This window comes from Protomyctophum bolini (assembly GCF_963924005.1).
Source record: "Protomyctophum bolini genome assembly, chromosome: 1".
In the NCBI taxonomy this organism is placed as follows: domain Eukaryota; kingdom Metazoa; phylum Chordata; class Actinopteri; order Myctophiformes; family Myctophidae; genus Protomyctophum; species Protomyctophum bolini.
Window position 1 is genome coordinate 34,455,777 of NC_137862.1, and position 72,089 is coordinate 34,527,865.

General features: G+C 42.0%; 1 protein-coding gene across 1 annotated transcript; it reads right to left on the reverse strand.

Moving 5' to 3' along the window:
• Window positions 1–9,737: 9,737 nt before the first annotated feature.
• lmo1 (LIM domain only 1) lies at window positions 9,738–48,131 on the reverse strand. Its single transcript, XM_080761079.1, has 4 exons — window positions 47,313–48,131; window positions 28,667–28,880; window positions 15,088–15,213; window positions 9,738–10,356 (listed from the first exon to the last, which is right to left on the reverse strand). Exons 1-4 carry the CDS (start codon window positions 47,332–47,334, stop codon window positions 10,251–10,253), a joined length of 468 nt encoding a protein of 155 aa, XP_080617205.1. The 5' UTR covers window positions 47,335–48,131; the 3' UTR covers window positions 9,738–10,250.
• Between the last annotated feature and the right edge of the window lie 23,958 nt (window positions 48,132–72,089).

A 72,089-nucleotide genomic window follows, 5' to 3' on the forward strand; every position in this document is an offset into this window, starting at 1 on the left:
AAAAGCTTTTTTGTTAAAATGTTAAATCACTATATTCTGATAGTAATCATTGCGATAGAGTGTTTGTTCAGTAATAGGGGTCTCCCTGTCTCCAGCAGCTCATTTTCAGCTAGGTGACAAATTGTCAGCGAATCAGGATGAATCTTCATGAACTGGTTAAAGGTGCTGTAAGTGATATGGCTGTGAGTGTTTGCTCAGTAACAGCAATCTCCCCATCTCTCCAGCTGGTTATTAAATGGAAAATACATTTTCAGGCCGGGATACCAATTTCATCTAATCAGAAGAGATAACAGAAGAAACAAGTGAAATTGCAAGTGATGAAACAATGAAATGAGCGACCAAAATTGGAACTGAAACACAAGGTTGTGATTGGTGAATCTTCCTTTCTTTGTGGGGTTACTCCTTAGTCTAGGTTCGCTAATATATGTATGCTTCAGTTAGGAGAGAATATCTCAACTGTTCTTGACTAATATGACCCCAGGGAACAACTTGGGAACTGTGAGAAATTCTCTATCCGGGACACAATACCTTTTTTAAATAACCACTACTTCAAACGTGCCCTCTTTCTTCTAAACCGTTAGAGCTACAGATGTTCTGAAGCTTCAAAATGTTCTGAATACTCATGTTTGAATATTCAATAGATCATATGCACACGGCAGCCATCTTGCCATTAAGTTAATGGCAGGGTGGCAACTAGCCGCAATTTGCTTGTATCTGATTGTATTAAACAATTGCCGCAATCTGATTGTATTAAACAAGGTCAAACTCACCAACACTGCTCCTGTACAAACATCTTGAATTATCCTCATCCTAGGAGATACACACACTAAGTTTGAAGTTGATTGGTCAGATGCCTCTTGAGTCATGAGAGACTGCAGTCAGGTTGGCAGGACCGAGGCATTGGACCACTTTGTTGCAGCCGGTAGTCCGTTGATGAATCACTCGGAGAAGGGTCTGCTGTGGCGGAGACGTAGAGCCCCTTGTACCAGCCCCGATAGCCCTCCAGGGTCAGTCATCGTTCCCAGCCGGGATAGCTTTACTGATGATGGTGTAGTTAGTGTGAAATGTCCCCGGCAGGCTGCCCGCCGCTAGCTGGGCTTCCCCCGTTAGACGAGGGAGGAGGTGTAGGGCCCAGTCTTAACATGGCCAAGTGCAGGCCTGCGCTACTAACCCCTCGAATGTCACTAGGAACACCATTAGCTCGCGATCGATACACAGTCGACCCAGAGGAGTGACCTGCGTGGTCTCAGATGTTGTAGCTTTTGGCATTAGCCCCTCCAATTACTGACGGTCCTCCTCCTGGTGCTGCGTGGTCTTCAGCAGTAGCTGGCTCTGTTGTTGCTAGAGCATCACCTGGTTCTCCAGCATGGCAGTGTTACTTGTTAATGTCATTCTTCTACTGTAGTTCCTGGACAATGCATTGCAGTACAAATAAGCTATATGTAGATGGATGGCAACCATGCAACATATTTACACATTTGATCCCAGTGACAGGTATACTCGTCTCGATTAATTAATTTTGCGCAATGCGCAGGGCGCTTTTGACGAGTAGGCTCATCTTGAGGCGTTTGATATCGCTATAACATTGCCTTGCTATTTTCCATTTTTTAAACCGATCCGGTTGCTGTGCACAATTGCTAGGGTCCCGCCATCACCGTGTCTGCATGACCAATTAGCTTCCGTTTTAGTCACGGCCTTTGCATGCTTTTTTCTCTGAAACGAATGCGCTGTCCGTGGTTTTGAACTAATCTGCAATGTTGGGAGGTCTTTTCTGATTATCCGGTAAACGCGATGGGAACGTTGGCGTTTTCTAGAGAACGGATGGATCTCATTTTAGCAGACGCGCATCATAGTGGAATAGTCTGAAATCACGGCACCTAAGTGCCATACCACTCATTGTGTTAACAGACACAGTTCAACAGGTAAAGAAACGCAACAAACAAGCTGTGGTATTTCAGCTGCTTGTCTTTTTCTGCTTACAGTATGTACTGTACTTACATTTCACCAGTCACATTTCAGTAGTCCTTTAAAATGCATTGATGATAAGTCCATGTGGCATGACCCCTGCCTCACTGTAAGACAAAAGACAACAAAGCCTGACAGCTCATGAGCCCAATTACAGGTGTGTCTGCTGCAGCGCACTACCCCATGGCTCACCGCTTGCAGCCAACCACAGAACCACACTCCACTGCCACAGTAGGATTGATAAAAGGGATTAACTACAACTTGCAGGATAGACGTGAGTCAAACCAAGACATGGCATATTGTCGTTAATTGTGCCCTTTGTGGAGAAGATATCGTCACATCTAGCCTGGGCAGCATTCCTTTTCGGGTTTATGATCCAGTCGGGAGCAGATGATATCGCTATGTCATGTTGTGGTATTGTTTTGTAGTCAACAATCATCCGGAACTTCCTTTTCCCTCAAACCAATTTTTCACAATAAAATCTGCAGACTACGAGAGCTTTTATTGTTATTCTTCCGGTTTAAGGGAAAAGGAAGTTCCGATTGATTGTTCCTACCTGATTACGAAAAGGAAGTTCCGATTGATTGTTCCTACAGTACCTGACTACAAAACAATACTACAACATGACGTAGCGATATCATCCACTCCAGGCAATTTTGTAACACAGACCAGGCTTTCCTGGGTGGAAAAGGAAATCCTCCGAGGTGGAAAGCCTGGTGACGCGAGGTTACGTCACATCCAGTCTGAGATCACACACAGTAGCTTGTAGAGCACTGTTTCCAGGACAGACTTCCTATGACTATGGAATAGGTGAACTGGAACTGGAGAGGAATAAGATACATGTGATGCACATATCTTTGAAGTTATAATACATTTGTGCACACTAGTAATGAGTAGGACAATGTCTATACAGGTATGCTACCTTAGAATAGATGTAGACCTATTTGACAGTGCATAAACATAATTGCTTTGACATTAACAACCGTCAACAAGCACCAGCTGGACACACACACACACACACACACACACACACACACACACACACACACACACACACACACACACACACACTTACTTACTTACTTACTTACTTAAGATTGTCCATCGTATCCGATGATGACAATCCATCTCTATGTCTTGTGAGTGCTCATGTGTTTATATAGTCCAATCTGTGACACACACACACACACACACACACACACACACACACACACACACACACCCTCTGCAGTGCTCTAGTCTAAAGTGACTGGAGTCTCATTTCTCTCCAAAAGCCCTTCAATATGATGGAATATATGATTTAGGATTACTGTCATTATGGTAATCTCACACTTCATATCGCACACACCATACCTGTAACTTTCATTATCCCCAAAAAAGAAAATGTTCCAGGGGCTACTTAAGGGGGCGCCCCGCAGACCGCATTCGGCCCGCGGGCTGCCAGTTGAATATCCCTGCTGTAAAGTATCGCTGGCAAAGAAACATTAACTCATCATCTGATGTTTAAATTTCTAATAATTTGGTGAAAACCACACTGTATGATTGAGCACATGGTTTGTGCATTAGGTAACTAAATAGGGTTGTGGTTTAATGAACCGTGTATCTAAGCAGTTACTTTGTACACAGTATATCAGACTGATACACTCATACTTGAGCTTGTGTTGGTTTTGTGTTGAGTCTATAAACTGTGCCTTTCATTACTAAGCTCATTTCACTGTTTCTGTAAGAGCGTACAGTAAGTACATGTACACTGCATCAAAACAGAGATAATCAACAATAATATATACAACCTGCCTGGATCCATCCGTTTTACGCAATATAGGGTGAGGTGCTCTCTTTTTCTCTTCCCTTTATGAGAAGTGAAAATTGCACATCTAATAAAATCCAATTTTAGATTTCATTCTGAGAACCACAATAAACAGAACAAGCAGTAAATACGCTTTTCAAAAACCTGATTACCAAAGCAATTTATTCCCCAGTCCAGGACTGTGTTAAAGCAGAATAGCGTGGGGAGTTGAGGGGGACCACATTCAAAATCGTCTCTCTTTTCCTTGCCATGTTATTAGCCGGGTTGCTTGGTGAGGAGCCAATCTGATCAGCGTATTTTACTATATAATACTCCATCTCCTGCAGAAAACGGTTAAAAAAGGATTGTGATTGAGGTCATCCTTGCATCCATTACTGTGGTAAATGAGGTGGAATTCAAGGCTGCTCTATTACCAAGGACTGTTTTCATTCTTGGGGTCTCCTTTCCATACAGCCGAGGTTTGGACCCCAAGGTTGATTACAGTAATGACTTTTTCCATCAACAAAAGAAGTGATTTAGTGAACTCTAATACATAGGGACTCCAGTGACTATCCATATAATAATACTCACCTGTCCCTTGGTCCCATACCCTACACTCCTACAGTTTGGACATTATAGCTGAAAAGGGACCACATTATCCACTTACAACCTGGCATCCCTATTTAGGCACACCAGGTGAAACATTTTCAAAATGTGCAAAGATTTAACATAAAAAGCAGATCTACAAGCTCGCAACACGTTGCAATTCAAAACATGGGCTTTTAAATCAGTTAATTCTGCTATTCTTTCACCACCGTCGTGAAGTTAGCAGTTGATGTGCAATTATCTTCCTTCCTATTATTTTTGACAGTTTAGTCTATTTCTAAACTTGATCTCTTATTGATGGTTGATGGCAAAATTATTTGTTGCTGTGTGATAAGAGTGACACTTACTATTTCAGAACTGTTACTATGACAGACAGACTTGAGTAAATTCAATTTCAAAGTATATTGAGTAAATAAATAAAAACATCCAAACTTGCATCTATTGCCAATAGAACACCACATGAATCCACTATCATAAATTGCAGACCCTGATGTTTGTATGTATAGTTTACAGAAATATGTATGTTTATGTTCATGAATACTGATTGAACAATTTAAAATCACATGAATAATGTGAGTTTCATTTCAGGATGGGGTTTCCTCTCCTTATTTAGAGTAAGAAAACTGTATTATATTAAATATAAATTAAGTTGGTGATGGCATGGGAGAAAATGCTACGTGGGGATTATTCACAGTTATATAATGTGGAGGAGAAAACCAGGCGCTTCTCATTTTGGTCACTTATCCCTCATTGTAAAGGTCTGTATATTTCATTGCTGGTGCAGCAGCTTAGGGGATACATTTCAAAGCAGCAAATAAAATTGGCTAAACTTCCAAAATTAGCACTTCAAAGTCAAACATGATTTGCAGCAAGGGAGTGTGTGTGTGTGTGTGTGTGTGTGTGTGTGTGTGTGTGTGTGTGTGTGTGTGTGTGTGTGTGTGTGTGTGTGTGTGTGTGTGTGTGTGTGTGTGTGTGTGTGTGTGTGTGTGTGTGTGTGTGTGTGTGTGTGTGTGTGTGTGTGTGTGTGTGTGTGTGTGTGTGTGTGTGTGTGTGCGCGCGCGCGCACACGCTTGTATATGCACATGTATATGTGTAGACATGTGCACACAGCTGATGTAAATAGTTATGCATTTAGGCCTTAGAACCAATTTCTAGGCAAATTGGTTTCATTTAAGAGTGAGATCACAGAGTAAGCAAACCTCTTTCAGGGCAAGTATATGCATCTGTAGCCATTTATTTCAGTTTTATATGCATTTCTTGGCAGTTGGCACTGGCTGTTTGTTTGTAGAATATGCATAATATTAGCCATGGTTACTGATATTGTAGTTCACATTTTACTTTATTCATAGCTATAAAAGTGAATAATTTCCTCCATTGTGTCAGTAGTAGCTCCTTTATATTCCTTATATTATTTTGTTTTCTTTGATCCTCTGGCCGCCTGGTTGGACCAGGTCACCCAGGGAATAAGATAACAGCTGAATCTGTCAGCACCACTGCCCTGAACATGTAGTTATGTTGTTAGTAAGAATAAACAGAGGCACCCGGGAGGAAGTGGAGTAAGAAAGGGGAGGAGCTAAGCCAAGTTACTGTTTCTACACAAAAAAAGGAAAAACCAAGGAAAACTAAATATTTTTTCCCTTTTTTACTGAATGGGTTCCCAGATTGCCCAGCGTATAGTAAGGCGCACTTGTCCTTAGCTATTTTCATCACTTTAGTTGGTGGAGGCACACCCAGATAAACCTGTTTTTTATGTTGTGCTTTTTCTGTTTCACTTTGGTATGAATCCCTCAAGCTGGAAAAAAGATCTATGACCATGCTTTTATGCATTTTGCATTCTAGCCGGCACGTGACAATGGTTAAATGCTTGTATCCAACAACATGGTTGTGCTTCATGATGCACAAAGAGCATGTTGAAGGCATAATTCATAGAACTAGATACGGTAGATTATTACCTAATACCCATACTGCCAGCCAGGTTCTGTTTGGCTCATCGCCGGACATCATTTCTTACACGTTTTTTAGGGCGTTATAAATAGTGTTTTAAAACACAGACACTTACATGGATGGAGAGTCTAGAGAACTGTCACATCTACATCACACAGCCGATATGCCGTCACGTTTTCAAAGCAAACCGATATAATGTCAGACCAACCGACTTCAAACTTTTTGTGAGGTCACACAGACTTGGTTTGATTATTGTGACAGCCATTGTCATGGCTGTCGCAACACAACAACCATTACCTAACAACTGCGTTGTGGAGTTGATGGCAAGATCATAGATATATATAAGAAAGCTAGATGGCTCACCTGCGCTCTGCCCATTGGAGAGCGACGTTGCTACGTGGCGGCCATCTTACCTCGGGCAGCATAACATTGTGTCTATGGGGCATGTACTTTTAAATAACCATAACATTGTGTCTATGGGGCATGTACTTTTAAATAACCATAACTTGCTCAAATTTCAACCTTCTGATTTCCACATGACCTCTCTACCCATTCAGCTATGGCTGTAGTTTTGCAACTAGACTGTCAAGTGGTCTGGTGCGCCTTCTCATTTAAGGGACTTTAATGCACTGTATAGTATTGGTTTAACCTGCAATGAGTATTGCAAATTTCTTGTTTGTAGGTGGTGCTGTTTTAATTTATTTGGTATTTGGTGTGGTGCTATACTGTAGCATCATAAATCATGAACATTACTACATTTTGCCAATGATTTATAATACATTATTAAACCCTGGAATGAGGACGTGTCATTCATAATTATACACATTTCTAATTAGGTCTGTATTGCCTCATAAATGCTATAGCATGTAATGAATGTGCTTTAATGTGCATTGAAAAGTTTTGTCATTCATTCCACTACTATGTGAAGTCCGTATAAGCACCCTCCAGGCAGATGTCCTATATGTCTATATGAATGTCTGTCAAGAGAGATAATACATCACATGAATCCAGGCAGATAATGAGCACGAGGGAAGGGCACTTTTTAACACCACCCCCGTGTGCAACATATGACACAAGCCAAGCTAATTAAGCAGATGCCATAATGCAGTAATCAGGAACACAGCGGAGGCTAGAGAATTCTGAAACTTGAGTCATAACGGCTCAACATTTGGTACTTAAGAACTTCTCCACCGACACAGACAGATGGGAATGCCAAGCTGCCATGTCTGTGTATTTATGTCGGTGTGCGCGTATGTTTACTATATGGTTCCTGAAGGTCTGTGTCGCAGTGTTATAAATGTGTTCATGGGCATGCACGTTGTGCATACATGCCTTTGTGCATGCGTGCACACACACACGAGGGCACATGAAACTCTGTAGCAGTATGTGTTTATGAGTCTGCAGCTGGGGACACGGTGTTGCCTAGTGAGGTCTTTTCCTCATTATTTTTTTCTAGAAAATGAGTAATCAGCCATATTGCAGGGAGCCTGATTGTCTCCCTCTGTAAATCAATCCAAGAACTGCAATTAAAAAGTACTCTTATGTGGTGTAATTGATGTCTACTTAATCCTTTATTTGCACACCTGCTGGTGAGTCTGAATTTTTAATGAATTTATAATTAATGCTCTTTCACACTTGATGTATTTGTTAGTGAATTATTACTGTTCTTTTGCCTGCTTGTAAAAGAACATCTACTTTCACAAACAATTGTGTCATGTGATGACTATAGTTGAGTGTATGTCAAGCAATGTTAAATTATCAATGGTATAAATGTAATGAAAATGTTGAAAGTTTATGGTTATTTGGCAATTGTTCCATTCCCTTGACAGACTCAAGTACATTCATGCAACTGCCACCATCAGCACTCAGCAGCAACTTCTCTCTGTGTGCAGACTTTATAAACATGTGACCAGCTCTGCTTTCCTACCTATTTTATTATTATTGCCCTGCCTCACATTGACTTTTTGCACTACACATACAAATGTATTTGGGTCTCATGTTTGCATGATGCACTTTTAGTATATTTTACACCAAAACTATACAAATAAAACATGTGTTCTAGCATGTGTGGTATATTTGATTTTAGAGACTTTTTGCAACCGAAGGTCGCAGTTAACTATGGAATCGTACATTTCCCGTCAGTGTGTTAGTCGGGCACGTGACATCATCAGGTATGAAGCATGTGACATCACATGACATCACCAGGGATGGAGATCGATATTAAGCCCATATATGAAGATCTCTGATGTTATCAATATTGGCCAGCAACTCTACATCTGACCTCAAACCTCAAACACTTAGATCTCCATTATGGAGCTGACCTGTTCTGCATTCCATATGTTGATCCTTCCCCATCCTTCCTCTTCGATGTCTCCCTTTTGACTGATACCTGTCCATTTAAACTCTAGACGGGCCCGCCCCAAAGTTATAAGTGCAGCTGCGAAAACTAGAGCTCTCAACAGGCCTGAATATTACTATCTTACCCTCAATGCCAAAGCACCAGCGCTCGTCCAGCAGTCTTCTGTCAGACAGGTGGATATGTTGATCTGACCTCCCATTCCAAAGCGCCAGCGCTCGCCCAGCAGTCTGCTGTCACCCATGCGGATGCGTGCACCTTCTCACCCTCAGGCGTCTTAAGGCCTATTCACCACCGCGACCACCGCAAAATAACGTTGAGCGGTGGTTAGTAAAAACAGAGAGAAGGGCTGGAGCGGTGGTTTGCTCTTCACCGCGGCTCGTGACGTCATGTTGTAGTTCGGTGGTCACCTAACCACCGAAAAGCCAGACTATGTAGTATGTATGAGCCTTTACTGGTAGTAAGTCACTCGACAATATGAGTGTCATTTTTGTCGAATGACTTGTCAACAGCACGTTCTTCTCACCATAGAATAATGCTTAAGGGAATAGGTCTGCAGTACTAATAATAGTAAACTTGATCAATCGTCTGTCCATATTGAAATATTATAGAGACTCAATAATATAGAGACTGGATTGGGTTCAAGCTACCAAATATCAAAGCACCATTTTTGCCTATACACCATTATCCACTGTTTCCCGCACTGGAGATTAAAACTTTCTTAAAGGTTTTTCCTCTCTAATTAACTAAGTTATACGTTTTACCAAATAATTGTGTTACTTGTATGACACTTCTGAAGGACTTTGCTCACAATGACTAGAATTGCAGACTTTTATTTCTTGACTAATTCACCTCCTAGCTGCTCATCACATCTCACGGTCTTTCACAACATCTCCTTTTCCCACAACAACACAGTTTAAAGAAGCAAATATTTTATTCCAAATAATCTTATTTTTTAAACAGCATTTCTAATTCCATTAGAACTCTGCAAAATGTAATAAAATGTGATTTGTTCCATCATGTTTTAAAAAGGACGTCAAATATAGTTTCCTTTGCATGGCTTTTTACAGCACTGTGGTTTTAGAGATGATTACATTTCAGCACATGGCCAGCCTCCTTCAACAACTTTGGTTTTTGATGGGAAAAAAAGAGGCGAGGTGAAAAAAAACTCACTATGAACATTTAAGAATCTTTAATTCACACTAGTAATAAAATTGCATTACATTTCATAAAATAAATGTTCCAGTTTATATATACAGAGAAAACATACTGTACATACCCTCCAAGGAACCATTTCCAAAAGGAAAGAAATAAAATATAATAAACCCAAAACAAATTTCACAAAAACATACAAGCAATACAGTGCTCAGCTAAGCAGGCACAGCTGTACATCAAAACTTGTAACTGCTCAGTGTTGGGGTGTGTGGGAGGGGCAAAAAGTAGTACATTTACAATAGAGTCCTTAGGGACTGATAAAGGGGTTTTTAAAAAGTATTGCAGACAGATGCTTGTCTCTTTCCAAGTGCAGCAGAACATCCATCTTGTGTGTGTAGAGCCGGGGGGGGGGGGGGGGGTCGCAGCCACGGGGTCCCACTATTGAACCTGTGTCTCAAAGCTTCCATTCAGCTGCCCTTCCTCATAGTCCATTTGACACAGAATCATGTTGTTTTTTAGGAAAAACTTGTCCCCCACGCAAAACCTGTCAGCAGAGAAATATAGACATGTTATAAAAAAAGACAAATTAAAACTGTCATCATGATTCATGAGAAGAGTGTTGTGCTGATTAGAATGTCTCTCTTCTGACAGTGACGACACCTGATCACCATTGCTGTAATCCTGGGCGCTATACACTCCCTCTGCCAATCTGGGGAGAGCAACAGACTGACCTCATGCTTCCTTCAAAGCCGCGTCTTTTCACCTGACAGGGGGGAGTTTCCCCGGTTGGACGTAGCATGTCCAATAACACGTTATTCCAACCAGTTCCTTTCCCCTCCATCAGGCGCCCCAGCTGGCCAGAAACGAGGATTATTATGTGTGTTGGCTCTTAATTAAAGAAAATAAGGCTATATATGGGAGCGGCAACACAAAGAAACAAGCAAAACGAACTAAACCTAACCTTAAATCAATAACAAACACTAACTAATCCTATCAAACAAATAATGGTTACATTATGATTGTGCCAGACCAAAAGACATTTACAAAAAGCCATACTTAAAATTTACAATTATTTTTACAACTTGTGCATGACTCAATGTAAGAGAAATATCGACACCCAGAGTTTTGACACAGCAGCAGCGCCCTGGACAGTGTGTGCACACATTACAGACAGGCTGGGGCGGGTCTTTATACACAACCCTATAGAGCGTCGCAGTCCCACCTCCGACGAGAGGCCCGGAAAATACTTCCCAGTTAATTTCCCCCATAGACTTTTCAAAAAGTATTTATTTAAAGACGTTTACGCCGCGGACAAAGCCAACTCGGCTCGTGACAAATCATGACAATAAACACAATGTTTTGGGCCAATCAAATAATTAGAAGAAAAAAAAGGCAGGGTACAACACTTTTTGTTTAGTTTTTCTTCGTACTCATTATTTGATCGGCCCTAAACATTGTTTATTGTCATGATTACCATGTCACGAGCCGAGTTGGCTTTGTCTGCCCTGTAAACTTATTTAAATAAATACTCTTTGAAAACTATGGGGAAAATTAATGGGGAATTCTCTTCCGGGGCTCTCGTCATCATGAAAGGGTGTGACGCTCTATCGGGGTTTTGAATGACGCGGATTACTGGATGTTTTTGTGAGGGCACTATCTACCCTAGGAGACATGGGGAGAACATGCAAACTCCACACAGAAAGGCCCTTTTGCCAACCCCACCTAGGGTATGTGCACTGATGACACGGAGGAGAGAACACACCCACAGTGCCCCCAACGGGAATCGAACCCAGTACCGTCTAGCTGTGAGGCGACAGTGCTACTGACTGCGCCTCCGTGCCCCTCATTGTACACATTTTTGGCTCAGAGTTTTCACCCAATGCTAAGTGACATTGTCCTTTGTCGGGAGATTCAAAGCCTGTTTTGATGGTCAATGTGTAGGCGTGTCTTCAAATAAAACTAGATTATAACCCCTTAATTTCAAAGCAGGCATAAAAGAGGCCTGGCGCTCACTGAAAGCAGGGTCCACCTTCCCAGGCCTGGCAAAAAAAAAGCACTGCCACCACAACGGTTTCCAAGGAAACCCTGCCACAGGGTAAGCCTTTCACACACCGGGTTTTGGTGCCAGTATTCATGAATGTTTTCCCTCTAAAGTCTCAGAGTCAGTTGAAAAGAGAAAATAACACATAGCGGGCCTGCATGACTGATGTTGTCCTCTATGTATACAGCTGTTTGTTTGTGTGACACCATAGATGCAGCTAATGTTCCAGGCTGTTTGAAGGACCGCAGTCATGGTATTACTGCACCAGTTTAAACATTTGGCACCGGTTCTTCCAGCTAAGGAGAGAGCCTGCAATTTCATTTTCTTACATCCAGCACTCACTAATAATATGGCAACTGAATTTGTTCTGTAGAAGGTTAATGGTCTTTAGGCTGTGTGGAGGAACAGGGTCACAAAACCTCTCAGACATGAAAAGTAAGCTCTACTCCCAGGGCTGTTCTTTATGCACAATGTATTGATGGGAAAATGCAATTTTCGGAAGAGTCACATTATATGAAACCAGTCGGGTGGGAAACCTTGTATGTCCAAAACCGTTCCTTTTGCAAAATAAGGGCGCACCCTTCAAATGTGCATTTCACTTTTATGTCGGCAGGCAGAAACAGGCGTGGCTTTGCGAAAACATAATAATAATGGTCTGCAAAATGTGGGGGTATGACCTTTGTGGTGATTGGTTTGCTCTCGCTTCCCAAGTTCCCTGCTCTGGACGTGTGTGTACGCCCCTCTACATTCCACCAGGCAGTAACCTCATGCTTCTTAGGCCTCATTCACTCGTACCAAATCAAGCAAATGTTTGGTAGTTTATTTAGTTTTTTTGGGCCGCCACAATGCTTTTCCAATGGGAGTCACCTGGTTTGATCAAACATTTTTGTTTGATGAGGGGGGAGGGGCAGAACACCACCAGCAATCGGCATTCAAACACAAATGTTTGATCAAACCATGTGACTCCCATTGGAAAAGCATTGTGGTGGCCCAAAAACCCCCCAAAAAAACCAAACATTTGCTTGATTGGTGTTTGGTACGTGTGAATGAGGCCTTAGAGTGTTTTTGCCTACAAAGGGCGATAGCGCCAGAACGATGGGTCGTTCCCGGGTGATGGCTTGTTGGATCCGTGCTGGCAAGCAGCTTCCAAAAATGCCAGGCTTGAGTCTGTCCGCTATTTAGTATATCAATTACATCTCAAAATACACGTTGCATCGTGTTGTGAGCTTGTAGATATGCTATTTTCACTACTTTTGTGTTCAGTGACTCTTGTATGATGAAGTAGGGCATTCATTTATGAAAAATATATAATAAGTTGAAATGTGGAGATACAAGGTTTCTGCCTGACAGCAACAAAACATCAATTTACATCCATTCTCTTATCGGGCAGCCTCACTCTATGGAGATGCTTCTTTGTATATTTTATTGTCAACCCTCTAAATATAGAATTCAGAGCAATTCCATGTGGCCTGACGCAACTCCTAAGAGCTGTACCACTTCAGATACATGGGTTAATTTGGTAAACCCCAGTTCCAGTTACAAAGGGACAAACGGCTAGCATGCCAAAATTCAGATTTATCCAGATTAGTAGAGTCTGGTTGAAGACAAGACAAGTAACTAGTAACTAAATGAAGGCAAATACTGTTCTTTTTTACTCCGCTGAGTTGTAGTGGAGTAGAAGTTTAATCAAAAAACAACATTCTCACTCGCAAGTGCCTCACTGTATATTCCTTCCCTTTTTACCTCCTTTTATGATGATTTCCTGTTTTTTTTGTGTATTATTTGTACACGTCTAAATGTTCTCATTAATTGAAAATGGTGGACCCTATTGTAAACAAGTGTAATGCTTTATGGTGTCGTCCACAGTTAACAGTTTTTGTATTGAGTTGTGCTTGAAATGTACCTATTCTCCATACTAGTAAATACTATAGTGACGGTTTTGGACCATGTCTGACCATACTGCAACATTTTTACAACATTTCGATAATCCCATCCACACTGGAATGCGCCCAAACTCATACAGAGGGTGACCACTAGGCTGTCTGTGTCTCATAGGAGGGCTGTGGGCCCTTCAGAAACCCGTTAGGCAGATTTAGATTTGTATTATCGTGAGAACGATGGCTTCCATTGCATTGCAACTTTTCAGGAATAGAAAGCCTGCATTTTCTATTCCCCATCGATGATGTCACTGGTGGACGGGTTTCTGAACTGCCCACAGCCAACATTAGTGGGGACCAATTCATTTATATGAAGGTAGGTTGTAAAGTGCTGAAGTGGTCCTTTAACGTTAACCCATTCTGGACGGGAACCCCTTTTGGTGTTTTAAGCATTATGTTATACTTTAGCTATTGATAAATAGCAGATCTACAAGCTCATAGCACGGCACTCGGTGCCATGCTATGAGCTTGTAGATCTGTTGATGGCGGAAGTGGTGGAAGTCAACATGTCAAAGCAGCAGTGGATCCAGTGTGTGCAGCAACATGTAATAGATAAGAGCGTGGCAACGGTGGTGGAAGTCATCAGTGTGTCCTTCGTGAGGGCAGTCCACTGAGAGCAGTAGATGAAATAGGGGGGGGGGGGCATCACTGTGTGTGTGTGTGTGCGTGCGTGTGTGCGCAGATCGGCAGTCTCAGTGGTGGGCCAGGGGTGAAATTGTATAGGCCACTGTTTGTTGTGTTGCGGCTGTAACAGAGGAAGCATGACAGTGGGGTTACACGGAGAACGGTGGCATGTGATGTGGGGGGGGGGGGGGGGTGAGGTTTCGCATTACCATGTAAGTAGATGGGATTTTTTAATTCACTAATAAATTAATTTGTAATTTGTTAAATGGGCTTCGTTAAGACCTCCATAATATTACGGTCAATGCCTGTGCGAAAAGTGAGAGCAATTGGTGCAGCCAGTGAGGAGCAATGACAGTGTTTCAGACATTGACTGAATTTCGGAGGACAAATACATATAATTCTAGGTTTCCTTGACATGAAGTAGTTTGAAAACCACTGAAATAGAATTTTCAGAAAACTGTCATGATTTAGAAGACATTTGTAGAATCTGTTGTCTAAATGGGTTAAGCTCAGTACTTGAGTAAATGTACGCAGTTACCTTCCACCATTATCAGACAGAGCAAATCGTTTTCATCCTAAGAGAGATACTGGCCTTCTACTAGCCAATAGCCATTTCAGCACTCCATTGGACATTTAAAAATGGCAGTCGCACAGTTATGATCTCTAGCCTTACCTCTGGTTGCAAAGCTGACAGGCAAAACAGTCCAAATGGTAAACATTATCTCTGGCTCTCATCACCATTTCAAAGGCTGGGATCAGTTTACTGCAGGCAGCGCAGTTCCCCGTTGTACCGAAGAGCCTGAAAGACAGAGAACACAGGCTGACATTAGCCTACCTTCCCTTTGCCTTGATGCAAACGAAGAGCAAACAAAAAAGTAATGCCATAAAGATCCAGTGACGGAATGCTGTGGAAAAAAAGGAAGAAAAACCTGAATGCATCGGATGTAATACATAAATCTATCTTGGCACACACTGGGTATTTTTTGTTAATGAGGGGTTACAAACATAGATGTTAATTCTTGGCTAATGATCTAATTAAAATGATCACATGGTTTTAATCTCCTTCTTCAAAGGCCTTCTCTCTTAGCACATTGCGAAAGCAGTGAATGCAGGTCTGAGGCAAACCAATTGAACTGTTGAAAGTTTTCTTTAAAAACTGCAACGCCTATTAAGTCTAGCTCCAACCAAAGCCAGCTGGATTTTACACAAGGGTCTAAATTCTATAATGTAGTCAAAAGTTGAAAAGAATTTGGTTACAACTTACAAGGACACACTTTCTCTCTCTCCATTTCCCTTGTTCATGGGAGATACTGAGAAAACAAAAGGAGATGTAACCTGGATGTTCGGCAGCCAACAAACAGACATAGCTGGTGTTTGTTTAACTTTTTTGCTGCTATCTACGTTTATAAACGTAGCTAGGCTATCGGTACCTACTGGTGCTAACTACGCGTATGTTCGTAGACAATACTCCATATATGAAAGCAGTGACCGTCAATTTACCTTTTAGCATTGCTCCGGTTACTATGGAGAGCCTCCGTCCCCACCAGCTATGGGATTTTTAAATCCCAGCTCCATTGAGCCTCCATTAAACAGGATTTTCAAAGCGCTGTATCTCTAAAGGTTCGAGCGATGTGACGTCCATGGTGAGCCGTCGCGCATCCGACGATTGTAAATCATTTGTGAGTTTGTATCGCATCGCTGAGCACATGTAACTGTTTGTAATGATAGCTAAGGGGTCTGAGCTAATGTGACTGATCACTGTGCTTATAACAAAAGCCCCCACCTCCCTGAATAACCCGGAAGGATGGTAGAGTTAGAGCGGACGGGTGGCATTCCTTAGGTGTGCTTATCCTGCCACCGAGCGGCAGCTATAGATTTAAGCTTATTTGGTAGGAGCCAAACGATGATGGTCACAAACAGAGCAAAGAGGTGCTGATATAGAATTATTTCTCTTGAAAGCAGGGGGAGCTCAAATGCTTCCCACAGTCAGATTTACTGTACATTTTCATTTTCCAAGACCCTGCCCTTATGTTTAATTTGGAGATTCTGAATCACAGATAGACTTAAGCATTGTGAAGAAGTTCAGGACCATTTCACAGCTTTGCAAGACAGGATGAGTTGGCAGCACAGTGTTGATGGTACATGTGTATTTTGAACACAAAAGTTATAGGTCTCAGACAGAAGAGGCAGAAACCTGATTGTTTAGTCTCTTTGAGTTGATTTACCTTGTTGATTTACTGTAGAAAGCATCTATCCAGTGAACCCTACCCTACTTCTAATTTGTGCCTCTTGTCCAAGAGGAATAAAAAAGACACAGACAGGGTGAGGATGGAGGAGGAGGAGGGGGGGGGGGGGGGGCTGTTATGTTCCCCAAGAGATGGATTCACAGGGTGTTAAACAGGCACATTGGTGCTTACAGTTTCAGCGAAGGTGGCAGATATACCAACTCAGAAACACATGATGGGATGGCAGAGTGATCCCAAATGCAAAGATTCATAGTTTCATAGATTAAGGTCTCCGTCCTATCAAATAGTAACGCTCAGTGCTCAGGACGGAGATTAATCACAGGACGGAACTTTATTGATATCATAACCGAGCGCACCGCTCCACAGGCTGGGAGCGCCTGTTGGGCAACATTCGATGTCATTTCCGGTTGGGACGTCATCCAAAATGTTCACCCCCATTTTAGTGGATGAGATCGAAAATCTTAAAACTTGAATAACTCTTGATCTAAATCAATTAACCAAAGATTATGTTTTTGACGGCCCATCGCAGTCCCGTCGCTAGTCGCGTTAGAATGAATCATACCTCCCGTTGTCGATCGATTCGGGGGTGTTTTGGCTACATCTACATCCAAGATGGCGCCTGGTGCGCCTTGAAATGTGCTCCGTTGCTGCAAATCACTGGGCGCTCTGATTTAATGGTCCTAAATATCCCCGGGCGTTCGGGGTGTTTAACATTAACATGTCTTTACCATCTCCTCTGCTGCTGATCACACCTTTGTGCATCAAATTCAGTGGCAACATGCAAGTTACATACACAATATATTGAATCTAATTAGGGATGTCGGTAACGGTTAATTTCCCAGCCGGGTAGCCGATGGCATTATCCGGTTAATTAACGGTTGTTGATTTTTTTATAGGCTACCCCAAATGTAATATGCATGTACAGGCTACATAATTAATGTTGGTAGACGAATGGTATACATTTATTTATGCTCCTTTTTAAAAGACAAATAAAAAAGCAACATTTAACAATATAAAGAAACTGTTGTAGGCTTAATCCAATAAACAACGCATCACATCTGCACGCATGCATCTGCACGTCTACAGTGTATAAATGAGTCCAGTCCAGATCTGAGCAACCTATACCTATAAAGCCATTGGCCGCTTGGGCTAAGCCTTTTTTATTATTAAAGAAGATCAGCATGCATGTTAACGTGTTCTGTTTGTTGACTTTTCGCTGACGAGAAAACCATCAAACATCATTAGAACATGGCTAACTTGATAGCCGTAAGCCGTGCCAGTGTGGAGAGATGGATTGGAGGAGGAAGCAACGGCGGCTGTAAACTTTCTCCCTCCAGACCAATAATGGATTTAATAATGCCAAGTAGGTTTCTGCATTGATACGGTCGATATGTTGTGTTAATCTTGTCTCTCTGTCACTCGTTTTTAGTTTTGACTACCGCAAAGCTACCGTTGTAGCCAACTAGCCATTGAAGTACAACAGAGAACTTTGCGACATTGAGGGGGCAGAAAACAGTGCTCGAGCGCTGTTCATGCAGCCTGGAGTGTGACAAGCTGGAGTTTGAAATAAAACGTGGGCGGCACAAATTTGGCATGTTTTAAAGTATTGTACAGTGACAACTACAGTCTCTGTAATGTATGTTGTACTATTACTAAAAACGATCTAAAATAAAGGGATTTAAGATCAGACCACACATTTATTATTATGCAAATTAACCGTAAAGCTGATAAGCATACTCTGAAACGGACGGCTAACCGGCTATCCGGTTACCCGTTATCATCCCTAAATCTAATACATGGACAAGCTGAAGTTGCTGCCATAGTGTTGCGCACAACCTCCAGTGAAGCTCGTTCACCTCAGGAGGTGAATTTATAATGGACTCATCCCTGACCGGGCCTGTAATACCATTAGAGCAGTTCTACTTAAGGTCTACAAGTCAAATTTGTATACTCGGTCAATAAACCAGACTTGTTTGGGTGGACACTGACCTTTTCCTCATGTTTCAAAACACCTTTTTTATTTTATTTGAGTACCTCAGCTTTGCAAAGCCCTTTGCATGCAGTACGTGCAAGAAGTCCTGACTGGGTGTGGCACACTGATGTTTCTCTTTTACAGTGCATAAGGAGCAGTAAGTATGCATACAGCATACCAGCTCAGTGGCCTTGTGGTTACTGCCCTGATATTGGGAGGTCGGGGTTCGATCCCTGACCGGGTCACGCACACCAAATAAAACACTATAAAATGGGACCCAGTGCCTCCCTGCTTGGCACTCGGCATCAAGGGCTGGAGTGGGTGTACTTGTAGTACACCAAGCTGCCTCACACGACAGAAACAGGAGATAGGCTCCTGCCCTGTGGGCCATGTGGCTCCTCCAATAAACATGAAGCCAACAGCCTCTTCTTTTCACCTGACTGTAAGGAGTTTCACCGAGACGAGTGACCTACGTAGAGGGACATAAAGTATCCTCCTCAGTTCTGCTCCGTGCTGAACAGGGACCTTGTAGAAGTCACTAGTGCAGTGACAGAGATCACCCGTCTTCACCCCGCTTCCCACCCGCGAACACGGTCCACACGCCGTCTCCACGAAAGTGGGCAGGAGCTTTTAATACTGTGCCACCCGGACGCCCACAACACTGTATGCTTGTATTATGTCACAACATCTATTCCTAACAGAGGCAATTTGGTCTGAAGCCCACAGGTAGTAAGTGGACCCAGAGAGAGATCTATTTGTCCTTGGCTGACCTGATTCTTTTGCACTGCCATCAGACTTGGATGCCACTCCTTTTGGAATAGGTTGGCCTTTGTCGGCAGATCTGCTCTGTGATTCACTCACAGGCAGGTGGAACGAGAGAGGAGAGACGGAGAGAGAGAGAGATAACATGCCATCAGCAAACTGCCTAATTGGCCTCCTTGTGCAAAACACACATACAGTAGAGGTTTCTCACTCTCCCTTTCTTGTTCCTGTGAAAGTGAAAGTCTTAAGAAACGGCCCCAGAGGAACTATACAGTAGTTATTAACTAATATTGGTTAATTTTAGCTTGAATAATGCAGCTCGCTGAAAAGGCAAACAACACTCTGTAATGGTCTTTAGCTCTAGCTAAGAGGGAACGCACCTGAATAACGGATATTACAATGAAAGTGAGTGGCCAGAAAATGCACAGTTTAGTTACTCTAGATCATATTGGCGGAATGGTGGCACACAGTGGTTAGACTATTGCGTAATAGCAAGAAGATCCAATGTTCGAACCCGGCAGAAGTTCTTTCTGTGTAGTATTTGCACACTCAACCCGTTTCTGATTTGATTTCCACCGGGTACTCCGGTTTCCTCCCACACCTAAAAGACATGCATGCTAGCTTCATACTGCTGCCAAAGACACTGTCATTACAACTGGAGTTGACCCCCGGGCGCTGCTCTGCGGCTGCTCAGTCACTGCTCCTAAGATGTTGGAATGGGTGAAATGGAGTGGACCCATGTCCCCAAGGGGTTAATACGTATATAACTACAACACAACATGTTCATGTCTTTAACAACACGGCACGATGTGGTTGGATGCTCACACGAACAGTGTGAGCATGAAAGTGTTTGTATGCCTGAATATGTAGTAGTCTATGCCTAGTGGCTCATTTTTAAGCCACAGGCTGAATTTGCCACCACTATCAACAAAACACCAAATGATGCGTTTTTATTTATTTATTTCGTTAAATATGTTGTGTCCTAATTAAGTAAGTTTCATGGTGTAAATGAGGAAGCGGGCAGCTCACGGTCACCAGACAGCCTATTAAGACACTTTGTGTTGGTGTTTCCTCTATTTTGGTAATTACTTGTACATGATCATGTTTCTGCATGTAGTGTCATGTTTACAAAGCAGCTTAGGGAACTGAACGTCTTATGGAGTTTAGGTTTCTTTGTTATGCTGTCCGTTAATGCACTTTTACTTGTGTGGACCGTGGATGATTTTGTCACTTCCAGTAATGGGCTAAGATGCATTGCAAACTGCAGCGTGAACCATCTGCACTGTAACATGCTTAGTGTTAATTTAACTCGCTGTACAAATGGCCGTCACCATAGAGTTACATATTATCTAGAGTACGGACCGGAAATCACCGCCCTTTCTTCTCAATGAAATTGCTCACCCAGTGCGACACCCCTCCTTTTGGGTTTGGGCACTCTGGTTTGATGACATCATGGGGCCTTTTCACATGCGCAGTAGTGTCCTTTATGCGTCTACATCACAAAGGACCTCAGTGCACAACTGCACAAGCCCTGGTCCCAAACGGTCCAAACTTGCAATACCAAATGTGGCCACTTGGAAGGCTGCACCTCAGAAATCTCCCCCCCCCCCCCCCCCCCCCCCCTGGTCCTGGGGGCTTGACCGTCGCGGGTCCATTTGGTTACATTTTGTGCACTCTCAGGCTCAGCGTTACAAATGGATTAAGTATTTTTACAGTGTAGAGAATGGAGAAGTATTGATTCAGCACAGTGGACCAGCATTCTTTCACATCATAGTCTACCTGGGATCATTCAGTCATTAATTAAAGATCATGAAATAATAACAGGAACAGCATGCGGGACATGAAAGCTTTACTACATATTTTGTGATGGCTCTCAAATGAGTGAGTTTGCAGATTGGGTGGTACTGAATGAACACTGAATAAGACCTAGTATGCATAGATCAGAGCAAAGGATAATATGTTGCGTGTACAGTTTTGTAGCTAGAGTGGGTCATCTATGCCTTGTACAGTACATTACTTCACAGCACATTTTCAGAGACCAGAGGAGGATTGGGTTCTACCAACATTTATTCTTTTAATTTAGCTAAAATGCCATTTTATTCTGAATACTCATGTATTGTAAAGACACATGGCTGTCATTGTAAGAGTGCAGTGGCTCATGCAGTTTAATTTCCCATGTCATTTGGATTAAATTAATCAACTCTCAAAATAAAGTAAAATAATAATGCATTTTCTTTCCTCTCCATCATTTCTGTTCAAGTGGTTATGAATGCCAGGTTTGTGAACATTTTTAGACTATTCCACATCATAGCTCAACATTGTACTGTATATGGCAGCCCATGGTTTTTTAACAGAGTTTGAGGCACAGAAAGTATTTAGTTTAAAATACAGGCATCAGTGGTTAATTTAAAGGGATTAGAGTGTTATAAATACTCATTTGGAAGGTCACCCACAAGCTGTGAGACACTACAACTTGGATTTCCAAGCACTAGATAAAGTGAAACCATGCATGGCCATTTAGTGGGTGACTTTCTGGTGAGCATGTTCAAGGACTTTCACAATTTGATAATATTGAGATACAACCTAGTATGGTCAAGCAGGTCGAACTGGTATAGAATACTGAAATACAGGTTCTTCAGTAAAAACAGAAGACATAAATCTTGCAAAAACATGTAAGGGTTTCGCTTTTCACTACACAGTCGCTCATCAGATCCCACTTACAGTATCCTTCATTACTTGACTTAATTTGCCATAATGTGTGATAAGGGTAGGGCTAGAACGCAAATAACAACAAAAATAATAAGCCAGAATTAAACATTTTAAATATACTGTTATTTTTGGCTTAGAGCCGGTCCATTGACAACCTCATTCTAAACTAGATAAAGTGCCCCTCGGGGCACAGGTCTCCACCAGGGAAGGTCAGGCTGCGTTCATGATTTGAGGCTTTTTGTTCAAAACGTGCCAATCCTGCAAACTTTGAAAGCCAATGTTAGCCAATTAGGATGGAATATGAAATATCTGACAGATCCGTCTTGAACACATGACTATAGAGATCATGTGTAACGATTTGCAGGATTTTTGGACAGAATCTGGAGGAGTAATTAGTCGAATAAAAAGTCGGCCTCATGGTGGCGCTATAACAGGCAGTTCTGGAAATTTGGGGGCAAAGGTTCATCGTTGGCATCTAGTGAGTGTGTGTGTGCACAATTTGGCATCGACCGGGTTAACGGTGCCGGAGATTAGCTGTACACAGACAGACGGACGGACACACGGACTGCTAAACATACTCTCTCCCCATGCCTTCGGCCTGGTGGAGACAATAATGAACAGTCCCTAACTAACATGAGCTGAAACAGCATGGTCTATGATAGAAGGAAATGGCTCGCCACTACTATTCTATGGCTTTCTCACTGTTATTAATGTCGGTATCTTTGAGTAGACCACTTCAGCTGTGTGAAGTTGCTGCTTTGGTAACTTCATCTGCTTGTCTTTTTTGCTTCCCTCCCAGCCTTATATTATCTACCTATTCCCTAAACTCTTTGAGGTTTTCTTCTCTGTGCAGCCAGGGTTTGTCAGATTTCATAAAGGGAATGCGTGGCATGTTCTGACCTTCCCCAACAGTTGGATCTTTTTGAAAGTGTAAAGCTTCCTGTTTAGATCTTAGAAATGTCCTCAGGAAAGAGGAGCAACTGTTGTGGAAGGACAACTGTTTTAGTTCACAAAGTAATTGGGAAAGGATAGATTTCCTTTGCCCAGATTGAACTGGCATATTGCTGTTTCTCTTGAGGGTGGATAAATTATGAGTCATTATCGCAAACGTGCATTCATTTGTTAAGATTAATATTATGCTTCATTTTTTTATTAGAAGATTGATATGTTTTAGATAGAACTAGATAGAAGATTAAATGATTTCAGGCTTGAAGTCGCAAGTGATCAAAATCATGACTGGTCTGTGAACCTTTTTGGTGAGGCCAACAGATCACTCCAGAATAAATTAAATGTCTAATTGAGCTATTGTTCTCCTTTATAATTAAAGTGTGCTGCCAAATTGTTAATAATGCCCAGGCTTTCTGAATAGAGGAAAGTTATTACCAAGTTATTATAAAAAGTATCGCTCCAGTAGCACATCCTAGTGTCTGTGCTACTATTTACGCAAACATGACCAAGTGCTTTGAATTCACTTGCCATCGTAGAGCCCCATGCTTGCGAGTGGGGCTAAAAGGTCAATCAATCAATCAATATATTAAACCAGAGGTTCCCAACCACCGGTCCGCGGACCGGACATGTACCACCATGAATATAGCCTTCCAGCAGAGAGAAGTTGACTCGGTCGCATGAAGATACCAATTCCAAAGATTCGTCAGTGATGTCACGTCACTGTGGTGTATAAGCGACCGGGGTGTTGGGAGTTATTTTATGTGGTCCGCTCATGTGAGAGGCAGTTCCGTGGGCGCCACAGAAAGGGGGCGTTGCCAATTGTGTGTGAGTTCGAGGAGGAAATGCCCGTGAAAGGCCCGTTCGCAGTTTATAAACAGTTTTACTTTGAGTCTGTGCTACTTCCATGTTGCATAACAGTGACATCACTGTTGAATCCATGGCATCTTTATTGTAGCCATAGTTCCACGTGTGTTCTGATCAGATGTGTCACAACAAGCTGTCCTATTTTGTCACGTTCGTGCTAATGAAAGACTATTATTACTATTATTATATTATAATAATAATAATATAATATTATAAGTACAATTATCAGAAGATGTAACACAGGTAAAGTAATTGTCATTTTGCTAGTTTAACAAATGCTTTCCACCCATCCAAAGTCATTTCTGATACAGACATAATATAACATTTTGAATCATCCTATCCTTGTGTATATAATGCCATTTAGGTCAATGTATAACATTATGTATTGAGTTAACAATATATAAATAGCAGCCAGTCATTGACTGTCTCACAGTCAACTTTTGTGTCTCGTTTTGGTACGATTGATGCTACTGCATGTGCGTGCGTGCGTGAGAGAGAGAATAGTGAGTTCAAGAGAGTAGTGCATTCATGATGGGGCTAATGCTACTGAAGGACATACACAGATGGAGCTCCTATCATAATTAATGTGCACATGGCAGAGCTCCAAACCCACGGAAATAAAGGAAGTGTGTTTCATCCAGCCTCTTGTCTTTAATTAACTGCAGCTCTGTACAGGAGGCTAATTCAAAGCAAGGATTCAACTTCATTACTGCAGGTTAGGAGAGCCGTCATCTCACCACACACCAAGGAAGGGAGAGTGGAGATTGCATCAGCTACTTTTAAAACTTTGAGCTAAGACATTTTTTTCCTCTTCTGGATAATAGAATTTGTCCCAAGCATCTTTAGCCATTAGCCTAAGTGCTACGCATGTGTCTAAAGGCTGAAGAGTAGATGAGCAGATTTCATTGGGCCAACCGAAGCAAAGCACTTATTTTAGTATTTTCATCGCTTCTCTTCTCCTTTCACATTCCATTCTCTTACTGGGAAAAAGGCAGCTTCTGCCCTAATCTTTACTTCCTTTATGGGCATTTATGCGTAATTTATCCTTCAGCAACAAATTTTGTTTGCAACAGTATTTTCAACTGAAAAAAGTGTAGACATGATTTAGTTGTTGTTTTCAGTTGTGTCGAACAATATGTTTTTGCCATATAGCATATAACAGGCTTTTACCCTGGTTCTAGTTTGTTCTTTACATCTGTTGCCATGACATGGTTCCACCTCACTAATGGTAGAAACATCAATCACCCAGGAGCAGAGCCCATCTTTGAAAGCCAAATTTATGCTCCATCGTATAACGGTGTCGCACGCCGAGAAAAGCAGATCTACAAGCTCACAAGGGTGTCATCCACGACGCGTTGTGAACTTATAGGCCGGCTATTTCCAATGCGCGACACAGCCATGTGACTCTGCGAAAGAGCATAAATGAGGCTTATGGGGATCGTATTTTACCAAGTCGCAACTCTAAGGTTCAATCATTTGTTGCCCTCTCTTGTCATTTGTCCATTTATTATTACCTCATCTGCACCATCTGCCCCTTCTGAAGGCAACAGTGAGTCTTAGCGGGCCCTCCCTCTGCACATCTTAACTGCATTAACTGTGGGTGGGAGCTGATGGATGGTGATGGTCTATCTCAACATCATGTGCCTAAGCCCCTCTTGGGTGGACTGCAGGCTGCATGGCTAGACCTGGGTGGGGTGGGGAGAGGACGGATTTATATGACATCCATTTATATGAGATCCATGGGCGAAGGAGGTACAGTAGAGAATTGGGGTTAGCTCTCTTCAGTTTAAAGTTTGAGAGCAAGTATAACTCGCTCACTTCCTGGGCCTACTAATTGTACAATTTATGAATTATTTATTTTTAATCTACATCAGCTTTTGATCTCATGATGTCCCTTTTTTGCATTGTCATCACAAGTCCACAGTATTCCATTAACCACATAAGCCCGATTTATAGTTTGTCGTACAAGCTTATCTACAAGCTCACAATGGGATGCATTGTGCGGTTTTATAAGCTTGTAGATCTGCTACCCCATAATTAACTATAACTATAATGAATGACATGCGCAAAACGGGGAGGCCAGAATTGATTGTGGTTGAGCCAGCATATTAACATACACCTGCCTCCCTTTCTAACATTAAATTAGAATCCTTCTTGAATTAACGCTTCACATTCCTACTGAGCTAAGTCAAGCGTGGTGGGCAGCCGTGTGCCAGAGGTAGTGGAGAGAAGAAGAGAGGAAGACGATAGGTGAGATGAGCGGGAGGAGGCAGGGGCAGAGCACCGTGCAGGGTGCAGAGATTCAGGAGGAGGCCCCGGGCAGCAGGGTCTCTAAGCTGGTCCCTAGGGGCCTCCCTCTAGGATAAATGGTGGGATCTCATTGGGTAAGCCCCAGGGAATGTGACTTAACGCCAAGGAAATGATCATGTTTAATTTAGCAAGCAGATGGCAGGGGGAAGTGATGGTGGGTGGGGGGTGGGGGGGGGGGGGGGGGGGGGCTGGGGTGCATGGAGCCACAGACACAAGGCTGCCTGGAGGTTTCCCACAGCCTACAGATCTGGTGCCACTGAGACCCAGTTTACAGTGGGGGAGTAGACTTCTCTCTGCATGTAAACACAGAGGAAAATGTGGAAATATGACAAATACGACATCACATTCACAACACACAGCATACATTAAAACACATAGATCTGTCTAGTCTTTACATGGTCATTTTAGGTTAAATAAGTTAATGTCTGTGGAATATTAACTAAGCCGCGGAATCAAGGATTGTTCTCAGCTGAATTAGGAATGTTCTCAGCTGAATCAAGACTTTTTCTCCGGATTCCTGTGGGGACTAACCCAGGCCGGAACTCTAACCTCTCTAACCTTAACCCTAACCCTCAGTCTTAACATCAGAAAAACTATGCCAAACCACGGCCATCCGAGGCAAAACAAAAGAAAAACAATGAGGGAAACTCTTGGACATGCGCCGGCGAGCTGCCATCTTTTTATTGTAGCTTGGACATAATTACAATTACCTCTTTCCATCATGAGAGGGAGACAATGGACATAAAATGGATGAATTGTAGCTTTAAAATATATAATTTGTTATTCATGTTATTCATCATGGTGATAGTCCACTGCCCGTGAGTAGAATACTGCAACAACTGAGTAATAGCTCTTGTGTTTATTTGTTTCAACCACCACAATAACCAGGGATTTATACGGTTGGTGGAAAGCTTTTATTTAATTAAACTGAGATGCCACCATCCAAAATAATGTGCTCTGAAAATGAACCTATTGTGAAATATTCTGCTAATTAAGTCTCCAAAGACCTGCAATGAATGTGCCTGTAGCCATGATACGTCAACATCATGGTATCACAATCCAGCTACACAAATTCTAGTCACAATAATAGGAAGACCCCACTGACCAGGCAATTACCATATTTAAAACAGGTGAACGTGTATGAAATTAAACAATCATTTTAAGATTAGCATATGTTGATTGACAGTTATTTAGTATTTGGAAGCTTTTCCATGCATGTGAGTAGAGACTGAATCCACTTGTGCAGTGATAGGTGTGACCTGAATGTTGTAACAGGATGTTATAACACAATGTTGTAGCAGACCACACAGCAACATCTTCAGTGTTCATTTAACCACCTTTACTGCGTTATAAATCATTATAAGAAGTTACGGTCCCTGACGATGTTTACACTAACCTTTGAAGAATTTAAGGCGTCTTAATTGTACCTCCATTTCATGAAAATCCTGTTAAAAATAGTCCCATCGTTTCTTACCGAGTCGAAAAATAATCCACCGTTGTGATGCGAAACAGCAACACAGGGCAATGGCGGATGGATGCGGCTATGAAACCCTGTTGACTTGCATTGAACTCAGTTTCCCAGAAGCCCTTGCAACCCAGTGATGGGTCGATTTCCGGTTACGTCATCATAAAACGTCGTCCTCGTCACGATGTCAGCGACAAAGCCGGTATTTCTTAAAGGTTATCAAAAAATGACGAATTAAACATATAAAACAAAAGGCGGGTTTATCGGATTCGGCAGGGAAAGACAATGGAGAAAAAGGGGAAAAGTGGTTTCCGCAGCGAACCTGTTAACTCTTGAGATCCTCACTTGAGGTCCATTGGTTCTCATTTACACTGTCTAAATGGGATTCAGAACACAGATCTTCTGCATGGAAGACCAAGCTGCTCTTCCCAGATGGATTCCCTGCTTGTCCAAGGGAGATATTGTGCTCATGAGCTTCATACTTCAGTATGTCAGTAGGTGTCGTACCCGACACCAGAGTCTTAAGTTCTCATTGGAAGATTAACTGGCTGCAACCGCTGTAGATGTGCTAGTTATATATCTGGTATATTAACATACAGTACTCTATCATACAGATTGGTTAAAATAACCTTTTAGTACCAGAATCCTTTTTTAAGATTTTTTTTTGTTGGCTTTTTCTGTCTTTATTGATATCGGAATTCGAATCCGCGACACGCTGTCAGGCTGTCATTTGTTAATGTAGTTTAAAGGAGCCTTGACCATTCCGCTGTGCCGAGTAGGCCTATCTCACAGCAACTATATGACACTGACTGTGATCCTTTAATGTCACACAGCCAGCTGTGCAGTAAAATCTTGAGTGTTATTTTAAATCTGAGTGTACAAATGGCACTAAATTCAGAGTGAATTAACACTGGCGTTGACATGGCCTTTAGTGTTTTGTTATGAGGGCAGAGGTGCTTGTATATGTGTCTCTTACCTTAGGTAGTCCCTGCGACAGAGGATGAGGTTGGCTTTAGTGTAGAGGGTGGAGCCCACCTCCCCCAGGCGGCAGTCACAGCAGGCACATTTCAGACAGTCCTCATGCCAGTATTTGTCCAGGGCCTTGAGCAGGTAGCGGTCTTTAATCTTCCGATTGCAGCCTGCACACCCCTTCTGTTTCCCTTTGGGCTGGACGGAGAGCATCGGCACACCTGTAGCGATAAGGAGACAAACGGCCACGCGTGATTTACTGCCCAGGAACACCAGTGACTTTTGCTGTTCTCCCTTTTTTTTCTTTCGATAAGCCGGCTGCTTTCTGGAGGTGTCGGCCAGAGCCTGGCCTCACGGACGGCCACAGCACACTGCCTCCCCTGCTTCATATGCATTAAAGAAAACAGTCTTCCATGTAGATAGGCACAGTGGCACACAGGTCACATTGGACTACAAACCAACCCCTTGCTTGTTAAACAAGAACATGCTGTAATACATGGAACAAAAGTTGCACGATAGCTCACAGTGGGCTTTCAGAGCAAAGGGACACAGTAGCAGAGGTCTTTCTTTTTTCCTTTTTTTTTTTGAACACAGTGTTCATTTTGCTTACTATGGTATTTACAGCATGCTGTATAGTATGTTAGTCACCTAGCATTTCATCAAAGCTCATTTCACTCAACTGTCCACAGCTGTAAAAGCTTCTCATGGGCTTTGTTTGGTATAGATTAACATTAACCTTTTAAAAAGCCTCTGACCACAAAAACGCTGCTACCAGACCCCAGTGAGATATGTTATGGCCTAAGTGCCTTTCAGCGCGCACTCACTCGCTTTTATACATACACACAATGTCTCTCTCTCGGACACACACACACACACACACACACACACACACACACACACACACACACACACACACACACACACAGACTTCCCTGCTCGCAGCATTACAGCCTTTCCTCCTTTTACACTTATCTGTGCTCATGTGTCGGCAACAAGCGAGCCTAAGTAACCAAACCCGCAAATTGCCCCGCTGTCACGCAGGTCCCCTTTAAGTGTGCCTTTTAGCCTCCTAAAGGACAAATAAAGTCCATTTAATAACGGTACTAAACACTAATAGTGTATGTGTGGCTGACATTTGTGTTTGGACTAAAAGCCCCCCTCAGGCCACTGCTGGTACAGAGGCAGGGGCATGCAGCTCTCCTCTGTAGCACTAACAGGTCTGCCACAGCTGAAAGCACAAGACAACAGCTCTTAAGACACTCTCACACACTGAGCTATTGATCTGTCTAACAGAACACACAGTGGACGCCACTTGCCACTCTACTTCCAAAACACATTTCTCTATGAAAAGAAAGAAATGCTGGACACTATCTGCATCAACTGGAGCGGGGGGGGGGGGGGTTAAAAACCTACTGTTTAAAGGTACTATAGGTCACAGTCTTGGTTCCATTGTTGCATTAAAGTGTGCATGTACTACTTACAAATGTTGTATTCGTATTTTGTATCCGGCTAGTTTAGACCTAATAGCTAATAATACAGTCAAGTAATGATGCGTATGAGTATTAATGAGTATTAAAAAGTATTAAAAAAAATTATGAATAAAAACAAATCAAAGAAACATACCACTTTTCTCATAGTAGTTCTTTGGAAGAGCAAAGCAGGTTTAACACCAACTCCCCCGCCCCTGCCGTTCTTTTTTCTTCCACTTGCGTGGCCATGTGCACAGATGGACTCACAGAAGTACCTTATTGGAACCAGATTTGCTCTGCAAATTTTTGGCCATCCACACATCAGTAATGCTATGAATGTAATATAATTAGCATTTCCCCTTTTAAAGCGAAGGAGAAAGAGAGAAGAGAGCTTGTTAGTCAAATTTATGGCTTTGGTTTGTGTGCGAGTTAGTGCTCTGGTGGTGTTGAGCCGTCCTATTTCTTTATCAGAAGGGAAGGGGAGGCTAATTGGTCCAGTGCTGGTGATGGGAGCAATCAATTAGTGTTCCGCCTGCCCTCCAACTCCCTCACCTCCTCCCTCCCCAAAACAGGCCCCTTGAAGCTGGCACATTAGGATCACAAAACCCGCTATAAATACCAATGTTCGGTGTAAATGAAGCTAAAAAGCTTCAAATTCAAGCCACACTAGCTGAGGGCGGTCTCTCTCTCACTACCTGCATTTCATGGCTTGTTAGGGGAGCTCTCTGCAGGTATGCCAACAGTGCTCGCCTGTCAGGCTTCTACAGAACTAAAAACAGTCTTAATGAGCAGAGAGAAAAAAATACGTGTGTGTGTGTGTGTGTGTGTGTGTGTGTGTGTGTGTGTGTGTGTGTGTGTGTGTGTGTGTGTGTGTGTGTGTGTGTGTGTGTGTGTGTGTGTGTGTGTGTGTGTGTGTGTGTGTGTGTGTGTGTGTGTGTGTGTGTGTGTGTGTGTGTTGTTTGAGAACATGTGCGTCGCAAAAGATTCAGGTTGCTGCAATTCCCTTGGGGATCACACAAAACCTTTAATTTGCCTTTATGACAGCTAATTAGTTATTCTACTCAAAATCTTTGCTTTAAATAAGAGAACTAATTATACACAAAGGTCGTTCCCCCACCTCCACCGAACGACTCCTAATTGGTTTAGACCACCATCCGCCATATACCCCTTAAACACATCTCGTGTAATGTGTTTTTACATTTACGGTACAAAGGCCACAGCTTTAGCCCTTTTCGGAATGAGTGTATGCACTGTAGAGCTCATCCCCCAAGTTGGACTCGTACACCTTTTGTTCCACAACCTGCGCAGTGCCATTAAAGTGACAATTCTCCACTCCTTAGCATAACCCAGATTTCAGATTGCAGTTAGTTTGACTCCTCTTTCTTCTGCGCATATACCTGTACACTGCACTGTGGTCCTGTGGGCCCTACTAAGAAGAGACTGCTCAACGGAGGAAACAGTCTAACTGGGTAACTAGTATGCACATTGATTTGATCCTTGTGTCTGTCGCAGGGAACAAACAAAAGGCTTGATGTCTCGTAGCAAAACCAGCTTCTGGAAAAGAGCTTTAATGGCGGCGTAGCAGGCAGTGACTCAAAACTTTCTAAACAAAGACTGGTGACAGAATAAAACGATTGTGTGAGGAAAATGTCTTGTCGATTCCCTTAATGCCACGAGCCATCTTCTCGCACCTGTCACTGCTCTGGTAAAAACGTGAAATCATGGAGTATAGGATAGGAACAGAACCTCTCAGGCTCACAACCACCTAGAAGGAAAAGTTACATTATGAAAGGAAGGAGCACTTAATCCAATCCATTTAACTGATACAAGTGCCACTGACCTTCCGATGCCACAATGAATACCTCTCCACGTCATGATTCATATTCCAACAGAAGATGCATTTTCTTTATCCTTGAAGAGGAAAGGAGGCACTTTCCTTGCCAAAGTATCCTTTCTGGGAAATCATTTAATTTGCCATTAGCACCGACTGTTAGGGGGCTTGTCATCTAATTTCTTCCCCCATCCCTCTCTTCTACAAGACGTTATCTCTCAAAATATGTACAGTGAGGTTTTCTCCTACCCAAGGAATCTGTCAGTACCATGTACTTTCCATTATAAAGATAGCATCCGATTTCTGTTACCCCATTTCAACTTCCATCTTTAAAGCTATCTAAAAATCAAATCAGTGTGCTAACCTTTTTGATATATTTAAGGTTTAAAAGGAAAATAAGCCGTTTGGAGCACTCAAGGAAGCATTTGAAAGCACTGAAATCCAATTATGACATATGCATGGTTAAAGCCTACATTTCCTCAGATTAGGCAAGGGGGACAACGAGAAAGATAGACTGACAGGATGACATCCCCTTTGATCTATTTTCTCTCTTAATGCTATAGAGTAGACTGTCTAGTATTTTATAATCTCTAAAATTAGCAGGTGGGGGATAGAAATGTTCCAGTGGTAACTAAGTACACTTACTCAAGTACTGTAGTTTGTAACATTTTGAGATATTGTTATTTTACTTCAGTAGATATACAGTGTATATTTTTGTAGCTAGTAGAAGCTTCAAGCTTGTAGATTGGCTATTTTCAAATAGCTGATGTATAGGGTGTAAAAACGTGTACGTCACCAAGAGGGGGGGCGTCTGAAAAGATAGTGACGGCCTTCTTGTGGGCTTTAAACTCTAGCCCACATCACTCAGAATAGAGTGACGGTGGTATGTTTTTGTAAATATTGAGCTCGTTCTTGGCGACAACATAGTGAACCAACACTAGGATGGATAGAAAGAACGTCAAGAAGGACAAGGAAAATGTTGTGAACAAACACGGCTGTGCTTAGAAACTTTGCTGAACATTATGTCTCTGCGCCCGTACAGCCGAGATCCAAGCCAAGTCTTTTTGTAAACTTGTCAATCTGGGTTCTTTGATGCTGTCTCCATGCTGGAAATCTGAAAATCTAATTCCGTTTTCTGGCTCATTCCCTCGACGTGACCTACTGAGCAAGTCTGCACCATTGTGAAGTCAGTTTAAAAAATTTTTTTATACAAGCACAACGGATAGTCGCTCAATGTAAACAAACCAGACAAGCCAACAAGGTTGGCGGCCGCAACCACGTGACACATATGTTGACACCCCCTCAAGGAGATTTTGATACGCTCTATATATGGTTTGAAGTAGTCAAATGTATATTAACTCATTTTGCTGGGGACCCCCTAGAACCCCCTGGGCTTCATTGATATACCACTGCTATCACATATCAACGATGTATGACTCAAAAATTGGGCAAGCTTTCAGTAGTGAGCCACTATCTACTGCCAGCATAAAGTACTTTGATGCTGATTGATCCAGTGGTTAGTGAGATTAGCAAGGAAACAGACCGAACACAGATCGACCCTCTTATAGACGGATAGACTAGTTCTTCCACCACACTATGTTGTACCATATGACACACACATGGCTCTAGTTCAAATGTTATTTAACTTGCTATAATGTGCAAGTTTCAGTGAGTATTATTAATTACACAATATAACAGAGAACTGCATATTTGAGTCCAGTCCAGTGTTAAATTAACCATTCTCAACCTGGCAACCCTATCCCTGTCATTATAGGCACAAATGAAAATAACAGAGCTCAAGCTCAAGTATATAAAACAGAGCTTAAGTGGTTAACACTGAGGATGAATCCCTTTACCATTAACTACCATCGACTGGCCTAGAATTGTGTACTGATGTCACTTGCTTTTCCTTTTTGATCGTTGTTTGTCCCTTCTAACTCGTATGATCAAGTTGGTGTACTGGCACCATGGTCTGGCCGTGGTACGGCTAGGAGCCTGGTGAGAAGCGGCCATCTTTTTTTTTTGGTAAACTTTATTTTTTACATTTTCTTCCGTTATTACATTTTTACAGTACATTACATTACATGTATGTAAGTAAACACACAAAACACACAAACATATAGAAGCGGCCGTCTTTGCACGTGGATTGGGAATGGGAGATCGACAGGCAGGCAGGCATTCAGCAAGCCTGTGTGGGCCTCATGTCTGGGGTCCATATAATTACTACTCTAAGCTGTAATAATAATAAAACAGTGGTAGCCACCACCACCATGACACTGAGTGGGACGCTCAGTAGAAATTACATGCCAGCCAACTGCATTCGACTGAAACAATCGCACTAATAATAATTATTACTATCATCTCTTCAGTTACTGTGCTCCCGCAACATCAACCAAACATTAATGAGACAGGATGGATCTACAGTATGACGTGATTCATCGCAAAATGCATTTGCATAAGAACATGAATTATGAGTTTAGAATTCATAATTATAAATAATATTATATTATATTATTTGTGAAATCTAGCGTTAATGTAACTCCGAAGAGAGTACAAACCATTTGTATCAAGTAATTCAGCTTCAAAGTTACAATAACACTGAGGATTGCACTGTATATTTTTAGGTGATGATGAGAAAACAAATCTGTTCAAGCCAGGTTACAGTAAACAGAAGTAAGCAACAGAAGAACACTGTGGTGGTGTGTACGTAACTCTGCCGCTTAGAAGTTACAAGAGCTGTTGTAAGACTGCACTATTTTGCCTTTCAGCCTCTGTTTAAATGCTGTGGCCATGGCAATCCCAAACAGAATTTGTCCCAGGACTGAGGTGTCTGCTGCTAAGGTTAATAGGGATCTCAGGCAGATGTCCCACCATTGTCTGTGTGAATCAGCCCCTCTCATTCAGCTCCCGTCATTACTGTAATTGAGCCCGCAGACACGTCTCTCTATTGCCAAGACAAAAAAATACAAGACATCTGGTAATAATCTCAGCTGGAACGCGCACAGCAGCTGAAAGCAGACCCAACGAGTGTATTCAAAGTGATAAGCACAATCAAGACGACTGAAGCACTGTGTGATTCATGGTCACATCCTACGTGGGAGCATATCACATGGGCAAACCGTAAAGATATTTACGCATGTGTATGTTCACGCACACGTGGGCACACACGCACGCATGCACACACACACACACACACACACACACACACACACACACACTTTGTAGTTCCTCACAGGGGAGTGAGTTGATATATTACATTTCATGTAATGTTTTTCTTCACATGAGCCTTCTATGGCACTGTATGTACACTGTGCCACATTTCCAGATGGTTGTATATGAATGCTGGGGTCTGTGAGAGAGAGGTGCTTTCTGACGTTTTTTGCATGCTATGATTATGACATAATTAACACCCGCAGTAAGTGGCAGAGAGAGGGGGGATAGTACACAGTAAAATCCTCACTGTTACCTTATTCATTTGAAACTCAAGAAGTGTACAAATGTTACAGTTGTATGCTCCCTTAATTTACCTTAAATGAGTTAAATGAACACTGAGGATTTTAGGTTGGTGCAGATGAAGAAGGGACTGTTCATTAACAAGATGCACTCCCTCAAACTTTGCAGCTTGCTGTTGGCTAATAAGCCCAGGTGAAAGGTAGCCCAGTCGTCTCTTTACAGTGACCCTGGCACTGCCCGGGATAAGGGAGGGTTTTGTCTTCTGGAATAATTGCTCTTTTCACATGTTACAAGTGTCCTGACCCCCGCGGTCGCCAGCCACTTTCCCCACCATAATTACTCCTGATCCGCTCCAAATGAGCCAGCCGCATTAAGGCTGCAATAACACTGGCCCAGCTTCAAGCGCGGCACGGGGAGTCTCAGCAGAACGGCCTGGAACAGGGCTGCCTTTTCTCCCAACCCACGGTCATTTCCATCACGTCAGAGGTGCATTTCTTACACTTGAAGTCAGCAGCGGCCCTGGGCCCTTTTCTGAGGAGGCAAAGAGGCTTTACAGAAGGCATTGTTAGCTCCTGGTGCTCACTGCTCACTGCGGTTTGGCTGCAGACACCATCCCAATTAACGGATAACTTCATTAGGGTGTTCCTTCCACATTTTCCAGCCCCTATTATTTTTAATTTATTCACATGGGGTTAATTAAAAGAAATGTATCACAGAGATATGCAACAGCTTTCTAATTAAATTCATTACTGCTTATTTTGAGACACGAAACTGGCATAGTTTCAAAATGACTACAGAAGACGACTTGTTCCAACACTTGGTTGCTCGCTCACAACCATGGTAGGACTCAAGCTGTAGAAGGTGAGCTGTCAACAGCAGAGAGCGAGAGAGAGAGAGAGAGAGAGAGAGAAAATGAGGGAAAGGAAGAAGACATTGGATGGATATGATAAATGAGGAGGGGGAGAATAATAACTAAGAAAATAACAACATCCCTGGTTTCTAATATTCATCCTACAGGATTAGCGATAAGTCCCCGAAGGAACCTGAAGAGGGAAATGCAAGGAGGGAACAGTGTGCCAACATCGAAAGAATAAAAGCAGCTTCTGCATTGCATCCAAGCAGTCAGCTGTGGGCCTCCTGCGGCGCCTTGTCTGTAGTGCTGAGGGGCTATTATTTGTTGGAATCTTTTTCACCACACCACACTTTTTCACCACACACAGACACACACACACACACAAACCCCACGTCTCTGATTGCAAGCTGTCGATAACCTTGAAGATGAATGCATCTTCATAGGTACATAATGTGAATTCAATTGCAATTTCAATGCAATCAAGCTTTCGATAAAGGGGACAATCTTGCAGTATCTATCCACCAATGTCAGGATTCCCGGTGAAACAAATTAATAAATTGAACCAATGGCTCCGTCATACCAACACAGAATGATGCACACACTTTCTCTTAGCATGCATTAAAATGCATTTGGTGAGGAATAAATGTGGCCCCCCTTCAACAATTATTGCACACTTATTTGAAAGGATAGGCAAGCAGACAGGTGTACCATTCAGGGCCCTCAGTGTGTTGGAACTGGAGGGGAGGAAGGAGCACTATGTGCGCCCGTTTAATCTTGAATGATGCAAATTCCCCACAGGGGGGCAGTTAGTTGGCCGTACAAGCCTCCAATGTCATTCAAGCCTCTACTCCCACTCTCCTTATGGGGTAAATAATGAGTGTGGTTGGATACAGAGATAGAAAAAAGCTTCAGTGAACTGTGGAAGTGATGTTGCATGGGGTGTTAATCCTAGGTGGTCTACCATTGACTGCAATTGACCGGGTTCACCTGCTGTGGCCTAGTAGTTCACATGGAATGAATTGGACTGAACCACACTTGCCATGGTGAACATTTGGCATCAGCTGATGATGGATTTTATTTTTATTTATTTTTTATTACCAAATACTTATTTAATACCTGCGAACCGCAGTTGTGCCGGTGTCCAGCACCAAACTAGCAGAAGTTAAATAACCTCACATCTTATCAAAGACTAGAATTAGCCACTCAAGATCTCACTTACAGTATGTTACCGTATTCATTGAATATGCCCCTATTCTGGGGGTGAACTTTCAGTCAAAACTCTGATCTTTCTACAAGCTTAAAATATGTCGCATTATGGGGGGAGACAGACATTATGGGGGGAGACAGACATTATGGGAGGAGACAGACATTATGGGAGGAGACAGACATTATGGGAGGAGACAGACATTATGGGAGGAGACAGACATTATGGGGGGAGACAGACATTTGGTGTAGAGGGAAATGGGAGGGGGCCTAGTTTAGACCCGTCTGGAATTCCGATCTACAAAGTAATTAGGTTTTAAGTGGTTTTAAGAGAAGGCTTTTCTTGTTTACCAACAAACTAGTTTTAATTTAATGCTGTATAAAGGTCCACTGCCTCCATATTAAATTGAAATCTTCGTCAAAAGGTAATGCAAAAATAACATTCAAAATACTGTACTTGAGTAGTATGTCTGTAGTGGTTATATTGTCTCACTTTGTTTGACATATAGCTTGTTGGATGAGTGCAACGTTATTCCACAATAGAGCTTTACAGTGGCCTATTATTGTAATTCCCCTAGTTTGTCAGTAGGCGTCACGTATCACGCAATGGAGCTTTAATTGGCCCACAGACGGTACTGTTTGTCTTCTCTGTGTTTTATGTTATTTGAACATCTCTAAAGACTTTGGTACACTCTGTTGTTTTTCAAGCCTGTGGCCGGTTGAGCTCTAGCGCCACGGGGAAAAGAAATACTAATAATGACAAATAAGGAAAACCAAAATAATAATAATTTGGGTGTAACGCAGAAACCTGTGGCCTTTTATAATGATGTTACCATATTTGTGCGTCGCTGTTTGATGATGTTTTGTAGACTGGTCCTAAGGGCAAAAAAGGTGGCTGAAATGTGCCTGAATAATGCGTTTTTTATTAACTGCACAATATGTCTATTACCTTGGCAGAGTTCTTATGAATAGTCTATAGAAGTGTGGAGACAAGTGGAGTATTGGTAAGCTCAACCCCAGCATGCAACCAGACACCACGTCAACCCTATTCTGATTCTGGTAGTGGGATGTTTCAGTAAATTAGTGACATAATTTGTAAATAGCCTAATCCTGTTCCTTATGCATCAGTAAACATGATTTCTTTACAACATTTATTCTGTTCCATAGCAGACATTGGCCCGGTTTCCCAAAGGACACGTATGGTGTTGCACATGCTCAGTTGCCCTCTAGGCCGCACACGAAGCCTGTGTGTGGCCTAATTGGCTGCATGGCAGCCAATAAAACACAATGTCCTTTTTTGGGAAACACAGCCATACCTGTCCTTATTGCGCAAGTACTGTAAGGCCTCCTGCATGAATACACAAACCTGTTTCCATAAAGCCTCTTTAGCCGACACACACCTGTCGACATGTGGCAGTATTAGAACCATTAGCAGAGAAATGTGTGGTGCTAGTGGTGACTTTCATCATCTCATTTAAATATATATAAAAAGAAAATAATGAAATGAAGGCCTATTCGGCAGGCTTGTTGCGCAGTGATATGCCCATAACTGTATATGGACATCTGGTTGCCCCTGTCATTGAAGACATACAGACAGACGGGTATTGCATAACTGGGTGGGGATGCATACCAAACTTGCCTCGTTCCCGTTCATAAAAAGTATGAACTCTCAGTATTTTACAGCAGTGATGTAAATAGGTTTTCAATGTAATGGGTCCCGAGACCCAGGGGTTGTCTTTTAGATGGGTCCCAGGGACCTTTTATGAGTCCTACAGTAGTTCAACAACGTTAGAGTACAGTACTGATTACAGTATTGCATCCCAGCTGGAAGGTGTCATGATTGCGTCCTTTCTCAATTTAGTGAGTGTAAGGATGCAGGATGCAGGCTATTTGCATCACTGGTACAGTATGGTGCTTTAGGTGAAAGCATCACAATGAAAGGCCTATTCTGGACATCCCTGCAGCTCGGCAGGCTAACATGCATATTTTGTGACAGGTGTCAAAAGCTGTATTTCCTCTTGACCTTTGTTGCATGTCATTCTTCTCTTGTCTGTTCACTCTGAAGATATACCTATATAACAGTGAAAAGTCATTAACATTCTAAAAGTGCCTTACCCAGAAAGAAAGAAGATGCTGTACAAAGAGACTAAAGGCACCATTTACACTGGCAGACAAATCTAGCCTGAATCAGATCTATGCCACATTGAGATTGAAATCCGATTGGTTTAAATGAGTCCAACACGTCACAGGATTCATTTTACTTTTTCTCTGCCATCTACGTTTATAATCGTAGCTAAAGCTAAAGGTACTAAAGGTGATAACTACGTACATGTTCGTAGACAACCGTATACTCCATATATGAAAGCGGCGACCGTCAATTTACCTTTTAGCATTGCGCCGGTTACTATGGAGAGCCTCCGTCCTCACCAGCTATGGGATTTTTAAATCCAGCTCCATTGAGCCTCCATTATAACAGGATTTTCAAAGCGCTGTATCTCTAAAGCTTCGAGCGATGTGACGTCCATGGTGAGCCGTCGCGCATCCCGGCGATTGTAAATCATTTGTGAGTTTGTATCGCATCGCTGAGCACATGTAACTGTTTGTAATGATAGCTAAGGGGTATGAGCTACTGCTAACTATGACTGTGCTCACAACAACAGCCCCCACCTCACTGAATAACCTGGAAATGAAACAAGGAGCGTAGAGTGAGAGCAGACGCGTGGCATATGTTACGTGTGCTTATGCTACCACATAGCGGCAGTAATAAAGTTAAACTAATCAGATTCCAATCTGGATGTGGCTGCCAGTGTAAATGGGGCCTTACAGAGCATTTTTATCATGCCAGAGAAGTGAAGTGAAGAGACAGTATGTAAACGGATGAATAATCAAGGTTTAACGAAGAGAATATTTGTTTAAGAGACCAATATGAATAGTTATTTCTATCAGCCAACATAATGTATCCATGGGTAATTAGTTCAGGATGTGTATGTGAGACCAACTCTACCTGGGGCTGACATTGTTACATCTGTCTAACAACATACACATACAGTAGTGTTACGCACTTGCTTAACACTAACACTAAGTGATTTTTTCTTTTTTTTGTTATAAGGTCAAAGCACTATGATAGTAATCATACATTTTCAGGTAGGTGGCACATTTTCAACCAATCAGGAGAGAGTACCGTTTATCAGCTTCATTTTTATAGTGTTCCAATGCTGAGTGCTCATTTCTTTGTGTCATCACTTCCAGTTCCACTTGATTAATCTGTGGCCATCCTGAGTTCTCTATTCTGACTCTAACTTTCTGTTTAACTCTTTTTTTGCGAAGTACGATATATATTCGTACCCCCCAGCTATGGGACTTGATCTTCTAGGTACGTATCGTACTAGGGATGTGAAAGAAAGTAGTAAAAATAGAATAGACCCCATTGTCCCAGGGTGGGGGGTGGGGGGGTATCTTAGGAACACTGAATGTGCTGTGCCATTGGTCGTGTGCTTGTGACATGAGCCAATGGCTGCAGCTCTGAGCTTTCCAGACCCCAGGTTCACATCTCATTGGTCACACTCACAGACAGTGTTGCCATGCCGTGTCATTATAAGCGACTTTGGGCTTGTTTTTCTGTAAAGTTGCTTGTTGCAGGTTGGGATTTTTTGGGGCTTGTTTTTAATAGTGTAGTTTATTTGGGCTTAGCCTTGTTTCTAAAGTGTAGTTGCTTATTTGGGCTTGTTTCTAAAGTGTAGTTGACTAATTGGGCTTGTTTCTAAAGTGTAGTTGCTTATTGGGCTTGTTTCTAAAGTGTAGTTGCTTATTAAAATACAGAACAACGTATGAGTTAATTACGGGACTCGTGACAGGCTGCAGACAAGTTGAGAGTTGGGACATATAGCCGATAGCGCAGCTCCTCCTTCAGTGTCGTTGTTTACAAAATAAATAAATAAGTATATTTTTATTATTGGGCTTTGATGCAAATTCTAAACATATGGATGCAGCTGCAGAAGTTGTGTTGCTTAAAGGAATGCATAGTTGCCTTCTCTGTCGTTACCGTTCTCCTCAACTGCTGCGCTTCGATTTATCGATTTGCCAAATATGAGTCGTTTGACATCCCTAATTCATACCACCCAGCCCCTAAGCAGCTTTTAACATTGGTCTGGTTGCTATGCAGTGGTGTAATGGTGATTTTCTTTTTCAGTACCACGGCACGTCACACACACCTACATGTGTGCATGCACACAGAGCAGCTGATAGCCTATAAGCCTATATTGTGAATTATTATTGTTATTAAGTGTATGAGAGTTTTAAACACACGAACACAAAAGTAGACTATAATAGTAGAAATAGAAATAATCTGATAAACTTCTTTACTGTGCTGCAGTAGCAAAACTAAAAAGTTAATTTGCTTTGTACGAATCTCTTCTTTGAGGCATTCCTGTTGCGTGAAGAAGCAGAAGCAGCTAGTAGACTACTGGAGCCATACTGCTAGCTGTGTTGCTTACCGTGTGTATGGGGACGTGCGCTCAGGTATACAGTTAGTCCTGTTATTATGCAAAGTAGTAGCCATTTGATTTGGGCACGGAACTGACACGGTGCGAAGATAGGGGGGATAGGTCTTCTCTTAAATCTAGGGACACACGTTCTAGCGTCACAGTTCCGTTCCGTTCTGCGAGTGTATGCCACAATTGTTATGGTACCATGGTGTGGTACTGCGTTCTACGACCATGACACCACTGTTTCTATGCAATGCCTCCGTCACAACCAGCTATGGGATCTTTACAACTCCATAACTCCTTGGTGATTGTCAGCCATCCAAAGTTCGGATGTCATTTGTGATTTTGTCTCGCATCGCTCCCGACATGTAAACGTTTCTGGCGATGGGTAAACAGTGTGTGCTAATGATAGCCAATCCTTAGAGTGAGAGTGGGCTACAGCGGGGATGAAAATGATCCTCTTAACCCATTCTGACCTGAGATCAGATTCTAAAAATGTCTTCTACATCCTGACAGTTTTCTGAAAAAGCTATGTTTCTATGTCAGTCGTTCTTTGATTTTTCAAAAATAGCAGACCTACAAGCTCGTATGAGCTTGTAGATCTGCTATTTTTAAATAGCTAAAGCATAACGTAATGCTAACACCAAAAGGGGTTCCCGCCTAAAATGGGTTAAAGTGAACGCAGACACTGGCACAGGTTAACTACACTAATGCTACCACCTAGCGGCACAGAAAGAATTAATAAAGAGCTGGAGATTCATTGTGACTTCTACAAACTTACTGAAAAAACACTCTAGCAATGAGTACGGAATCGGAATATAGAGCTATTTAACACTTATTTTAACCACAGAAACCCTACCTTTAAGCCATATACACGTTTCATTGTATGACAAATGGCAAACATGGATCATTCGACAACCTCACATGTTGCATTGCAACTCACGCACTTGTAGATCTGCTATTTAAACTATTGAAAATAGAGACAAGGTTTAAAGTGGTGAAATTGAACTCTGTATAGGGTCCCTTTGGTTGTATTTGCAACATCTGTATTACATGAGCAGACCGTCTGCATTTGTCTTAGTACTGAAGGTGAGAGATATGGTTGCTCCAAAGTGGTTTAAAAAGTGGTCTAAAATGACAGTTCATCTCACCGTGTAAGCATATCTGTGGATTTTGTAAAAGGTTTTATGTGTAACATTGCAAAGTGCGGTGTACTATGACCTTGTGGCTCGGAGTTTCTCATTTATAAGTCTGAAAACACACACACACACACACACACACACACACACACACACTAACACACACACACACACACACACACACACACACACACACACCACACCACACCACACCACACCACATTCAAACTCCAGAGAGATTATGGAGTACAATCTAATGACAGACGTCCATTTCCTTTGATGCATTCAGCAAAGTAGATCTTGTGAGAAACTGTGAGATAGTGCGCTGAGCATGTGTCCTCCAGCTATAATAAAAAGGGATGCTCTTACAGCTCAAGAGTACATAATTGAGTTTGTGTGGCACCCTGATGAGTGCAGCCATTTACACGAGAGGCAGGTGGGCACACTTGCTAACGTGTCTTTCAAGTCTCCGTGCCGTCCTTTTAAATTCCAATAAGATGATGGAAGATGATATACATCTCCCACACAGACGGATGTAAAACGATCATGAATGATAGAGATCTAGAGGTTTGGCGGTGGGAGAAAGAATTGGGTCTGGTGAGAACTCTGCTTTTACTAGATCAGTGACAGATCAAACTGAATTAAGCGCTCACTGATCAAAGTTGCAAAAATGATTTGGCTTTTTGTACATCTTTATTTTTTGTAACAGTCCATGAGAACAGATTTAGTGCAATGCCATTTGTGTTCATATTAATGTTATTATTATTTATGTACTTGTACTATACTGTATGTAATGTCAATGTTATTTATTCGTGTTAATGAAGATAACACAGTGTCTATGCAGTAGTTACTGTTACTGCAGTTGCTAAAAGCATAGCAACAAGCTTTCTTAAAGACAACACACTATTGTAAACATTATGCAGGATGAAGATTCATAACTAGTACTGACTTAAGAAATATAAAACACTGCAATACGTTTGCAATATTGTTTAAGGCCTAGGGCACAAGAAACAGATGTAATTTCAATATTTGAAATGGGGAACTTTAATTTTGAGTAAGAGAAAACCAATAAGCTGAGAAAATAGCAAACACAAGCGAGCAAATTACATTCCTGTGGAAAAGTGAAAAGACTTAAGGAATGTATAAAAGTAATCTCCAACTGGAAATTAGAAATCAACCCTCAGAAAATGAATAACAGAAAAGAAATATTACTGTCCACTTTCTAAATCAATATAACATCGCTACAAGACAGTATTACCATGGTAACTGGTAAAGAATGAAGCAGTTCTTATTATTTCAAAATAAAAATCAGAGCCTGAAGCCCAAGTTTTATTACACCAGCCGACAGATCACCGGTCGGTATTCATTTGAAACATTGCTTTTCAATCACATGGCTTATGAATGTACAAATTTCATTGGACAGGGTGCTTGCGGGGTTATAAATTAAAAAGTAAAGGTAGACACAAATTTATCATCAGCTATGAGGACTGGAGGCTTCCTTATCCACCAGGTTGCACAGTTGTTCAAATAATCAGCCAAAGACACATCTATACAACAAAGTCCCATTTATTTGGGTTAAAACGGGTAATCTATATTTCTATCAATTAGAGAAGGTGCAGAACTGCTTCTCACTTATTTTATTATAAGTTAACTAGAACCTTTACGTTGCAAGTCAAAATAAAATGCCCACCTGAGATGTTTGGGGACATGTACAGCCATTCGTCACTGAATATGACATGTATATTAGGCCATTCATTTTACATGCCAGAGACTGGAATCTGCCTTCGCCTTTTCAGAGCCATTCCCTTTCCATTTACAGGGGATCTGATAATTGCCTACTGTATGCATACATGGATAGATATGTAAACTAAATAACCACATAATTTCATTGCGTGGTGATTAGTTTATAATGCACATAACTTATAGAATATGTCCAGTAGTGTTGGTCAACTGAATGGGCTATCCATATTCAGGATTCAACGCAGAATTCAACGCATTCTCATGGCGCAGCAAATGTAGGCTACACTGTATTTAGCATGTAAATTAGACGCAAATACATTGTGCCTTCAGAGTTTTACCTTAAAAGAGGGAGGGAGTGTAACGGATTCTATAATGATGAATGGAGACATGTTCTTGTTCAGAAAATGATTACGTTTCCGAGTGATTAAAGCCAGAAAGAGTGGGAATTGCTTCGTATCATTATTGATTTTCTTGAAGGAATTTTCATGATGGGGCAGAAAGGTTATTTTCGGGGTACTATTTTATCCCCAAGATTGCTGTGAACTTTCCTCAGAGAGCTGTCTGTCAAACAGCCACTGTGTGTTGTCCCCTTACTCAAGTGCAGGTTCCAAAACATCGTTCAAAACCACCAACACTTACACTGCATTGTATTATTTTCATTTGCAATGTAAAATTAAAATATTAACAGTGAACCACCTACTACTCTCAATCACACACAGACACGCACACACACGCGCACACGCACACGCACACACACACACACACACACACACACACACACACACACACAGTGTGGCTAAAGACAAGAAAGTTGAACTGACAAGCCTATAAATTCAGAGCTAATAAACACTAAGAGCCACGGCAATGAAAGAGCCCATATCCAAGCAACTCCCTCTACATCCTGGCCAAAATACCAGAGATGTTGGTCGGCTCCAGCAAGCAAAGGGTGAAGCTTTTAGGCAATGAGCAGCAGGTGATCTCAGCTTTTCTGCAAGTCCTAATGCTCCTAAAAGCCACTCTCCCTGGTTCTGTAATTGGGCATCAGTAGTTAATGTAGTATTGACTGCATTACATGCTCCCGTGCATCCTTTCCCACTAATGCCATTTGCATCACCTTGTACATTTACCATATTGCTTAGCCAATAACTGTTAAAAGCAATCTGAATCATGAATCATATGGGGAACTTTTAGTAAGACAGACATCCAAAGGAGACAATTTACAGTTGAGTTAATTTGGGTACATTAGCAGCACAACATGGATTCAGACAGACAGACCAATTTATGTTTCTGCGGCAATCCCTTTATTGGTTTTTAGAGGGGAAAGTGAAAGGATGCTCTTCTAAGAGATATGAAATATCCATTTTACAACATAAATAATGGGTTGCAAATGCATCCATTATACTTTGGGGGGGGAGGAAGCCCCGGCTAAAACCAAATATGCAACAGCTAACGTACATCCTTTGAAAGATGACAAGAAATTACTATTAAGGTTAGTGGAGGCTTTTCAGAGCTAATGCTACCAAGAGAGCTGTATTGTCAGCATAACAAGCCCCAACATGCACTCACTAAAAGCGGTATAGAAAAGTACACTTTTCGTATAGCCTGCTAACAATGGTAGTGTACAGTCTTTGAACATTTCCATGTTTTATTCAGAAACTATTCATATGCTCTGCCATTTAAACCTACAGTAGCCTATGTGATGAACAGACTGACATCTGAACATCAGTTCCATCCAAAATGGGACGTCATTAGAGGCGACTTTGATTTAAATTGAGATTAATTAGATTGCCTTACCCATTAACCTAAATACATTAAAATAGATAGGCCTAAGTAATGCAAGTGGGCCTATTTGGATGGAAACTGCTGCACGTTCCGCGGTGCTATCCATAATTTGCAATCAAGTTAAAAGCACTCGGCTGTCATCTCCCATCCCGTGGAGATGTCAAAGGCTGCTCGGTAACTTCAGAGACGCAAAAAGCACTTAGAGGGAAAGGGAAAGAGCACCGTGGCTGAGCAGCGGCCAGACAAGGATGTTGAACTCTAGAGTTATATTGTGAATTACTAAATACTAAATTAGCATCCATTCCATACGTTAACTGCTGTAAAAACAAATGCTGTATGGTCAAAAAGACAAAGCCACGTTGAGTGATTTGTCAGGGCAGGGCTCTTCGTAAAGCCAAAGCGCACCTCGAAAACTTTGGGGTGCACAGTGCAGTGAAGATGTCCAGGGTTCTTCACGCAAAAGGCTGCAGCAGCCCATATAGGCTAGATAGCCCTAATAATGGTCATGAGGTTGAAAGCCCCTCATCATCATCACTGTAGTCTATGAGGATGCGCATACTGTCTGTCGGAGTGTCGGTTAAGCGGAATGGGAGATGTGAAATGCAGAATGTCCACTGTCCATGATGTTGTAGGTTGTTACACGCCGTAGCTATATGTTGTGTATAGCTCCATCATCATCATCGCTGAGCTTCTACTCACCCTCTTCCTTGTCCAACACCATGGTCCGGAGGAACGAGGAGTCCGACCCCGGGCGATCCGTTCTCGGCTCCAGCAGATCGACACCACTCGGTCTGCTCACAAATGGCTTTGAAACGCGCGGTTCGCCGGAGCTGGTGCGGTTCGCTAAACCGAAACCCTCGAAAGATGAATTGTAGTCTGAACGTTATTCTATTGACGATAATTCATCAGCGAACGACCAAGTTATTCGGTGTGAAATTCCCCTATCCGGTCTAAACTACAGCACAAATGAATACAGCAGGGAAAACAACGCTGGCTGGATCTTCATAAATTCCACATGCGAGAGGGAGAAAATACAAATGAAAAGCGATATAAAGCTAGTGTAGCCTATCTAACTGTGCACACGAGCGGATCAAAAGCTCAGACTGAACGACGGCGGTCTCTCTTCGCTGTAATATTCTCCCCTCGTTTTCATTTGCTCCGAAACGGCAACTATATTCAACAAATCCAATTGCAAATCTGACAACTGCTAAAAGCATACTCACACCGCCTCTCTCCCCCAATTTATGTGCCCGTGCTCGCTTCTGCTACTGAATAAATGCGCGCAGTTCCCAGAGACCCTCGGATTCCCCTGTTAATTAAATCAATTCATTATGCTCAGATCTGATTAGCAGCCCTTCCCCCCTCTTTGAATCAATTATTCAATACACAAACATAATTGCTTGTGCCAGAGGTGTCTAAGTATTAGCTTATTTAACTCCAAGGACACTAATTACCCCTAGGGCAAGGGAACTTTTCTCATTAATTCTGACAAAACAAAAGCACAGCTAAGGGAAAGTGTGCGTGCGCGTGTGTCTGTGTGGTGCGCGCTCTGCGTGGACGTCTTCTGCCTGCCTTGTCTGAGTGTGCCTGTGTATGGATGGATGTGATGATGGAGAGAGCGCACATTCCACGTGCACGTGCTTTGCGCGCGTAGGCTATGCCAGGGTGAATGAGGCTGAGTCTGAGGCTAATATTTGCTGTCTCCATGCTGTTGTTCGCTTATATAGGCTACACATAAATGTACTTGTTTTCCCCCCTTTCACTTGTTTGCAGAATTTAATAGAAATAGCATCTAATTGTAGCCTATTTATCACAGAACTCGGTGGTAATTAGGGTGTCCAGGCCCACTTATCATACATAGCCTACTGTAGATAAACAGTCGTTTTAAAAGCGACAGCACAACAGATGGAGTGCGTTTTTGATTAGTGGGTAGATAGAGGGTTCTGTTTCAAATCTGGTAATATAATTGTTGCTTGTTATTGCCAAGATGAAAGTGTTGCTGTTTCATGGCGAGGCCTTAAATAGCACCACTTTCACTTGCCCTGCGGAGACTGTTAACCAATTAAGGGTGAGATCCAACAAAGATTAGCCATTTAGGAAAGAGGAGTAGAGTATGCTACAATAATGCTGGTTCTCAGCAGCCAGCAGCAGGCTGTATGTGTGGTGTGGTGTGAGCTTGTCTCAGTCTGTCCTTGCCTTCTGTTACACTTTGCAGTAGACAGTTATTACAGTGCCATCTTGGCACACCATCCTTCAGCTACTTACTAATCAAATAACAATGTACTGTAAGGATCATATTATAAGAAATTATCATCTACAAAATTAACTGCAGTTTATGGCCTCCACACAGTAAAATCCTATGTGTTAATTTAACCCAGAGAGTGACATATAGTTAAATGAACACAGAATGAACACAAAGAAAAATCATCAATCCATGTCCAAAAGGATAAATTAACACAGTTCCTCACAAGGGCTAAAAAAGGACATTTGTGTAGTATAGTCTACTAATGATATATTGTGCTATAAATAAAAGCTATTATAACACCATATACTGTGAGATCATTTTGGCGTGCAGGCTTGGGCAAGATTGGGCTGGCCCTGAAATCAATGGTCTGATCCCTCTCTGAACAGCTCTTTGGCTGACATGCTTGACTTTTCATCTCCACAGTCACCTAGATTGATGACTTCCGACCGAAAATGTATGTTTGCTGACCTCTAGCAAAGTGAATGACACATAATTAATCCAATCACACAGAAAAGGGAGAAGGAAAATGGGAAAACATGGTTCAGTGTCATTGGAGCCTGACTTCAAATGGTCATTTGACATTTGAATGTGGAGACATCACTACAAAAAGACCATTCAAAGGTATACTGTAGAGTTAGGGTTAGCTGATTTTGTGTGTGACGTGTGTGTGTGTGTGTGTGTGTGTGTGTGTGTGTGTGTGTGTGTGTGTGTGAGTGTGAGTGTGAACTCATGTTCGAGTTAGTGCACACGTGCGTGCGTGTGTCAGGTCAGGGTGGATTGTACTGGAGGTCACGGTTGACAATTTGCCAGAATTACTCCACAACTACACAGAATTTTAGACTTGGTGCGTTGAGACTGCCCTATATAACATGTCTGATGAAGTCTATGTTAAACGATCAGTGACCTATAGGCCTCATTTGCGGAGCATAGCTGCTTAGACCATGCATTGGCTGATTAGCGGGTGGGTTTTATAGCGATGATGATGATCCCATGCTGCAGATGTGAAGGGTAGGTCACCCACTGCACCTCTCAAACAAGATGGCTCTCATCAAGTAGCACTCTACATATTACCTATATTACCCTCCTGTTATGACATTGCACTTCCTGTGGCAATGATAGGGTCCACCAAAGCCATGGAGGGCTCCATCTTCTGTCTCTTGCAGAGAGTCTCGGGTGCCCCCCCCCCCCCCCCCCCCTCACTGAAACACTTCACATCTAACAGCAGGGTCAGTGGTCCGCTAGAAAGGAGTCCCTGAGTAGGCTTCTCAGATACACAGTTAATTAAAATTCATTTCGGAGCATGTATTAGCCAGGCCCATCTATTTATGGGCGGCTCTCACATGCAGCCACTACAAAACAGTGCTCTGTAATTAACCCCACCTAATCAGATAGCACACTACTGTTGTGTTCCCATTTCTCCTCAGGCACACAGCCATTGGATGGGGGGTTTCAGCGAGAGGATGAGCCCATTCTATAGTTCAGAATGGCTAAGCAGATTAAAACCTCATATCAAACATGATATTTACAGGCAGGGCTCAATGGAGAGTGCTCCTTTTATGTATGATGGGGTGAGGCTTCAGGGGTGGGCTTTTAGAGCCATACTCCTAATTGTATCCTGGCTAAGTGGGATGAATGGTGCTTTTTAATCAAAAATACTGCTTTATGAAAGTGTATAGTCTGATGGTGAATGGTGTGTATGTATTTCCCAGCATCTCACTATTATACAAATGCATGATCAACATCATACTGATATTAGTAAACCCACATTTGTCAAGCAATTGCATACACGTTTATAACATGTTCATAATAATTACTTATGGATTAATTAATTAATTATGGATGCATATTTACTGATACAGCTTGTGAACTGCAATTAAGCAAACATCCAGTAACTATATATGAATATATATTCTTCTCAATATACTGTATTACCTTCAGAAAGAGAGGCATAATACTTCATTTTGAAGTGTCATTGGTGCCTACTGTTGTGTAGCCTACTCTCAGAGTTAAGGTTTTGCTCCTCCTAGTGGCTCAATATTGTATGTTCAGACCTCAGACTTGTACACAAAGGGGTTTGACAGTATTATGTTTTTAACACACCACCAAGTAGATTGTAACCACTTAGCGCCTGTTTTTCTGTTATCCTTCTCGGACCTCTTAAAGTAGCGAGGTAGCCTGTGGACAGACAAACACTGTGTGATTAATTTGGGTGTAAACTGACCATCCTACTGTGCAGGCAGCACAGTTCTCTAGTCAGTTTGAATTGCAGGACCAATCAAATGTAGACAAGGTGTCATTTGGTGGATAGGGGAGAGGGGAGAGTGAATCCCTTTCCCAAACATTTAATCCAACTTTAATCCTAGTCATTAGGAATTAGACATGCCGAGCTGTCCGGCCGTGCCTCTAAATTACAATCAAACGGTTACCAATTACACAAATTATTGACGGTAGATTCTCTTTTCAACTGCAAATTAAGGCTATTAAGGAAGGCTCCTTTTTAATGCAAAAGTGACTAATTAACCAACGGATGGGAAATCTGCAGCCCAGATATCAAAAAAGTTCTCAGCACACATTGCAGAAACACAAGGGAACCAATTAGTTTAATTATCAAAACAGCTAATTAAAATTGCACAGTTCCTAATTAGTTCTTTGCTTTAGCCTCTAATTGACAGCATGGAGATAAATGGGCTGCCGATGAAAATGGGGAGAGGAGAAAAACAGGGGAAACTTCGGCAGAATATTTATGCTGACTTTATCTCCGTCTGTGTGGCAGCCCTTGAAAGTGGAAAATTAATGACCTTAATTCCCAAACTGTTTTCCCTCTAACGGTGCTCCCCTCTGCGCTCCTGGTGCATGCTCTTTTGTATGGGCCTGCCACCCTGCCAACTGCTGGAATGGGAGAATAGGGGGACTTGGGGGTGGGAAGGAGCCATGATTCTCCTCCTAATGTGACAGCTCCCGCCTAACAATAGAGAAAGATGAAAGAATGGAGCAGATGTAACCACTGGGAGCGTTGCATCATGGGACTGCAACTCTGTTGCACTTTTTTAAAGGGCTTCTGTCATCTTTCGGAGCACTAATTTGTCCCATGAAAAAGATGGCACTCAGCTGGGACGTAGATAAAAGACTTTTGATTGACTAGAAATATTTATATATAAAACATATATTTGAATATTTGATTGACTGAAACTATAGCAAGCGAATGGCAAACTTGGCACAGTCATGGATTTTGAGAAGTTACCCAAAGATCTAAGATCTAAAAAAAAGTAAAAACCAAAGTGAAAGAAGAAGAGGCCTATTGTTATACCTTGTAGATTTATTGTAAAGGTTCTCCTTTCTTATTGGTATGATCTGTTTAAAGGTCCTTGAAACTAAACAAGAAAGATGGATTCTGTTAGACAGAAATGCTACACTGGCAAACCTGAACGACAGCCATTTACCTCTGAAGATTATCGTGTGTGTGTGTGTGTGTGTGTGTGTGTGTGTGTGTGTGTGTGTGTGTGTGTGTGTGTGTGTGTGTGTGTGTGTGTGTGTGTGTGTGTGTGTGTGTGTGTGTGTGTGTGTGTGTGTGTGTGTGTGTGTGTGTGTGTGTGGCACATGCGTGTGGGAGAGCAAATGATGTCTATCCTTCTGGTAGCCATTTTCTGTCTGTGTTTCTGCAAGGCCAACCTTGTCATGTGTAATCCTGTCCTTCTGCCAGCATGCAAGTGACATGTGGGTCCTCTTGGCACATTAGCAGATAACTATCTACTAATCAGTTTACTTTTGGGACTGTGTTAAAATGTAAATTGCATTAATGCTCAAATTATGCATCAAACTACACAGATAGAGACAGGCCATAGGCCACATAATGCTTGGATCATTCAGTTAGTGCCTTCCACATGCAGTGTTAATGCACTCTGATTTCCCCTGCTCTGGTTCAAATCTAGTGATATGTCAGTCTGACGGTGTCTGGGAAATTGGACGAGTTTTGTATGAATTGGAAGAGAAAGACATATTGCGAATCCAGACTGAAAGGCAGCAATGATGGCCTGTTGTTTTTCATTTAGTCTAATTCAGAGGAAAGACCTTTATGTTTGTGCTCTATTTAAACCCTATATACTGCATTGAAGGGGTTCCTCAGGGATCTATACTTGGCCCTCTTCTTTTGTACATAGATCTACACCAAATCTCTTTGCTGAAAGTAGCTGATGTTCAAGCTCACAATGCGTCACATTGTAACACGTTGTGAGCTTATAGATCTGCTCATTTTGTTGATGTCCGCCCTTTTTTGAGGGGAGCTAGCCCCTCCTATAAACAGCTATAGTGTTTAATGTTTGTATTGTCTGAACACAAACTTTAAATGCCATTGACAATGAATGGAGAATTTACGCCATATCATGTGTCTGAGAAAATCGGCATATGTATGTCGGTGGGAACCCTCGGCCAATAATAAGGGACCACCGTTCACACGGGTCTGATTTTTATATTTTGCAATCCGTGCAAGTAAAGACTGAATCGCCTCGAGAGGTTTTAGCAACATTTAAAATGTGATTTATCTGAACTCTTCCTGCCCATTTCAAAATGACACCCTAAAGAGACCCCTGTGCTGCAAAGCCGTACGTAGCCTGGAGGAAGTTGCAGCCCATGACTAACAAACACACGTCCAACACTAATTGATTGTCTTGTGTTTTATTTATGGTGCAGCAGTAATTAGTGGACAGCATAATGTAAGCCATTCATTAGCACCTGGCTACCACTATGGATTTCACTGCTTTGTCTCAGATGCACACATCATTAGGGAGAAACAAAGAGTGGAATTTATTAGCGCGGGCTCTTGTAAATATTCCTTAAAGTCAGTGTGCCTTTAAGGAAGAACACAGGCTTGTAAAACTTTTGTCAGCATTTGCTCACTGATTCCATTCGCTGCATAATATGTTAAGGAAGAGCAGTATAAATTTAATTTTAATTGTTTTGTACACACGCCAGTGAAAAGGAACTGATTGGATACAGTTCACAGACAGTATATTAATACGTTATTTTCATATGTTAATTGGTTTGCATAATCTCTCCGTTTGCATGGATTGGAAGTACCTGGCATTGAGAAGGGGACTGGGGAGAATAGAAGACTCCAATTTACATAAAACCGGCTCCTCTGAACATTAAATAATAATGCATCTGCAAACTGAAGGTGTGTTCAGTTAGCAGAAAGCACATTTTTATAATTTATACTCCAGCTGTTTCAGTGCTTTCGAGTCCATTTTCCTCCCTGCCTGCATTTAATGAAATCTTGTTACTGGAGAATTGACTGGAGTGAATTGAGATTTTAATCCCATTGACGTTCTACCGTGGAAACGCACACTGGTGGGAACTTTTAATGGAGGGCCCTGTAATCAGAAGACACTTGTATTCAGCTCCCTACAATAATGAATCTCATCAAATGTTAAAGCCTGGACCCGTGTGCGAGGGGCTCGAATTTCAAGGTTTTTTGACCATCCCCATTTGAGGCATTCCTCTGGGAGAGTGTGATTACTCAAGTTTAGCAGTTTATTGCCTCATCTTTCAATAGCCACTGAAGCACAAAATTCTCATCTAGGTTGCTCTTTTTTTCTTCACTTGAAGAACAGGCCAATATAGACTGCAGAACAGCTGCTCACATCCCAAGGAACTGCTGTTGGCACTGAAATGATATTAGCTGCCGCCATCATTGTCCACTCACTGTGTCATTCAAATACACAGTAAAATCCTCAGTGTTAATTTAACTCAGAAGAATGTACACATAGAACCACATAGTCTTGCAAGTTAAATGAACACTGCAGAATTCACTGTGTAGTGAAAGAATAAAAGTTAAATTGAGTGGCACAGTCTTTGATGTGATTTTAATTGCCAGCGTTGTGTTTTGATTTTACACACAGATGTTTCTAACATTACGATAGTATTATTTTTTTAAAGAAAGGAAAAAAAACTCTGGATGGGGAATGGTGTCTGAGTTTAACAAAAACACAAAAGCTTCTAAAAGCATCACAGTGATCTCTGACCTTGCATGACTATGGAAAAAAGAATAGTTATTGAAAAGTAAAATGGAAACAGTGATGCAGCTGTGCTGTACGTGTAAATGTAGTTAGTCCCTGTCCCCTTTAACCTCTGACATTAGGATACCGTTGACAAAAACAGCTAAGGAAGCTATCGCAAACACTTCAGTTGCGATAGTGATCATGAAATCCATCCATCTAGGGCTTCGCCCATCCCTACTACGTTTGTACTAGTAAGAAGTATTAGGCACCTGTGGGGCGGAGCATTCTCGCCTTCTAATACAGCCTGGAAAACAATTCTGCCAGCCAACTTGCTAGCATAGCATAATGGTTTAATCATTAGACTAGCCATCCACACCTCATCCACAATCCACAAATCCTGCTGCCACCCCTATTCCAACAACCACAGACTAGTTTTATTTTGGGGGCGCCGTCTCTACCGACTTGAGCCACGAGAGACACCATCAAGCGCACTTGCCAACACCAAGCAATATTTATTTACCACCACAGACTACACAGAGTAACCTTGTGTCAGTGTCATCAGACTATCCACCTCGGAGGAAAGTCTGATAACCACAGAGCAAAGACCGGCAGTGTCGGTAGGCCAATCAGAAGCAGGCGTGGGCGGGTCTTTACCAGACTGGGCAGTATTTGTCTCTGGGGTTCTTAGCTCACAGCTTGTCAAAAGTTTGATATTTAGTTTTGAACTTGAACATATAGGCCTACACATAATGTATAGTGTATACAATGGTTATTATCACCATTACTGTTTAACAGTGTTTAATTTTGTTGATTAGGGCTAAGACTAAAAGACTAAGATTTTGATTTAGTCAACTAAGACTAGACTAAGACTAAACAATTTCAGATGACTAAATAGAACTAAAACTAAATGGTGTGTTCAAAATACTAAGACTAAAGCCCAAACGACACCAATGGGTCGCCATGTAACACAACCAAATGGTTGCAATTAGACACATCTAGACGCAAGTAGACACATGTACTGTAGTTGCAAGCAACCATTGATTATTTTGAACCAATTTAATCACTTGGGTCGACTTGGGTCGATATGCGCCACCATGCGGCGACATGCAACAGGACCACTGGGACAAACACTAAAACCGCTTTGTTGCATCTTGACCTATCGGTGTGGATTGGGTTTAAGACTAAATCACAATGGTCATCCAAGATTCTTTTTTTACCTTTTTGTTTGTAAAAATGTAAAAAAATAAATGAGTGAGACTCCCATGGTAGAAACAGCCTACAATCTACATGGTAATCCTCAGTGCACACGCAAGTGGTCATTAGTTGTTTTTAGTGCTCAGAATGGGATAAAGTACTGTACCATGTTGGGAGCTTAATAAAACATTAATCCGAGGTCTAATAATAGGAAGGAACTAGAACTGCACTCTGCCGAGTGCATACTTGCTTGTTGCACACTAGTAGGCCATAAATGGCCTACTAGTGCGCAAGCAGAGCGCGCAAGTACTTTCGACCGCTGGAAAGTATCACATCTCAGTATCTCTGTGAAGGAACATTTGAAATGTATAATCATTACGTGTAACTATTTGCTACCTAACTACTTTTTTACAGAAAAATGAATCATTGATATGTGATGAAAAAGAAAAGGTATATAAACTGAATTAAAATATATTATACAGTATAATTATTTTATTACTTATTGTAAATTGTCAATTGTTTTAAATGTATTTCATTTTGTACTATAGTGATATTAATACTAAATCATGATCAGAGTAATATGTGTCTCTAACTTCAATTTCTGTAATAATACTTTCAAATTTGTTGAAATATACATGATCTAAAATACTTCCGAAATCTGTAGTTGTAATTTGATTAGCAGTATACCGTGGTTACTTGGTTCCAAAAAGTGAAGCCAAGTTTTTTTCAACCGTAAGTCTGTGCCTGGTTTGCTGGGACCAGTTACAACATTACGTCATCGTTGAGAACTGGGACCAGAGTACATGGTGTGTGTATGTATGACTAGCTCTCAGTGATGACGTAAGAGATATGGTCATCTGTGTAGTCTGTTCCCAGCAGACCAGGCACAGATTTACAAATTAAAAATCACATTACAACTACATACAGAGTATGTAGTTGTAATTTGATTAGCAGTATACTGTGGTTACTTGGTTCCAAAAAGTGAAGACAAGTTTTCTTCAACGGTAAATCTGTGCCTGGTTTGCTGGGACTAGTTACAACATTACGTCATCCTTGAGAGAGTACATGGTGTGTATATGACGTAATGTTGTAACTTGTAACTTGTAACTTGTAACATTACGTCATATACGCACCATGTACTCTCTCAAGGATGACGTAATGTTGTAACTAGTCCCAGCAAACCAGGCACAGATTTACCGTTGAAGAAAACTTGGCTTCACTTCGAAGACACCAAGCGAAACGATGTAATGTTACAAGTTACAAGTTACAAGTTACAACATTACGTCATATACACACCATGTACTCTCTCAAGGATGACGTAATGTTGTAACTAGTCCCAGCAAACCAGGCACAGATTTACCGTTGAAGAAAACTTGTCTTCACTTCGAAGACACCAAGCGAAACGATTACTTGCGCGCTCTGCTTGCGCAAGTAATAATAATCATCCGGTCGGTCGGCGCTACATAACCTGGAGCGAGCCTGGCACGGCAATGGAGGACAATCACTTCCGGGTCGGCCGGATGAGGGCTCTTCTTCTTTGCTTATTTCGGGCATTTCACTGCCTATGGAATCAGGCAGGATTGTATTAATTTCATGCAGTTCGTGTTCATTGCAGTCTATGTTTGGATTTAACCACTTTTTAAGTCCTAGCTATTTCAAGAACAAAAATTCTCTAATTTGAAAGGTTATTTAAAATAAAGCTCACCTACTGTATATGACACGATACAAATACAAATAGGAATGCCAGGGTTAAAGTCGTTAAGATTACTGTAGCCAATCCCGTGGTCCAGTGACTTACAGTACCCTAAAACCCCAGTCTCCAGTACAGGGCACATGGGTGAGAGTGATCTGATGCTGTTTTATATTTGAATGACCAAATGTGACCTTTGAGATTAGAGGAGGAGTTGCTTCTCAGAGGGCTGAAGAGTGTCCCTGCTGCTATGAAGCTCATGTCCCTTTGATCCCGCTGTAATGAGACTAACACCAGGCGTTGTGGTCACTGAGCACACTGACACGCCACTGGAGAGCCGACAGCTCCACTGTGCGTGCGTGCGTGCGTGCCCATGTGTGTGTGTGTGTGTGTGTGTGTGTGTGTGTTCGGTTACCCTATAGTGCCTGGAGACACACAATGCATATAACTGCTATTTGGCCTCAAAACTAAGGGTAAGCTGATATTCAAGATATATGAGGGCTTTTATTGCATTAATTATCTTATAGGCCAAACACCAGACCACGCAATCCAAAACCATTCACTAAACAGGGAAAATCAACAACTTATATGCTTCGAGCATCCACTTGGTTGTGTTGTGTTGGGGTTGATAGTTGGTGTGGTGACATGCTTTCAAGGTTGAAGCCAGTCCCGCCGGTCTCTGCAGACAGCTGCGGTGATGCCCAGTACTCTGAGACATCTTCAGATGTCCATTGAAGATCAATCACGAACGGGGCCTTCCCCACGAGACCCTCAGTAACATCCACTGATTGCTTTCTGCTGTGCCGGCCGTTAAGTGGAGGTTGGCAATGGGCTCCTGGACAACACTTAACAATCAATCAGAGAGGACCGCCACCTCACATTGCATTCTGGTTCTTCCCCTGCGTTACACACAAACAATAATTCAGGTGGACACAAGTGACACTTAAGATGCATGATTTGGTTGGAGAGAGGAGGTACAGTGTAGAGAGCAACTTTTGCAACATTTACATACAGCCAGTGATTGCGGCTAGCAGTGAATGTTGACTGCACGAGGATGGCTCAATATGTATTTACCGCTTGCATCATGTTTCACTTAAGGAACGACTTAACCCATTTTCTTCATATTTGGTCCTCACTTGTGCTCATTAGGTACCACTCTTGTCTGTTCACTCTGTGTCTCAGTAGCCTGGGCAGCATTACTTTTCGGGTTTATGATCCATTTCCATGTGATCCGGTCGGTCAGTCACGCCCCATATGGTCACGCCTCGTGACATCACGTGATGTCATCATTATTAAGCCCATATATGGAGATCCCTGATGTCATCAATATTGACCAGCAACTCTACATCTCATCTCAACTCTAGACAGGCCTGCCCCAAAGTTATTAGTGCAGCCGGCAAAAACTAGTGTTCTCAACAGGCCCGGAAATTAAGGCCCGCTGCCACCGGTAGATCTCCATATATGGAGCTGATCTGTTCTCGACATTCCATATGTTGATCTGACCTCATCAAACCCTGTACAAGCTCCATATATGGCCAGCACAGAATTCATTCCATATGTTGATCTGACCCCCCATGCCAAAGCGCCAGCGCTCGCCCAGCAGTCTGCTGTCACCCAGGCGGATGCGTGCACGCGACCTCGCCCTTTAGTACGAGGTCGCTTCTCGCCCTCAGGCGTCTTACTGGTATTGTTACGTCATGTTGTAGTCATTGTTTTGGAGTCATCAGGCCGGAACCCTCAATCTGGAACTTCCTTTCCATCAAACCAGAAGAATAACAATAAAAGCGTGACTCGTTCTCTCATAGCCTGCGGCTTTTATTGGGAAAAATCGGTTTGAGGGAAAGGAAGTTCCGGCCTGATGACTACAACATGATGCAACGATATCATCCGCTCCCGACCGGATCATATGGCAATTTTGTAACACAGACCAGGCTTTCCTCCGAGGTGGAAAGCCTGGTGAAGCGAGGTTAGTGTCTCAGAGGGGGGTTGCGGACCAATGACATCATTGGTAGGCAGGTTTTCAATTATTATTACTTGCGCAAGCAGAGCGCACAAGTAATAGTTTTCGTCCAGTGCTTCGATGCGTATGTCGCCGTTTGATGTGTATGTGCTGTGCCAGTGTATGACGTAATGACTACTTGTGCTTGATATGGCAGTAGTGTCAGATTACATACATGTATACATAGGGATGGGGATAGGGATAACCTTTAAGTTTGCACCTATAATGACATGCTCCAAAATAGGGATGCCATGGTTAACATTAACAAAGACTTCAAGTTTTAAAGAGCGTACTGTTATTTAATTATTATTTTTGTCAAACCCGCCAATGCCAAATTCAACATGCAAATATGCAAATGTTTATGTCCAGTAGAATTTCCACCATATCTAAGTGGGCCAGACGTGAAGTTTACATATTGATTAAGCATTCCATTGACTTAATGAAGCCTCCACCCCCCCCATCAGATGACTAGCCAATATATGTTCTAATCTCTAAAACGCATGTCTGGGCCTCACTCCCTTTAAATGAATTGATTTACTCAGCTCTCCACAAATGGGAAAATGGGCAAGTATTGATATGATTCTAGACATATTGATGGATGTGTGTGATGGCACTCAATCTGGGAAGCCATTCGGTAAAAGGAGAGGGAAAAAAATGTTTTTTTCCCCTCTGGGGTCAACACCTCCTTTTTGTGTGAAACAGGAACTTGGTTTCACTCCTCCCCTTTCTTAGTCCATTTCCTCCCAGAGTGCTCGTTTATTCCTACTTTATATATTATTACATTGTGTGTTTAAGGCAGTGGTGCTGACTGCTGACAGATTGTGCTGTTAGCAGAATCTGTTTTGAGAGATTAGATGGCACCAGAACATGAACCATGCTGTATTTGTATTTGGGAAATACAGAGAACAGATGTACTGGAGATATTTAAAGACAGAACAGTGTCATTTGTCTGTTCTTTGCCTCGTTGAATAGAGTTTTATAGTCTATAATAACATGTTACGTTGACTGCCGGTGTTTACAGTTACCTTTGAGGCGTAAAAGGTAATTCTACCTCCTTATGATGAAAATCCAGCTGAAAATAGTCCCATGATTTGTTATTGAGCAGACACATAAGCCACTTCTGCGATCCTACTCACAGACAAAGAGCAAAGCGAGCTAAGATTGTCATACCATGCACCTCGTTCACTTTGCATTGGACTCAGTTTCCCAGAAGCCAGTTATGTGCCAATTTCCGGTTACATCATAATAACGCGCCAGGCTCGTCACAATGTCCGCGACAAAGCAGGATTTTTATAATAATCATCATACAACAGCAAATTAAACATATAAAACAAATAGCAGGTTTAGCGTAATAGGTAGGGAAAGACAATGTAATAAAATGTGGGTTTAGCAGGTTGTGAGTTGAATGTGTTAATTCACCCGATTATTTTTGTGTACATTCACACAGAATAAGCGAATAAGCCTAATATTACACGCAGATAAAGCAAAAGCAATGTAATTATTATTCAAGGTTGATGTTTCTGAGCTTCCTCACCGCAAATGAAGGCATCAACCTCACAACCTGTGTGAATGAGGTATCAACTATATGAATAGTTTTGATGCAAAATATGAATCTGCAAGTACTGTATATCTCTTTATAAAGAGAACAAAATCCTCCTGAAAGTTTTTAGCATGAGTCCTCTTTTGTTCTCATGAGGAAATCGATTAAACATATTCATACCATTTTGCACCCTGCCTGTCCGTCTGTGCGTTCGTGTCCGTCATTCTGTCTGTGTACAGCTAATCTCCGGCACCATTGGATTGATCGCAGCGAAACTGTGTACACACTCCCTGAGTCCCAGAGCAGAACCTCTGCCCCAAATTCTTCACATAGGCATGTTATAGCACCACCAGGAGGCCGATTTTAGCAAAACACGTTTTTGACAATAGCCTACAGATTTTTTCCAAACATCACGCAAATCGGTACACAGTATCTCTATTAGTCATGAAACGACAGGTCTTTCAGATTTTTCATATTCAATCCTAAGTGGCTAAGATTGGCTTTTTGTAAAGTTTTTGTAAAAAGATACCTCAAATCATGAACACATTGTGCAATTTCCGTGACGTTTTACACACACATTCCCACTAGGCTGAGGAAGAAATGCCACTTCAAATCAGCCTGATGGTGACGCTACAACAGGCCGTTATAACTTGACCGATCGGGAAAACTTTTGCCCTTCACATCTGCCTTTTTATAGAGGCAGACTTATGTAAAACTTTTTTTCCCCCACATTACTTTTCCACATTTGTCTCTCAATGAAGTAACTTGAGCATATTGTCCTCAGTCAGGTTACACCAAAAAATGCACATCCCTCTATTTATGTATAGTTTTACAGTTGATGGAAATACTGCTACATTACTTGTTTTGATAGAGGTTAGACTCTCTTACTGTTCATGCCTCACAAAGAAAGAACTGTTGTTGAATCTCAACAAGAAATTTGACCGCCCCCAGGAATATTAACCAATGTGCCAATCAGCTGTATTGTGATCCAGAGCAGTGTTGGACTGCTTGTCTGTCTTCTCTCTGAAATAATACCTAGGACTTGTTTGGAAAAACAGAATCAATCAATCAAACTTTATTACCGGTATCACATTTCGTACATTGCAATGCAATAGAGAGTATGCACATTAGTCATGCAACGATATATAGAAAGTAGCTCATAACATCTATGGTAGATTTTTATGAAACAAAAACGTAATTCAAGCTTTCTGTACAGCTGCAATGTTGGTGAGTTTAACACATTGTCTGCTGTTGATGTATATATATATATAAAAAAAATGATGTTATGATGTTAAAGATGTGTTCACACGTCCTATCAAATATAACTGCGGGGTGCCTCGGCCATATGGAGTGTGGCTCTGAAGTTTCTGAACCAATCAGAGCGTCGCATCCCTCCAGGCTATGGGGTTTTACGTCCGTGACTTCCTCTCACGTTTGTAAACAAAGTGACAGAGAGACGTGGGGCAAAGCCAGGGGATTATAAAACGAGTGGATGTCATCTTGAATGAGATTAAAAACTGAGTTGTTCTTTAATCAAAACCTGCAGCTGTGTTGGAGGAGAATGAAGCTATGGGAATCAAACTGGTGAGCTTCATTTTTATTGATGTGGGCCTCGACACGTCATCACGCAGCACGTTTTCATTTCAGGAAGTAATTAAAAAAATATTTTCATGGACTTTTGATATAAAAACACAAAAAAATGAGAATTTGCCAATTATTTTTAAGTTAAGTCCGTTGCTCTCCCCAGGTTGGCGGAGGGTGTGTAGAGCCCAGGATCACAGTAGATGATTGACACAGGGGTGAAAAATGGGTTACAAAATCGTGGGATAAAAAATATATTTAAACAAAGAGTGATTTGGGCTCTTTTCTTTGCTCCAGTTCAAACTCTGGCGATGGCATTCTATGTGAGTTATAATTGTTACGGTCTCTGTTGGACCCACTCCAGCCTGCTTATAACAAATGCATGCACACGTTTCTCTGCATTTGGGCGAACGAAAAGGTAATAAATGATCGTTCCGTTCCAAAAGGGTACTATGTCAGCATTGGATGTGAAAGGTACATTGACCAAGCGATGACATGATGGAAAATGTGCTGGGATTTGAGCTCAATGTCTCTCTCTGCTCCCTGAAAATACAATTTATGTTGCTGATAGTTCTCTATTTGGTTGTCAGAAATGGTCATCTTCCCACTCACGCGAAATAATGAGTCCACCGTGGTGGTCAAAGGGCCTGATAATTTGAGCTGTCATTTTATAAACTAATTTTAACGGACCGCCATAGTGATGGAGGGAGAAGTAATAAATCACAAACACGTTCCAGAAGATCTGAAGATTGCATTATAAATGTCATACTAGACAGGAAATTGTAATTAAAGAAAGGAAATTGCTCCAAAGAAGCACTTGAATTTTAAGTATGGAATTATATAATCATTTAATTATGTTCCAATTTGTGGAGACTGTTTGCCCCTGCCACCCGCTGCCCATCTCTATTGTTACCACATGTAATTTCTCCCTCTTTATGGGTACTATTGAAATCTTATGGTTGAAAACCTTTACAAATCAGTGCAAACCGCATTTCTGTTGTTCTTAAACAATACCAGTTAATATGGCTTGCACAACTGGAGATCTAGTCTCATGTCGCCATTCTAATTCTATTCACTTTGTAGCCATTGAATCAAATTCAAAATATGTGCTCTATAAATCAGGTTGGGCTAAAGTTTAGCCATCCTATCCTGTTTGAATTTGCTGCCCTGTATACTCTTTCACCTTAGCATCTGGTGAGGGAAGTGAGATCCAGGAAAGGTGCGTGCGTGCGTGCGTGCACATGTGTGTGAGCCTGTGCATGTGTGTGCACGTTTTCCATTGAGGGGTTTGGGGCCCTGTTCACAGTGATGTCACGAAGCCTCTCCACAGACTGGCTGAGTAAGAGGAACAACAGAAATTCAACTGGAGAGATCAATTATAGATAGAAGAAAATGAATGGGAAAAGTAATTTAATAAATTATTGACTTGATGTCTTATATCATGTACAAAAGCAAATGAAAAATTAGATTGTGTATTTGGATGAAGTTGGATTTAAATGGCTTCAAAATTATATTTAATTAGAAAAAAAAACATAGTGTGATGGGTCTATGAAGTTTCACTGGGAAGAGCAAATTAATGAGTCCATTTGGAGCAATGGCAAATGATGTGCCAGCTTTAAGTGTGACTGTCTGGACAGGCAGGGAGAGGATGGGGGCAGGGGTTGAAATAGTCAACACCAGACTAGCATTCTGTCACAGATGGACAGATTGGAAAACAGAGTGGTTCCCCTTTGTCTGGTATTTATACTGGCTGCATGGTGGTTGCTAATGCAATAATATAACCAGTATATTATTCCGAATGGCGTCGGAAAGTAAATCTACACAGTACACAGTGTTATTTTAACTCGATTGTACAAAATGAATTTGTACACTCTCAGAGTTACAAATGGATAAATTAGTTAGTATTTTACGGCGCAAGATATTGAAAATGGCAACAGAAGATACTTACGATACATTTTAAACTCAAAGTATACCTGCTATATGCTATAACTTAGAGTGAACTTTATATTACACTGTTGTTTTATTCAAAAGGACAGTATCTGATGCTCAATTAAATGTTGGTTTCAGGACTTAAAATGCAGAGACCATGGCTCAAACAGCAGCCTGGGGGGAAAGTAAATACAGACTGCAATTAGATGGGGAAACTTTCAAGAATTTGAGTGTTTCCTTTGCATGAACTATGATGTGATATGAAGCCAGGGGATGAATTCAGGGGAGAGAGCTTGAGAAGCACAGGACAGATGATGGGGGAATACAGACTAATTTATGTGTGTGTTTCCAATGGCATCTTTAGGAGGCTGGATCCCCTCAGTTTCTGTGGTGTATATGTCTAGAGAGGAAGAATGCAAATTGGGTAGGTTTATAGGTGAGGCTGGGCACAGTCACAGGCCCATGTTGGGACCCAGTTATGCAGTTGCTAAACAAGTGTTCTTTGTCATGCTAGACTCCTGGGACTAAGCCAAACGAATCACATCATCTGCAGTGTTGTGTTACTTAAGCAAGAATACTCATGTTTGCAACCACTATTTATAAGATGAAAGACCCTCTTCGGGGAATATCGGAATTAGTAATTTTTTCCCAATTAATTTGTGTTGTGAGTATACAGTACTCTGCCAGCTTCCTGGTCCCTGGATGAGTTCCCCAGTGTATTGGTTTGGTGTGTTTTGTGTTTGCTCGACAGCCACTGTGTCAAATTCAAGGAATAAGGGACTTCTTGCCGGCTTTGTTTTCCTACTGCTGTGAACCCAGTTTAAACTGCAGATCATTCTCATGTAAAGGAAAACATCTTCCTGGCTCAAATATGAATAGTTAATAAACCGTGGAGTCATACGTATTGCAAAATCATCCAAACAGTATGCACCCTGCACAGTGAAATCCCCAAAGAGAGTACAAATGGAACCAATTTGACCCAGTTGTTCCATTTGCACACTTTTCAGAGTTGAATTAACACTGATGAATTTACAGACTATCTCTCTCTCTCTCTCTCTCTCTCTCTCTCTCTCTCTCTCTCTCTGTCTCCTTGCCTCCACTTATAAACACTCATAACACAGAGCCAGACAGACCTTGATGAATTAAGTAACCTCAGTGTTGATTAATTGACAAAAATCACTGAACTAAAGATGAAATCCTCACTGTAATTGAATGTGAAGCTTCATTTATCTATAGATTTGTACAAGGCCACTTTATTGAATTGCTTGTCCATGCTTGAAATATGCTTTTTAAATTCTTACGGAGAACACAAAGATCATTTATTGGCCAATTTGCCTTAAATGTACCTCTTTCAAGTGGAATGGAAATGCATGTTTTGCAGCTCTGCTGCCGTGTGTCTTCTGTGATCACGGTAGTTGAGAACTGTAGTTCAGTGTGCTGTCTTAATTCTGTGCAAGTGGAATGTCTTCAGGCATTGCTGCAGTGCTGGAACAGAATAAGGTGCTAATATAAAACGTGTGACTCTTCTAATGAATCAGATTTTGCAATTCTGCAATTCTAAGCGCTAAATTATCATAAGACATTCAGTAATGTGCTCATTCAAATGGGCAACGCTTAGCTTGGAATAAACTATGACTTAATGACTTGAGAAAAGAGCGCTGATGGCATCCTGCACTCAACACTTCCTCAAGGCTGGCATGAGGGCTGATGGGTGGATTCGAGTATACCACATCACTTTAGCCCATAGATACACACCATATTAATTGTGTATAATGTGCCATTGAGTTGCAACACAGATCCGTCAATGCTTTTTTTTATTGCGTTTTTTGTATGTTTCAAAGGCAGTCTAGATGAAGAATAATTCAAGTCAATCTGACATCTGAATGGTCGTTACTTGAAGCACTAAGAGCTTAGGAAGAGATACCATCACCTCTTTGTTCTAACATCTGTCAGTGAAGAGAGATGAAAAGAATGCATTACTGGCTATTTTTGACAGTCTAGCGAGTGAAAAGCGAGTCTGAAATAGGTCTTTTCTTGACAACCAAAATCAAGGTCATTATGGCAGCATGTGATCCGTCCATTAGCTGCACTCTCCACTTTGATGATATTAATTACTATAGCCTATGTATGTGTGACTGTGTGTGCATGTGCAACCACATATTCATGCTGTATGTTCAGTGGCAGAAGTGTAGAATTAACCACATTAGCCGTTAACCTACTGTATATGTTGGGAATATTTCTGTGCAAAACTGGTGGAAAATAGCAGATCGACAAGCTCCCAATGCACCGCATTGCTACATGCTGTGAGCTTGTAGATCTGCTATTTTCTCCATTTGTTGTACAACAAAGTAGAATGAGCTTAAGTGGTTAAATCCCTCCGTCAGTGTAGTCACATACAGATGATCTGCCTCAGTGGCATCCCTGCTCCTTGCACCACTGTAATTGAATAACTTATATAAAAGTCATCGCAATACTGAGCTTTCTCTTTTTCTCCTCCTTCCCCCCTCCTTCTGTCTCTATGCGGCATGTAAAAAGTCGTCTTGTAACTACCTGGGAGAGCAACCCATCAACAGCTGTTAGAGCTGACTTGAAGGTTAAATATTAGGAGGGAATCCAATTTCTCTTGTCTATTCAGCTCAGCGGTGTGTTAGATTGCAGCTGGACTGTGCTTACCGAGTGTGGGATATGAAGTGGGCTAATCAATCCCCTCTGCTTCATTCTCAAATTCCTCTCATATCAGGTCCCTGCCCCCCGGGCAGGCCTTCTGCTTTCCGAAAGCCAATTCCACACGAAATAAGAACTGTGACCTGCAGCTAGAGGGTGAAGTTGAGTTTTCCCTTCATGATTAATCTCTTCTTGGGTGGCTTTCAGGAAAAAAAAGAGAGTGAGGGGGGGTGGGGTGGAGTTGGGGGGGGGGGGGGGGGGGTGTAGAAGAGGCGGGCAAAAAAAAAGAAAACATGCAAGTCGCTGCCTTGCGACCTGCACATTTCTTCCCTCTCTCCTCTCTCTCTGAATGAACCTGGTGCAGTGGAGCCTCTCTCTCTCCTCTCTCTCTGAATGAACCTGGTGCAGTGGAGCCTGCTTATCTAGCTGAGAGAAGACGGGATTCTTTTTTCTTTTTTTTGACAGGGGTTTCATGTTGACATTGAGAAAATGAACTGCCCGATTCCACGATTAAACCTGCCGCTGTCGTAATTGTCATATGAACTGTGGTGAAGATGAAAATGTGCCCCATTGTTTTAGAGAACATCTGGTTTGAATGCCTTCAGACCACTATTAATTATGTCTTGGATCAAGGGTTTATTAGCTGTATTTCAATATTCAAAACAGGATCAAACAGGCTACAACTCCATCTTCGTGTGTGTGTGTGTGTGTGTGTGTGTGTGTGTGTGTGTGTGTGTGTGTGTGTGTGTGTGTGTGTGTGTGTGTGTGTGTGTGTGTGTGTGCGTGTGCGTGCGTGCGTGCGTGCGTGCGTGCGCGCACCCGTCCGTCCGAGTACAATATTGACTCCTGCAGCTGATGCTGATTGGGATGGCATTCCAGAAAGATTGCATATTTTCATAATTTGCCTTACAATGAAGTATATAGGGCTAGGATTAAATGCATACAAGAGATCTTCCTTCTGTGCTGGTCTATACCGATACGGTACACACTTTTTGGTAATAGCTAATCCCAACATCTGATTCTAAGAGAGATTTCTCCAAAAGGCTGTTACATGTATATTAAGCAGTCGTGAATCAATGGTTGTAGAACACATTGACAGTGTGACCTACAACAACGGGGCCAGTCCTATTAGGAAGCCAGCAGATGGGCTGAGCGCTGGCATAGTGGAAGGGTAAGGGGATATAACCTTAAAGTGCCAGTATCACATTTTACAGGTTATAATGGCATCTGTCACTGAGATTGGACCTGTCAGACACTACTTTCATGCAGTTGAATTGCGCTTAATGTCTGTTTGTGCTGATCGAGACCCTTCTGACCCCGGGTTGATGTCTGTCCAATAAGGGCCATTGTTAAAGTCATTGGGCTAGAATGAGATGGACTTTGAAGCCGCCTTGTAAGGATTATTGAAATGTAGAGACATTGTTATGCCATTTATTTAAGACAAAATCATCTTGAGGTTTACAACTGCCCATTTTAAATGGTCAATAGTGGAGCTTCAATGTAGAACAAATGTGCTTACACTGGGATTCTAAGTGGCCTCTCAAAATGCTTACATTTTTAATGCCTTAATGATGATCCCACATTCAATGTACACGTGTTACTCACCCACCTAGTAAATTTTTAAGTGCATAAAACATTCCATTTGGAAAGAAACAGCCCATTTGCCCCCTACCACCCACCAAACAAATTGGCTGAGAACAACAAAGTTCAATCTGCGTCTGAATATTTCTTTGTTTGTATGTTTCCTCGTCTCCAGCAGGGCACTTAAGAAAGTGTTCTTTTGCATCAGAGATAAGGTTTGCTGGTCCGCCGGGAACCTGGTAAAAGTGGGTTTTAGGTGACGTGGGGGATGAAACTCCTGCAGCTAGAAGCACCTCTGAGCCGGGCCTAAACAGTGGGCTCAGGCCTCAACACACAGCCTAATGGAAGAGTGACGTTCAACACGGTGTTGGTCTGAGGTAAACAAGGCAGTCTGCACACCACCGGTCCAAGGGCCTGGAAGACACTCATTAAAGATAGATCAGGACAGGGCTTTCAACCTAATGATTTGCACAGTAAAGTGACCTATACGTTTTTATTTTTTCTGTATTATGGTGTAGCACTGTAGCTGAAGTCCAATGAGTGATTTACTAATGGTCTGCTCATTGTTAACGTGTCAACTTTCAGAACAGATGATTGATATTATGGTTGTTAGACACAAGTGCACGAAGTCAATACAATACAATACTGTGTGTGTGTGACTGTGTGTGTGTGTGTGTGTGTGTGTGTGTGTGTGTGTGTGTGTGTGTGTGTGTGTGTGTGCGTGCGTGCGCATATAGTGCCTTTTAATTCATATACATAATTGAATGTAGTATCGTCCAATCAGTGCTGTAGCCTAGACCATAATTATTCCCTGCGTGTCATGTGCACGTATAGGCTATGCGCTCGCATGCATGGTCAATGGATGAAATGATTAGCAGATGGTTTACGCTTTTCCCCCCCAAAACTTCGGCACGACATACTACTTATATAGCGTATAACGGTAGACTACGCTGCTGCGTCCACTGGTGGCTCTGTCCAGTAGCGTACCAATCTGTTCCCACACAGAGAATTCTTGAAGTAATGCTCCATCATCATATTGATTAATAAAACAGCAGCCTTTTTCTCAATTCGATTACCAACCTTTGGCAGTACTAACTTGCATGTGCTGCGACGAAAGTGTGGATTTTGTTTGTAAGAACGCCTGATGGTTTGGGAAAACAGCATAAAAGTGAAGCCACCCGCTTTTTAATGACACGAATGATGATTCGGAAGACTGACACTTTGTCAGATGCTTTTACTGCCAGAGTAAAGATGCAAGGCGAGAAATATTGCCTGCATGGGTCCGCCTCCTCCTCACCTCATTGTCCTTTTGGATGGAGATGGAGGACGGCGTACAGATGCCCTCTCTTCGGTCTGGATGTGGCTGTCATCTCAGGCTCAGTCAAAGCCACGCGGCACTTAGGCCCCATTTGCTTTTAAGGATGTCTGACAGGACGGTGGGCACGTATGATCAAACTTTACTTTCACTGTGCTCTTGTGACAGTTCATTCAGAGAGGCTCTAATGTGCTGTCACTATAGTGCTGTCCTCCACTCAACTGCCTTGATTTTAACTCTCCCATCTGTCTCAGTCAGACTAACAGCACCAAAGTTTGCGGGGGACTTGAAAGTGGGCTGTTAATTCCACAGGGGGCCTCTAGAAGTTCTGTATCACCCTCGCTTCACATATACATCTAAAGCTGCAGTGTGCTTCATCTGCCTTGCGTACTTGCTACTTACCATACCCTGAATCCAAACAGTGGGTCAGGACCGATTTGTGGGTCACAGATCAATTACATGTTTTTATAGATCACGACTTCTTTTCCTATATTTCAAAATATATATATATTTCAAAATCCTTTTTAAACATTTCAAACAAACAAAATCTAAGAAATCCCATGAATAAGAAAACAAAAAAAGTAGTGATAATAACCGATCTACAAGCTCACAGTGCAGCGCGAAGCGAATGCTTCCCTCATTAATGCATTAATTAAATAATTATAGTGGGTTACTTCTACATTGTGACTTTCAGCACAAATGTATCTGAACTAAAAATAGTAACTAATTGAATTGATAGATACATTTAAACTCCTTAACTCACCCCCTGACATGATAACATAACTTGGCTGCTGTAGGGGGCGTGTGTGTGTGTGTGTGTGTGTGTGTGTGTGTGTGTGTGTGTGTGTGTGTGTGTGTGTGTGTGTGTGTGTGTGTGTGTGTGTGTGTGTGTGTGTGTGTGTGTGTGTGTGTGTGTGTGTGTGTGTGTGTGTGTGTGTGTGTGTGTGTGAATGTAAACAAGCCGACAAGGACGTGCTGTCATTGCATCTGAAACGTTTCATTCTAAAGTCTTCGTGATGCTTTCTTCTGACTCCTCTGTTTCAGAGTGGCTACACTACATGTGCATGATGTACAGTACAAGCTGCTTAAAGGTCTAATACATATGAAATTGAATGAGAATTTTCAACCTCTCGGTCGCTCTCATTGTCCTTTGATCATGCAATCCCATCAGCTTGCTCTTCATCTCGTACAGGACTGGGCTGTGCCTAATTGCTGCTACTAGGAATAAATCAAAGCAGGAAACCGGATGCTTTCCAAACAGTGCTCGCAATGCACCTAAAACCTCTCATGTCTGTCCGGGAATGACTTGACATGTAATCTCATGTTATGTTTTTGCATTATTGCGGTGGCATATGTATGCTTGTTACAAGCTGACTGTGGATCGACATTACCAAGCCCATCCTGTGAGATACCTGTGCTTCTCTCTTGGTTCTTATTCTAATCTTATTTAACAGTCTCTGCCTGACGCTCAATTCAATGCAAGCCCCCAGATTGGAGAGTTTCCAAACAATCCTGAGCTCACCCAAGCTTGGAATTGGTTTTCCGTGGAACATCTCCCTCCTCCCTTTGGGCACTTTACCAATTTGACCAAATTTGTTCCATCACTGGTTCTAAGTACCAGAAGTGTTTTCTGCCCACACTTGGACTCGTTTCTGCAATTTGCACATTCTTTGCAGAACATTAACAGCTTTGTCAGGAGCTCAGCCACTGGCTCACCATTTCTGGAAGGACTTGTTACTATGGTC

Excerpts from the sequence above, each read along its gene's own strand:
- lmo1 (XM_080761079.1), bottom strand. The coding sequence starts at position 47,334 with ATGGTGTTGGACAAGGAAGAGG. Across the intron at positions 28,881-47,312 it reads GGTGTTGGACAAGGAAGAGG|GTGTGCCGATGCTCTCCGTC; the intron begins GTGAGTAGAAGC and ends TTATCGCTACAG. Across the intron at positions 15,214-28,666 it reads TGTCGCAGGGACTACCTAAG|GCTCTTCGGTACAACGGGGA; the intron begins GTAAGAGACACA and ends TCTGTCTTTCAG.